The sequence below is a fragment of the Dryas octopetala genome, chromosome 2 (genome assembly GCF_963921425.1).
Source record: "Dryas octopetala chromosome 2, drDryOcto1.1, whole genome shotgun sequence".
Lineage (NCBI taxonomy): Eukaryota > Viridiplantae > Streptophyta > Magnoliopsida > Rosales > Rosaceae > Dryas > Dryas octopetala.
In genome coordinates, this window is record NC_141367.1 from 14424195 (window position 1) to 14495878 (window position 71684).

General features: G+C 34.3%; 4 protein-coding genes, 3 non-coding genes and 1 pseudogene across 16 annotated transcripts; 4 read left to right on the forward strand and 4 right to left on the reverse strand.

Moving 5' to 3' along the window:
* Positions 1–12373: 12373 nt before the first annotated feature.
* Positions 12374–18615, forward strand: LOC147293314 (elongation factor). 6 transcript variants are annotated; one of them, XM_086233225.1, is made up of 8 exons: positions 12375–12456; positions 12753–12782; positions 13754–13970; positions 14070–14283; positions 15898–16208; positions 16318–16374; positions 16766–17244; positions 17880–18615. In XM_086233225.1, exons 3-8 carry the CDS (start codon positions 13865–13867, stop codon positions 18189–18191), a joined length of 1479 nt encoding a protein of 492 aa, XP_086089351.1. In that variant the 5' UTR covers positions 12375–12456; positions 12753–12782; positions 13754–13864; the 3' UTR covers positions 18192–18615. The 6 variants fall into 6 exon arrangements, with proteins under 6 accessions (XP_086089348.1, XP_086089351.1, XP_086089347.1 ...); XM_086233222.1 differs by having other exon boundaries at positions 12374–12456; positions 13747–14283; XM_086233221.1 differs by having other exon boundaries at positions 13754–14283.
* Positions 18616–24700: 6085 nt separating this feature from the next.
* On the forward strand, positions 24701–27545 carry LOC147293315 (Serine/Threonine-kinase). 2 transcript variants are annotated; one of them, XM_086234252.1, is made up of 2 exons: positions 24701–24825; positions 26954–27545. In XM_086234252.1, the coding sequence occupies exons 1-2, from the start codon at positions 24797–24799 to the stop codon at positions 27543–27545; spliced, it is 621 nt and encodes a 206-aa protein (XP_086090378.1). In that variant the 5' UTR covers positions 24701–24796. The 2 variants fall into 2 exon arrangements, with proteins under 2 accessions (XP_086090378.1, XP_086090379.1); XM_086234253.1 differs by having other exon boundaries at positions 24712–24835.
* A 7314-nt stretch (positions 27546–34859) lies between these two features.
* On the forward strand, positions 34860–40769 carry IQD13 (IQ-domain 13). Of its 4 annotated transcripts, none has more exons than XM_086232402.1 (7): positions 34860–35233; positions 35905–35945; positions 36338–36426; positions 36958–37416; positions 37936–38175; positions 38737–38868; positions 39703–40769. In XM_086232402.1, the coding sequence occupies exons 3-7, from the start codon at positions 36361–36363 to the stop codon at positions 40555–40557; spliced, it is 1752 nt and encodes a 583-aa protein (XP_086088528.1). In that variant the 5' UTR covers positions 34860–35233; positions 35905–35945; positions 36338–36360; the 3' UTR covers positions 40558–40769. The 4 variants fall into 4 exon arrangements, with proteins under 4 accessions (XP_086088528.1, XP_086088527.1, XP_086088526.1 ...); XM_086232401.1 differs by having other exon boundaries at positions 35905–35940; XM_086232400.1 differs by having other exon boundaries at positions 34861–35233; positions 36338–36435.
* A 13698-nt stretch (positions 40770–54467) lies between these two features.
* LOC147293317 (stearoyl-[acyl-carrier-protein] 9-desaturase, chloroplastic) lies at positions 54468–59290 on the forward strand. The gene is made up of 3 exons (XM_086230758.1): positions 54468–54695; positions 57433–57937; positions 58374–59290. The coding sequence occupies exons 1-3, from the start codon at positions 54571–54573 to the stop codon at positions 58932–58934; spliced, it is 1191 nt and encodes a 396-aa protein (XP_086086884.1). The 5' UTR covers positions 54468–54570; the 3' UTR covers positions 58935–59290.
* A 4947-nt stretch (positions 59291–64237) lies between these two features.
* Positions 64238–64369, reverse strand: LOC147293318 (small nucleolar RNA snoR86). Its single transcript, XR_015120947.1, has one exon. It is a non-coding gene; the product is annotated as a small nucleolar RNA snoR86 (small nucleolar RNA).
* Positions 64370–66210: 1841 nt separating this feature from the next.
* On the reverse strand, positions 66211–66295 carry LOC147293319 (small nucleolar RNA SNOR75). Its single transcript, XR_015120966.1, has one exon. It is a non-coding gene; the product is annotated as a small nucleolar RNA SNOR75 (small nucleolar RNA).
* Positions 66296–66538: 243 nt separating this feature from the next.
* LOC147293320 (small nucleolar RNA snoR86) lies at positions 66539–66670 on the reverse strand. The gene has a single exon (XR_015120973.1). It is a non-coding gene; the product is annotated as a small nucleolar RNA snoR86 (small nucleolar RNA).
* Positions 66671–69122: 2452 nt separating this feature from the next.
* LOC147293321 (putative germin-like protein 2-1) lies at positions 69123–70935 on the reverse strand (annotated as a pseudogene).
* Between the last annotated feature and the right edge of the window lie 749 nt (positions 70936–71684).

Below are 71684 nucleotides of genomic sequence, written 5' to 3' on the forward strand. Positions count from 1 at the left end.
ATCTGATCCTAAAGAGGATAATTTGGTTAAAGAAGAGTCCAAATCAGGTAGTGATGAACCTGCTGATGACTCAAAAATTGTTGAGTTTGATAAGTCAGAGAGCGAACAAAATGACAAAATCTTGAGTGACAGATCTGAAAAACCAAGATGGGTGAGGTGTAACCATGGTGAAGATGTAATTCTAGGTTCTTTAGACCAGCCAGTTAGGACTAGAAAACAAATGGCCAATGAACTTGCTCATGTGTGCTATGTTTCCATTGTTGAACCTAAAAATGTCAAAGAAGCACTCAATCATGAGGAATGGGTGAGTGCAATGCATGAGGAATTGAACCAATTTGAGAGAAACCAAGTGTGGACTCTTGTAGAGAGACCAGCCAACACAAATGTCATTGGAACCAAATGGATATTCAAAAATAAATCCGATGAATTTGGGAATGTAGTTAGAAACAAGGCTAGGCTTGTTGCTCAAGGGTACTCTCAATTAGAGGGTATTGATTTTGATGAGACTTTTGCACCCGTTGCTAGACTTGAGTCCGTTAGGTTGCTTTGTGCCATTGCATGTCATCTTAGGTTCAAATTGTATCAAATGGATGTCAAAACAGCGTTTTTAAATGGTTACTTGAATGAGGAAGTTTTTGTAGAACAACCAAAAGGCTTTGAGGATCCTCACATGAGAGATGGTGTTTATAAATTGAGGAAAGCCTTGTATGGGCTGAAGCAAGCTCCAAGAGCTTGGTATGAGAGACTCTCTCATCACTTGTTGTCCAATGGGTATCAAAGAGGGTCGGTTGACAAGACCCTATTTGTAAAAAGGTTGAAAAACGATGTTTTGATTGCTCAAGTTTATGTGGATGATATTGTCTTTGGTTCAACTTCAGATTTTCATGTTAAGAGATTCATTGATGTAATGTCTAGTGAATTTGAAATGAGTCTAGTTGGTGAAATGAATTTCTTTTTAGGGCTGCAAGTTAAGCAAGTAGATGGTGGGATATTTATCTCCCAATCTAAGTATGCTAAAAACTTGGTCAAAAAGTTTGGGCTTGAGTCTTCCAAAGTGGCTACTACTCCAATGAGTAAAAGTTCCAAACTTCATAGGGATCCAAGTGGTAAGCAAGTGGACCAAACCTTGTATAGAAGCATGATAGGAAGTCTCCTCTACCTCACAGCTAGTAGACCGGACATATCGTTTGCGGTAGGAGTGTGTGCTAGGTTCCAAAGTGATCCCAAAGAATCCCATTTGTTTGCAACAAAAAGAATCATCAAATATGTAAGTGGGACTCTTGACTATGGGTTGTGGTATACCCATGATACCAACACTAAATTGGTTGGATTTAGTGACTCCGATTGGGCTGGGTGTAGTGATGATTTGAAGAGCACCTCGGGTGGTGCTTTCTATGTTGGGAATAACTTAGTGTCTTGGCATAGCAAGAAGCAGAATTCTGTCTCTTTGTCGACTGCTGAAGCTGAATACATAGCAGCAGGGAGTTGTTGTACACAACTCATTTGGATGAGACAAATGTTAGCCGATTATGGAATTGATGAGAAAACTTTTCTCATCTATTGTGATAACATGAGTGCTATAGATATCTCCAAGAACCCGGTGCAACATACAAGAACCAAGCATATTGACATAAGACATCATTTCATTCGAGATCTTGTGGAGAGTGGAACTCTTACTTTGACTTTTGTTCCTTCCGAACAACAACTTGCAGACATCTTTACAAAAGCTCTAGAGAATCCAAAGCACATTAGCCTTCGGAAGTCAATTGGCATTTGTACACATGCATGAGTCTTTGTAGTTAAATGTGCCTCATTGTTTAAGTTTCTTTTATTTGGTTAAGTAGTTATAATAACCACTTTGAAAGGTCTTAACACTATGTGTCACACTCTCTTTGATATTCAAAAAGGTTCTTGCATAACATGAGTCATGTCAATAAGCATAATCCCTCCTTCTTGTCAAATGTTAGCCTTGAGATTTTTTTTAAAAACACTTTGTCATAATCAATCAAGCTTGTTAAATGCTTTTCAAAGACAATTTGTTTGAGGATGCAATTTAGCCTTTCAATATAATTTCTCCTTTGTGACCCATCTTTAGCTAAAATTTTCCTCATTTGAACAAATGTGCACAATCCAAAAATAACAAAAAAAAAAAGGAAGTGTGACCAAAGAAGTCACGGCCCTAGGGAGAAACAAGGTGTTTTTATGGTGTTATAGGGTAAAGAGTCGCAAAATTGGACCAAATCATTGCACTTAACTTGGGATGTGCCTAAACAAAACAAATGCAAATAATTTTCTCATAGCCATTGTCATGAGTTGAAAAACTTTGCTTTCAAGATTTGTTCCCAAATTAGAAATTCTCTTGAGTGGTTAAATTCTAATCTCTAGTTGTGAATGAAACTTATTTAACCTCTTTGGTTGTCTTTGACATTGTTTTTCCATCTAGAACAAGTCTTGAATGCTAGCATTGACCTCCATATATCCCAAATATGCTTATTTTCTTGCACAAAATTTGCAATCTTCATTTTCCATATCTATGAGAGTGTTGACATTGGTGATTAATTCTTTTCAAGTGTGTTTGTTGGTTTGTCAAATTTGTTTTGTCAAAAATAAATTCCCTGAAGCACATCTAACTCATAGATTTCCTTTTGTGTGTCATTGCTTCCAATTCTCTAAGGATTCCTCTATCTTTTTTGTTTTATGTTCCAGTACGCAGTTTGTTCATTTTGACTAGTCTAACAATCATCAAATACAGTCAATTTTCACAGGACCATTCTGCACCTTGGATTACTGTTCATTAAAGGGCATTTCAGACTTTTCTGCATACCTATGTTCTTCTCTAGCTGTCCCTCATATTACATGTCTATATTCTGCTGCTGCCGGTTCTCAGTTTTAGGGGGAGTTAGTTTTAGGGGGAGTTGGAATTTAGGGGGAGTTAGAATTGTATGGAATTTTTCTCTTTCGGCATGTACTTTTCTTGCATATCTCTCCATTTTTCTGTGCTTCTGAACTGAATTTTCTTTTATGTATGACCTTTTGTCTTTCCATGACAAAAAGGGGGAGAATGTATTGGTTGTTTAATCTCCATTGCTTGCTGCGTTTAAACTGCATACTATCATACTTTGTGTTGTGCAAGTTCTTCTTCTTGCAGGTACATTATAACAAGTGTTGGGCTGTGTGTTGAGAGTCTTGTGAGGTGAATGGGTTGTTGTTTTGTCAAGGAAAGCCAAAGGGGGAGATTGTTAGTTTCTAGGATTTGTTATATTGGCTATGTTCCTTGTCAAAACAATTGTATTAATTTGTATTTAATCACTCACAAGCTCTAGGCTAGATTTAGGACAAGTTCTGCTGCTTTGAAGAAGTCAAGAATGATTAAAGACACAAGGTATACTGCACTTCATTCATTTCATGAATTTAACAGATTTGTGTCTATTTGACTAGTCGTTCACTAATCATAAAGAACACTGTTTTTCACGTACAGTGACTGTCATTTAAGTCACAGTCGCTACAGTGGGTCATTTCGGGTTTTTGCTTTTTAAGCCCAATTTTTTGAAAGCCCATATTCTGTTTAGTATTAGACATGCATGTGCACAGCACATGACTTGGTTCCCCCAATGTTTTCAAATCAGATCTGATTCATCTTTCCCATTCACGCACACACCTTCACACATCAGCACTATTCATCATCTTCTTCATTTCTGATTTTTAAAAGCAAAATTCCTTTTGACAGCTACTTATTCCTATCCTTAGTAAATACTAGGATACCCCTCTAGGACAAAGGGAATATGCCCATCATCTGTCTCTTGTGGACAGCCATTGATTGGCTTCCACGTGGCATGGGCGAACATGCTTCTTGCGTGAGTGTGTACGGGTATATGGGCTGTTTTGGTTCAGATCTGTTGCGTGGTTGTTGAGAAATTTTTAGAGCGTGTATTCTTGGGGTTTTCACGCCTGGGTATTTTCCATGTGAAGTGTTCATCTTCAACATTTTCAGAAAATGGTCTTTAATTCTTGAAAAATCATAAAGAGATTTTCTGAACTTGTTTTTGTTAAATCTAAAATTCTATATGGGTTTGAGTGCTTAAATGTCTTCATACATTCTTCAAACACATTCATTTTAGATTTAAGTTGAAGGATTCAATATTGATCTTTTCATGCCGATAGCTTGAGAAGGTTGATCTTTGTTTGTGAATCCTACATTTGCATATCATGTTCATGCATTGATGAAACCACTGAGCTTGGTGCGGATTGGTGCCATGGGTTGATGAGCTTGGAGTGGAGCTGCCTTCTTCATGAATGACCATCTGCCTTGCGTATGGAAGTTGCACAAAAGGGGTAAAATAGCTGCCACTTAGTCTAGGACTTAGTGATTGAGCTTGTGTGCTGAGTGCCCTCTTTTGTATTGAACTTCTGATTTAGTGGATTGCCTGGTCAGCTGGATAGACCCCCAGTTTTTACCCTTTGTGGTTTTTCTGGGTGAACATCTTGTGTGCATCTGTCTTCCCTGTTTTGTGTTGTTATGATTACTGACTCACTCATCTTTTAAACACAAATCTGTACTGGAGCTATTTGCTTAATATTGATATATGCCTTATATAACTATTTAGCTAATCACACACCACTGTAGTTGTGGATAACACTGGGATGCCTATTGTGATGGGTCCTCTGAGTGTATAGGATGTCACTTGATCCTTGGTGTGTTTGATTTGTGTTGTTTACTGAAGTGATTTTTGGTTTTTAGAAGTCAATGTGGAGTTTCACATTTTTGTTACTGGACTGTCTGAGTTGTGTTTGGTTGACTAGTTCGTGAGTGATCACATAAACCAAAAATTGGGGTCCGATCACTGAAAGTGAAATTAATCAAGATAATTAAGTGAATAGATCACCTAAATTAAACTTTCAAAGTCTATACATATAATATTTTTTTTTTCTTTTGAAATTAAACATATATAATACTTGAATTAATATACACATAATGAGTATTAGGATTATATTGAATAATTTTTTAAAATTTAAATTCTGTCTCCTATTAAAAAATGGAAAGCCACAAGAATTACCTATTATACACATTAATGAAAAAAAAAAAAACAAAATAATAGAGTGCAAGTCTTGCACGTATTTGTCAGTCAATGAAACTTGGTAGATAGCCACAGATATGTCCCCATAAAATGTTAAATTTGACAATATATTTAATTGATTTTATAAGTTTATGAAGTGTTTATCCACTTGCCCACTTACCTAGGAGGCTAGGAGAGGTCCTCCAGAGACTAGAGACCGGAGACCACTGTATTTATTGCAATTAAGAAACCATTGAGCTCAGGGTTATACAGCTTATACTGATGGGGCTCAAAGTAAAATTCCCTAATCCCAAATAATTTAGTCTCTTAACTTTTATTGATAAGCTGCCGAGCCCAACCAAAAAATAAGGATAATTTAATCCAAGACAATTGAGCCATCAGCGGAGCAGACAGAGTTACAAAGTTACAAACCTTGCAGGGGGCTGTCGCGACGGAGAAGACAGAGTGAAGAGAGAGAGAGAGTCACGCCGGAGAAGGAGGCAAGGGCCGGGCTGTCGCAGGCGGAGAAGACAGAGATCTGAGTGTGGATGCAAATGAGGCACTGGGAGTGCTTGACTAGATACAGCGAAATTTCGTCAAATTTCAACGAAATTTCACAGAAATGCACTTGTAGGGAGTCGAAATTTTCGACCGAAATATTAGCGAAATTTCGGCGAAATTTTTGAAATTTCGCTGAAATATTATCGAAAATTAAGGGTTATGTGATAAAATTTCGGGATCCCAAAACAACGAAAATTTCGACGAAATTTCGCCGAAATTTTCGAAATTTTACTCCTTGCTTGGAATTAGCATAATGCAATTTTTGTATACACCTCCATGCAAGAATATACAACACATAGAACTTATCAATTCATCATATAGAAAAAAATGATATTAACTAAATAATTATTGCCCGAGTTCACAATTACTTTTCAGGTAAAGAAAAGCTTTCAGTTTTTTTAAACTTTAAATTTTTTCTAATTTACCTTCTAGTCTGAAATAGCCTCTTTTGACAGCTCTTTTTTATTTCTTATTCATTCCCTTTCATTTTTCTCTCTCTCTAAAAAGAAGAAATACAAAAGAAGATATTCCCTTTTTCGTAAAGAAATAATAATAATAAATAAAACTCATAAACCACACAAAAACTTACAATCAAAAAACAAAGCACACAATTTGGCCAAAAAAAAAAAGAAACAAAGCACACAAGACTAACAAGTCAACATCATCCGGAAACCATTCTTATCTCTCTCTCTCTCTCTCTCTCGGATTTTGCTCCTCTGCCTTTAGCTTGCCTGCCTTTTGATAAATTATTACTCTACAATTAATCCAATGGTATTAAGTTACTCCATGTCAGCATAATTCTTTTAGTCAAAACTTCATTGTTTAGTTTGCATTTTCATCGATCTGTGTTCTTTCTCCTCCTCTCTATTCTTCATGAATGAACCCCCAATCATCTCCTCTCTAAATCTCTCCACCGTTTGGTCTTGGAATTTTTCAGCAGTTGACGATTTTCTCTTTCTTTTTCTTTTTTCTTTTCTTTCTGGCTTTGAGACTTGAAGTAGATGATTTCCAGTTCTGATGGAGACAACAATTAAGGTAAACCAAACCCAATCGGCCAGGCCAAAGAGCATAATCTAACAAATCTCAACCGAGTACGTCGAAGGCAGGCTGGGTGGCTGGTGGCCCTGACTCGAGCTGAGTGCGCGCAGGGGGAGAAGACAGAGAGAGATCTGAGAGATGAAAATAGGGCTGGGATTTGAGAGATCTGAGTGTTAGTCACAACAAAAGCAAAAGAGAGTGAAAATTGTGAAATGCAAGCAGTCTGCCATTTTGAGTTAAAATGAAATTTCGCCCAAATTTCATTAATTTCTTCCAAAAAATGACAGTAACCCACCTAAAGAGGCATCAAAATTTCGCGAAATTTCGGCGAAATTACCGAAAATATTATGGGCATTAATTTTCTTCCTTGGGTAGAAGCAAGGAGTAAAATTTCAGTTTCGATTAAATTTTCGATGTAAATTTCGACGAAAATTTTCGCGGAAATTTCGATTAAAATTTTGATTTCGACAAAATTAGACAAAAACGACGGAAATCAAAATACGGAAATTTTGAATGAAACTTGATTGTATGCTTATTTAACATATTATTTACTATATTGATAAAAAACAATCAAGAAATCAAATTATATAGTAAGTTTCATGTGATATAAGATGAATATAATGCGCCCTGGAAGTAAATATTGTTAAAAAAATAAGTCACTAATTAATAATTATATAAATAACACCTCATATGGGCCATAATAGCAGTACGACTCAGTCTCCAAAGTTTTATATGCAAAATAAAAGCCGATACCAAAATATTATAATTTATAACATGGATACACTCATACACTTAATTTTGATTCATATACTCATTACATGTATGATTTATATGAGTATATCATGTATCATTGGTAATTCTTACTTTGTTAGTTTGTTACACACTTACACATATATTATATATATAGCCATATATAACTGAGTACTGAGTTACTGACATCAGAATAGAATATAAAGAGGTATATAATTAATAAGTATAATTGTATAAACAATTCTTGACAAAAAAAAAAGTACAAACAATCAAACAATTAAAAGTGTGTTCTTAGATTGACTGATCACCTTGTTGTATAAAGTGACACTCAAGACCTCATTTAAGTGGTGCATGTTGTTTGTGTTTTCGGTGGAGTACCAGTAAAGCAGTAAGTAGAACTTTTATATTTTTAAAATTATTTTAAAAATTATGAACATGATTGTACAGTTGTGAGTTGTGTACATTTGTAAAAGGCATATACCATTGTACCAACATCAAGTCAAATGGATATTGATACCAACAGTTGTGTAGATTATTAAAGCGTTTATGTTAAATTGTTAAAAGGCTTACACTTTCTAAAACATAATTAAAAATTTAAAATGTGTGAAAAAAACCAAAAATAAATCAAGTCGGCCATAATTCCAGCTAGATAAAAAAAAAAAATTCAATTTTCAGAAGAAATGATTTTTTTTTTATATTTGGCAAATATCCAATATGCAAAGTTAAAAAAGTCATATTAGATATTTTGTTTTTAAGAATATATTAGATTTTAGATGCGTGAACTGTAAACCACAAATATCCAATATGCAAAGTTAAAAAAGTCATATGACTTGCAGACTTGCAAACTTGGTTGTAGACTATTTGGTTGAAGACTTGCAGCCTAGCTTGCAGGGCAAGGGGGTCACGATGGGGGAGGATGCAAGGGGTCACGCCAGAGGCCGGAGGCAACTGGGTGCGCGCTGGTTCTGTTGCAGGGGGAGAAGACAGAGAGAGAGAGAGAGATGACAGAGAATTAGAAAAGAGAGAAAGAAAGGTGTTGCGCAGGGGGAGAAGACAAAGAAGAGAGATAGAGAGAGATCTGAAAGATGAAAATGGAAGGAAATGGGGCTGGGCAGATGCTGATCTGAGTGTATAGTCGCCAAATTTCGCTGACAGTTTACAAAAATGAACGTGAGGCTGCTTCGAAATTTCAGCCGAAATTTTACCGAAATTTTGCCGAAAAGTTAACGAAAATTAACCGGTATGGTATAAAATTTCGGGACCCCCAGAAAACGAAAATTTTGCCGAAATTTTTGAAATTTCACTCCTTGGGTAGAAGAGAGGAGTGGGTATACAATTTGGGCCTTTATAATGTAGAAGAATGATTGGATTCTTTCCCCTTTACTACAATGAGACCCAAATTTTGTAACCCAAATACATTATGGGCCTTATATAGTGTCAAATTTTTAGATTTCAATTTTTGCAACACCAATAATACTGAGGTCTAAATTTGGATTTAGACTTTTAAACCCATTTAAAATAGACTTATTCATACAAATACCTCTTGTTTATAGAACTTTTTTCACTTTATCCCCTTACATTTTTTTGTCTCACATGACCCACTAAAAATGCATTTCATATCTTGGATTTCCCAATTTCGTTAAGTTCGTCTACACCACTATTAGACTAGCTGACGTGAAGGAGTAATTTTGTCATTTCAAACATAAAATATATTTGCAATGATATTTAAGTAAAGAGGGCTGCTATTTGCACACCATTTTTTTTTTTCTTTTTGCACACTCTTTTGTAAAAAAAAAAAAAAAAAAGCAAAAATCAAAGGAAAAGACACACTCACCCCTCACCCAACACACCCCTTACTCTCAGACAAAAAAAAAAAACACACCCGACCTTCTCCCTCTCCTCCACCAAGCCCCAGCCCCGTCGCACCCTCCCTCCAGCCCCGACCCAGCCCACCTCCTTCCCCTCCACCCAGCCCCTGCCCCATCGCACCCCCTTCCACCCAACCCCGTCGCACCCTCCCTCTAGCCTCAACCCACCAGGCCCACCTCCCCTCCTTCACCCGACCCACCCACCCAGCCCTTTCCCTCCCTCACCCGACCACCGCAAGCAGCACCCCACCCCCACCCTCACCCTCAACCTCAACCTTCTTCTATCTCTTTTCTTCTCTCTTCCGAGCTCGCCTGCAACACCAATGGCCGAGCACATCGTCTCCAGCTAGCACCCGAGCCCCACCCTTCTCCGAGCTCGCCTGCAACATCGCGCTTCAACCTGCTGCAACCACAACGAAGCACCACTGCCAACAAAAAAATCGCAGCTGGTTCGGTGGATAAATGCCGAATGGGTCGTGGATGTTCGGCGGCTACTTGTCGAATGGTTTGTGGGTGTTCAGTGGGTGGCTGCCGAAGGAAACTCAAATTTTCGGCAAACCAATGTCGAACGAAGGAGAAAGCAGAGAAAGAAAGGGAGGGAGGGAGGAGAGAAGAAAAAAGAGAGAGAAAGAGGTTGGGGGTGAGGTCGGGTGCTGCTTGTGGTGGTCGGGCGAGGGAGGGAGGGGGCTGGGTAGATGGGTGGGTGGGTCGGGTGAAGAAAGGGCTGTTGAGGGAGGGCTGCGTGGGTGGGTGTGGTCGGGTGAGGGAGATGAAAGGGCTGGGTGTGTGTGTTTTTTTTGGTCTGTTGATGGGGTGTGCAAAAGAGAAAAAATGGAGTTGGTTTTTGGGTGTGAAAAGGAGAGATGTGTCTTTTCCTTTGATTTTTAATTTTTTTTTTTTACAAAAGGGTGTGCAAAAAGAAAAAAAAAAGTGTGCAAATAACAACCCTTTTAAGTAAATTAAAATAATTAAACTTTAAATTAAAATAAGGGTTTTTTTTTTTAACCCAGATCTACAACCCAGCCCGATTTCTAAAAATCGATACCAAGCCGGTCCTCCTACTGCAGCTCAAGCCTCTACCAGCTTGTGTAGCTCACGTTGTCGACAACATAAACCGCAACCACAGCTCTGGAGCTCCGTCTTCTCGCGCTGGTTCTCCGTTGCCAAGCTCGACCCGATAGTACCCAGCCACCGAGCTCGACAACACCTAGCTCGTTGCCACCAACTCCCCGGCGAAGAAGAAGAAGCAGACAAATGCAATACTAGGTTTCTCTCAAAATTTGTGAATTTTTTTTTTTGCTTTTTCTTGTTAATGGCAAACACAGCTAGCAGTAGGGGAAAACGAAATGTAGTGGTGTATTTGGTAGATCTTAACTGCAACTAAAAGCTAAAACAAAGAAACTTAAAGAAACGCTTGAAATTAGTGAGTTTTGAAAGAGACCAAGAGAGAGATTGATTTTTGAGGATGTGGAGGGAGAGAGAAGTGTCCATGTTGGTGGCAGTGATAATTAATTATTAATTACTACTGTTTGGCAGTGTCATCATTGTTACTATTTGACAATTAAGAGAAAATTACAAATTTGGTCTACTTATCTTATATCTAGTTCAATTTTGGTCTATGATCTTTTTTAAGTTCAATTTTGGTCCACTTATTTTATAACTAATTCAATTTTGGTCCACAATCTTTTTTAAGTTATGATTTTAAATCATTTTGGTTGTGTTTTCTTCAATTATAATTGAAGTATAAGTTATATTTCATCATTTTTTAGTCATAGGAACCAATTTGGAGTATTAGAATAAAAGAAAATTGAAGTTTGGTGAAGTTTGAAAAATCTGAAAAATTTTCTAAGAAAAATTAGTAGTTTCGGGTACTCTACTTTGGAGCCAGTTATCTTAAGTTTTAGAACTTCGATTTGAATAATATTTATAGAGTTGTAAAGAGAAGATGCATAGCTTTAAAACAAGTAAATGTTTGCTGAATTTGGCTTAGATTAGATAAGGTAAAAGGCAGGACAAATTTGAGAAAACAAATCTGGATCTTTATTGAACAATAAGAATAATTAGTGGACCAAAACAGAACTTAAAAAAGATCGTGGACCAAAATTGAAATAGGTATAAAATAAGTGGACAAAATGTGTAATTATCTCAGCAATTAATTATAATAAGATTTTCATTGATGAGGAAGACTGAGTCAAAACTGCATTTAGATGTCCTGGGCATGGAGGACTATACGAATAAGCCTCTACGCATATTATGACACATATATTAGTTATAGCACGTAGCGGTGTATTAGTTACATCTAAAAATCTCTCCAACTTAAGGAACTCTCTCCACAGGATTTCTGGCATCAATGTCGATCGGCACCGCGGTAAGGATGAGAATCGCCATTGTACTGGCCACAGGTGGTGATTGGGAGGGGAAAATGTCAAGTTTAGATCGGGTTGGGTCCAGGCTGATGGATTCTTTGAATTAGGTCACAAATCGGTTTGTCATACAGTTGTGACTATTTCAATTTCATAAAAATTCAAAATTTATATAGGTTTAATGCTTTTGATTTAGGGCTTTTGATTTAGGCTTGGGAAATGAAATCCTATAACCCATAAACTAACCATTAAAATTTAAGCCTTGTAAATATTGAAAAAACAACAAATCAATAAAAAAAAGTTATGACTGTTGAACAGTTACAGCTCGGTATAACCATATTTCTTAAAGTTGGTATTTAAACTGAAATTTAGTATTTAAAGTGAAATAACATAAATATTTTGGTAGTTAAAATAAAAAAAATATTGCAATTTGGTACTTAAAGTCAACGAACCTTATTTTTAAATGTAAAATAATAGTAAAAATATTTTTATTTATTTATTAACCATAGTAGAAAAGGGTGGTGAGACGGTGGTGAGCAATTTGTTCTCGTACAAATGGAATAGAAGGAAATTCTCGTGAGACTGGCCCAATCAGGGTCAGCCACGTTTCGGTTCAACAAAAGAGCACCACACGTGTTAACAAAAGCGGGAAGCGCAGGGGGCCAAAGTTCGTGTGTGTTAGGTTTTTATAACGTTACACACTCTCACTCATATCACTCGCTGCTTTGCGCTCTCTCTCTCTCTCTGGACCTTCAAAACGCCGCCACTACTCCTCAGCTCTTCACTTATCACTTCACTTCACTCACTCACTTACTCTCACTGGTACTCCTTCAATCTCTCTCCCTTCATCTTCATACATACATAGACTAGCTGCATGAATTCATAGCTAGCTGCATGAATTCATGATATTGATCATTATATAAATTCATAGCTAGCTGCATGAATTCTCTGTGTATAAGTTCAGGGTCTGTTCAAAGTCATACATGGTATATGGGATTTACATTTACAATATATATATATGTATAGCATCAAATACTTGTTTTTGTTCTATAGTAAGTGCTATATAATTTAAATATGTGGTTAAATTTATGTGTGACATGTCTGCTTGTGTGTATCAGCTATGAAAATGGAGGTCGTTAACCGTCTGGGTAAGCAATTTCTCTGTTTGTTTTACTTCATTTTCAAATTTGATGGACAAGTACGTGCATGCATACATGTATATTAAAACATACGTAGATACATAAGTGGTTACATTAAGACATGCTAGAAATTGGGTTGAAAGTTTTTTGGTGAATTCTCTGTCCCATGCTAAGTTGCTAATTTGATTTCGTTTCATCAGTAAAGAAATTGTGCTCTGTTTCTTCTTTTTACTTTCGTTTTCTTACATGTTTTTTAAAGGCTGGCTAGTATAAAGAAGTTTCATTTATTGATAAAACTCTATTGGGAGGAAGGAAACTTCTCATTTTTACCAAAGTTACCACTTAATTCCTAAATCCTATTACTCAATGTAATTATACAATTACAAATTTACAATACAATGAGTCTCTGGGTAATTATACCATTACAAATTGCAATACAAACTTCTCATTTGCTATTTGAGCTCAAAATCAAATGGCTTTTCTTTCTTTATTATAATAACTAAATTCCATTGCTGAGTCTTATCACATAGTCCTTCATTTCTTGGATTCATGTGATGTATAGTTGTACAATCATATATGGGTTCTTGTCAGCATAGTGAGTGCGAGTTGTACCCACAATATGTTCACTGTAATTTTGTCCTTGTATTCATACACCTTGTTTGATCTCTTTTGTTTTTTCCGAAGATTTGTTTGAAAGAACATTTTAGTATGCATGATACTGACCAAAGCTGTTGTATTGGACACACAGCCCATGACTTGGAGCTAATCACTCTATAGCAGTCACTCAGGTGGCTGCAACTCACCTGAGTGATTGAGTAAAACCCAAATCCTCACTTTTGACATTCAAACATTCCACATTGATTTCTACTTAGGTTCACTTCTTTTAGTTCTTCTTTTTTAACTTTAAAATTAGAAAGATTCTTGTCCTATCAGACTTTCGACTAAACCTGAAATTTATATTCTTTATTTCAAGGATCCAGCAGCAGGTTGCTAGCATGAACTGGTTGAATCTAGTTTCAGGACAACTATAATGGAAATTTTTGAAGCATCAGTAATCAATAAAACAGAGCTTATTCTTCAATTCTCCTGGTATGGCTCCTGCACAACCATGCATGGATGTTGATCAAGACTGTAAACCATATATCAACCCAAAAGTTGAACTTGATACAGAAAACAGAAGTTCCTTAACAAACTCAGGTATGGAGGATTTAGGGTGCATGAATAACTGTCAGGACACAGCCATTAGGATTGAATCTCTCTTGAATGGAAAAGATAAAGCTCCAATGTGCATGGCAGATGAGGACCTTGATATAATTGAAAGCAGAAATAGTCATAACAGCCTGCAGACTGAAAGTGAGGACCCTGATGCAACTGAATATTCAAGCTCATTTGCTGACACTATATCTGATACTGAGAATTTTTCTGGATTTAGTGAGGGTGAAGTGGAATCTCAGTTCTTTGCGGACAATGGTTTGACATCTGCTTTTGATGCATTTGCATTTCAAACAAGGTGTGTGTATAGGTTTTTTTTTTTTTTTATTTTAATACTGCATTTCAATCATTTTAATTTCATAATTTTCTGTAAATGAAAATTCTGAAGTGTATCGGGACTGTTCCTTTTAGTGTATATCTGCTTGTGATTTCTATTTATACCTTGTAAGCTGTAACATGAATACTTGTTGATACATGATTAAGCTTCTAGTAGAAATCTATTTCTTTGTATTCTGTAAAAAGTGTAGCAGATCTACATTATTACTTGCTTGGTTTAGATTTTTTTTCAATAGGCAGGATCTGTTTATATAATAAGTTGGTCTGAGAGTTGAGGGTGCATGAGTAACTGATTGTACACTCAAACAAACACAACCATTCTCTTTCCTTAAGGATTGATATCTACGTTGATGTCCATCATCAGAATAAGATGGAGGAATTTCTATTTGTGAAAATTTTTTGTTTCTCTTCTAGTTTTGTAAGACTGTCATCCATAGGTCCATGCCTAATTAACTTGATGGGTGTCACATTATTGTGGGACATTTCTTCTCACACAAGGTTACTTTTTACAGTATTATGAACAATGTACAAAGCAGAGCTAGGATCTAATACTTTTGGCTGGAAATTGGGGGAGGGGGTCATGGCCTTAATTTAAGTCAAAAGTTTAATATTCTTTAGATAGAAAGAATAGGTTTGGGTTCCTTTCCATTTGTAATAGAGATCTTTCGGAGAACTTAATGGCATTTTCTATTTTTCACTTACTTGAGGGGAGCTTTATGGTTTTATTTTGTTGTTTTCTAGATTGATGGATTAAGTTTTGACTTAATCAGAAGAATCTAAACATGTAACTTTTACTAATAACTAAATGTTAATTATTTAGATAATTCTTGGAAAGTAAAATAAGCAATCGGTGTGCTTCTCACAAAGGAACGGTCAGTGTGACAGAAAACTATCTTGATTTAGTAAATTTTTTAAATCCGGAACAATCCAAACATGAAACTTTTTGGCTCAAGAGATGAATCATTTCACACCTTAAGCCAGTGTATAGGCAAGAAATTTCATTATTGTTTGTAAAATAGAAAGCAAGTCAACAAGTCAATGTTGGACAGTAGAAAATTTATTAAATCTCAGATCAGAATATCTATATAAAACTTATGTTTTTCTGCAGTACCACATTATACAGTTTATACCAGACCACTCTTTAGCTTTATATTTCTTTGAAATGGTAGTTTGTACTTTTAATGGTGTGTCTATTATTAATTTTGCCCTTTCTGCACCCAGTAAAATAATTCAGGTCATGTTCTAAATGGCTCAACAGTTTGACCTGGTCCAGTCCAAGGGTTTAGTTTGCTATTTGCTATTTTATTAGAATACAAAAACACTGGGCAGAGATTCTTTCAATCACTCCAGTTTTAGAAATATTCTTTTTTTGGTGAGCATAGATATATTTTCCGTATGCTAATGTGAAATAAATAGAAAAAGTATTCCCGCTTAGAAAACTACTCTACTTTTTCTTTTTTCCTTTTTTCATTTTTGCTCATGAGTTTTGATATTTTTGTAACATATTTTCTGGATGTGGTCAGCAATAGTATTTCTGTTGGCTTATCTATCCCATCTGCCTGTGTTTCTGTTTCAGGAAGAAGTTGACAAATCACTGGAGGACCTTTATACGTCCTGTGATGTGGCGCTGCAAATGGGTGGAATTAAGAATTAAAGAAATTGAATCACAAGCGTTAAAATATTCCAGAGAGCTTGCCGTAGCATATGATCAAAGAAAACGTTTAGGATTCAACCAACTTACTGTAGAAGAATTTGGTTCAAAGTCATTGCCATTTTCTAGTCAATGCCACAGAAAAAAAGCTATGAAGAGGAGGAAACGCAAGAGAGTTGAAGAGACAACTGATATAGCATCATATATGTCACATCATAATGTCTTTTCCTATCTTGGTTGGAGCTTCTTCTTTATACTAATACACTATAATTTTTCTCATTTTCTCTCCTTCATAAAATCCCCCTCCTGCGAGGTTGTTTAGCTTAGCATTGTTATGTATTGCAGAAAATAAGAGATATGATCCTGATAGCACTTCTGTCGCTGATGATTTTAGTAATGCAGGTAAATAGTTCTTACAATATTTTGTTTCTTTTTCATCGCATAGCAGGCATGGCATGTCAAGCTATTGTAATATTAAAAAAATGAAACATATTAAAAATTCTCTCATTACCTGCATCAGAACTAGAAAAAGAAACAGCAAAAGTTCTTTTTATGTTTTTCCAATTTGTTAGTTTATATTTGCATGAGTTTGCATGCATTTACATGTTTGGCATGTAAGATCTGTAGGATCCTTCATTCTTGCCAATCTTAATCTATACAGCATGAGAATATTATTTCCTCGTTATGTTTTGTTGTTTGTGTCTAGTATTCTTGTATTGATATGTTCAAGCATAATTTTTTCCCATTGAATTTTGACTTTGAAGAACTTATTTTATTGTTGCTATGGGGGTAGTAATCACAGAGCAGAGTGCTGATTACAATGATAAACTCAGCACTGTTGATGCCTGGTCGTTATTTGAGCTCCGAGATGGTGATAAATCCTTGGAGCATGTCCTTTGGAAAATTGAGACAGTGCACTCTCGGGTCCACAAGCTGAAGAATCAAATTGATTTGGTGATGTCCAAAAATGCTGCTAGGTTTTCATCCTCCGAAAATTTGAGCCTTCTTGTACCATGTGATGCACAGACCAGCTCTGCCCATAGTCCAGCATTTTCTGCCGGCAATGGAGAGACAATATCTGCCGGAGCCATATATACTTCAACCCAACAGATATCGGAGTATAATATTGGAGATCTGGTAATGCCTGAAAGTGTAGTTTCAAGTTTTGGGGAGGCTATCCCTGTTCCTGATATAATTGAAAGCACCATGGGACTGTTGTCTGCTACTGATGTCACCTTCCACCAGCCGCAGTTTGGAGACTCAAGCGAAGATGTAAGCCTTCCCTACAGAACATAATTTATTATTTTCACAATGTCCCATTTGACTTTTTCACAATCTTTTTACTGAATTTCAAATAAGTACTTGAAATATACAGAAAAATATTTTTGCTATGTGATGATAAATTCATATCATATATCAAATATGGTAGGAATTAGGATTGACATACTGGATGCCATGTCTTCAGAAACTTCAACATGCTGACTTTTGTCAGCTAGATTTGTTTTCTAAGCAGGATTAACACCTGAAAGTTTTTCTTTCTGTTTTTTTCCCCCCCAAATTGGATTTTGGTTCCATTTTCTTTATTATTCAAGGGTTGGCTCTTGTCCCATAACGTCTTCATATAAAATCTTTAAGCAGTCACATACATGTTTTCAAGTTTCTTATATTCTTCTTTTAGTGCTTATATGTGATGATTAAGTACACTTGGCAGTAATATATAGATTCCATTGGTTACCTATTCATCTTCTCTTTTTTTTTTTAAATAATGATTGCATTGATTACCTATTGATTCTCTGCTAGATTCAAACCTAGGACCTATATCATATCTTTCCCATCCTTAGCCCCAAAATCTTGGGGCAAGTCCATTAATTACCTTATTATTGTGTATGTAATATTATAATTTACAGATTGTGGATAATGTCTTGATACATAATGAGGCAGCTGAAGGAGAGAAGCACACTTGCCAAAGGATAAGTGAGCAACCCAAAGAGAAACTTCAGCAACCAGAGAAAGGTGAACAAGAAGAAGGTCCTTGTCCTACTCCATCATCAGAACTTGATCCCATGGCGAGAGCTGTTGCTCCTCAGGAGCAATCAGCTCTAGAATCATATTTAGCTTCAGATGTAAATTTTCCTAGAAACAAGAGAAAGAGAGGGGAACGAAAAGCTGGTTCAGTTGTTTGGAGCAAGAAATGCTCGGGTGAGCCTGATAGCCAGTGAGTTAACATTTCTTTCACATATGCCGGTTGATGAAATTACAGAGACATTTCCCATTCTTTTTTACATAAGTTGACAGAAATGTCTGTTCACAGTCAGTCATGGTGAATTAGCATATTGGTGTATATAGGGAAATGGCTCCATAAGTTTGTATGCAGTGCTGCCACACACAGCACAGTTGCAAGAGCCATAACTGTTGTAGCCACCACTCAAATGTATTAGTTCTCTTGATTAAGTGGGAAAGGCTATAGTTGTGACAACTGATATGTAGAGCTGGTATTTTCAAAGTGAAGAGGTGGTTAGCATTTTTGTGTTCCATTGTACAACAATAAATTCTGAAAGCATAACTTTGTTTTATTTTTTATTTTACACTATTTTTCAGTAAGAGGCTTCATTCTTGAGCAACATTCTTAGACACTGCACTCGTAAGTTCTTATGAGTTATGACACGATCATTTGGTTGCCATGTTGGTTAACCAAATAAAACTAAATAGTTCCTGACCGAATTATGGAATATTATTATGTGGATCCTGCTTCTCTGCCTTGCAAAACTATGTTGTTATCTGTCTTTGAAACATCCTATAAGCCACTTAGTGTCATAAAATAGTGTAGTGCAGAAAAGAATTTCCACAACAGCGTTGCTCAGTGTTGCCCATTACAGTAGGGCTTTAGAGCAACACCAGCTCGTCAAATAAGGCCTGGACCACCTATAGTTAGGGTCACACATGATAAAACTCTCGTATCAGTGCAACTCAGGAGTTTTGCAACTCAACGAATAATTGTGTCGTGTCATCATTTCAAACTTTGGTTTATTGCAGAAGAACAACTTGCATGGGACGGGAACATACGTCTTTATGTGTTTGTCTCTCTCTCTTCACGTAATCTAACATATCGTGAGAGAGTAGAATGTAAATGTAAGAATTGTATGTCGACAATTTCCCTAACTCAAACCTCATTTGGTTGTAAGCCCTAGGATAGTGTGTCTTGTGTAAGTTTGAGTGTCCTTGAGAAGTCACAAGTATTGAGGTTTGAAGATTGATGAACAAAACTTGAAGATAGTGTTGACCCTCAAGGCTAGGCTATCCAGGTTAGTGTCATGCATTGCATTCATGTTTTTCTTTCAAGTACATTACTTGCATATCATGAAAATTTTTTGAATAAACATTTGGGTCAATATTAGATCATGTATTCATTGTTTTGATCATTTTGAAAGTTTTATTAGAATATTGATTGTTTACGATCACCTGAGAGCTTTTATAAAACCGATCAATAGTATGTACACTGTTTCAATCAGCCGATAGTTTTTCTAATTAATCCTATCAATAGTTTCACCATCTTATTTGGCAACTGTGTACACTATCGAAAGTTTTCTTAAAACTATTGATAGTTCTGCACTTCATTTCTCTGTTATTTGACAAACTATGTCTTTAACAATGTGTTTGGATGCAGAAAAAAAAAATTGGGATTTAAAAAAAAGTCAGTATTTCACGCGTGAAAAATTGAAAGTTCCGTGTTTGGCCAAATTATAGGGAAATTCACAAATTACGAGAGAAATATTTGTGGAATTTACAGAGCTAAAATCCTGAGTTTAAATTCCGACAAAATAGGCGTCAATTTACAATTCTTATACAATCAGGAATTCTCTTTTCCAAGTGGGTATAAATTTGGAAATTCTAAAAAAAACGAAATTACTCATAAAAACAAGCGGGACTTCTTTTTCCATCCCACCCAAAAAACAAATGTAGGTACATAGGTGCTTCTCTACATCTCAAAGCAGCCCAGTCCCTACAAAAATAGAAGCAGAATGACAAAAACCCAACCAGATCAGTCACCATGGTGCTATAGTCTGCTATAATGAAGAGATTTGCTAGTTTGTTTCTTTTTTCACGTATGTTAATTTTATTTCACTACAAATACTCATGTGTTCTTTCTCTCTGATTTATAATATGATTTGATGGTTAATCTATAAATTTTTTTTGGGAGAATTGAAACATGGGTCTACGAAGGATTGCAAATAAAATTTATAGGTAGAGGAACAATTATATATATATATATGTTGGCCCACAATCTGATCACGGCTTACGACGGTCAGTGAACATATATATATATATATATATGCTATGACATGTGTATGTTCACGGTCTGTGAACATATTAATCAATATGTGTGTGAGTATATATACTCCCAAGGAATGAAATTTCGAAAATTTCGCCGAAATTTTCGTTTTTGGGGAGCCCCGAAATTTTAAAACATACCTATTAATTTTCGATAATTTTTCGGTGAAATTTCAAAAATTTTGCGAAATTTCGAAGCTAGCACACGTGTATTTTTGTAAACTTTCGGCGAAATTTCGAACCCATCCATTTTCAACATTTTCCAACCCTCCCCAGTGATTTATCTACACTTCCCAGCCCCCCCCGGTGACTTTTCTGCATTTCCCAGCCCTCCTCCGGCGACTTCTCTGCATTTCCTAGCCCCCCCTCCCGGCCGGCTTCCCCCCGTGACCCCAGAACAGAGATCGACGGCGAAATAGAGTGAGGTGACGGAGATGCAAGAGAGAGAGAACTGAGAAACAAAGATGAAGAAGAGGGAGGGGGAGAGAGAGAGAGAGGAGCGGCGGCACAACATTGAAAAAGGAGTGAAAAGATATGTGTTTCACCATATGACTAGGGTTAACTAGTTAAGTGGTTAACAAATAACAAATATAATATAATATACTCAAAAGCTTATTCAAGGCTTTAACTTTTTTATTTTGGGAAAGGCTTTAGCTGTAAGCCTTTAAGCAGGTGGGTATTAGTGTTACTTTTTTTTTTTTTGGCGATCAGCATATTGGGTATTAGTATTATAAATTGGTGGAATTAATAGCCTAATAGGTTTTATAATTTTTTAGAGTTCTAGAGTTTTAGGAATATCGAGTATAAAAAATTTAATAATAAAAAAAATATATAAACTAACCAACTATATAAACATAATTATATAATTTTTGTACAAAAAAAAAACATAATTACATAATTTATGGGTATTAACTAGTTTAATTAAAAACTTTGTACTAAAACTATATACATTACATATTTAAATATGTTTTTTTGTCAGACATTAGGGTATTAAAAATGTAATAAAACCTAATTAAAAGTTTAAAACAATATAAACTATAATATGGTTTTTTTTTTTTTTTAGAAAAACTATAATATGGGTTTAGTAATTTTATATAAGTTTATAAACTAAATATCACTATGGAGTATTTAAGTTTATAATTTTATATAAGTTTAATGTAATTTAGGGTTTAGGGAGTGGTTTATTGTTGATGGTTTATGGTTTAGGAGGTAGGGTTGAGTAAATTTAATAATATACGGTATATGGTATATATAGAGTATAGCCTTATAGGGTATATAGAGGGTATAGCCTTACATGGTATAGGGTATATGGAGGGTTATAGCCTTACATGATATATGGTATATAGAGGGTATATAGTTTAGGATTTAGGGTATAGGTGTTATTTATATAATTATTAATCAGTGACCCATTTTTCTAATAGTATTTGCATCCAGCGCGTATTATATTCACTTTATATCACATGAAACTTACTATATAATTTGGTTTCTTCGATATTTTTTATCTATATAGTAAATAATATGTTAAATAAACATATGGTCAAGTTTCATTCAAAATTTCCGTATTTTGATAGTAATTTCCGTTGTTTTTGTCTAATTTTATCGAAATCAAAATTTTAATCAAAATTTCCGCGAAAATTTCCTCGAAATCGAAATTACACTCCTTGTATATACCCACCCATATTAATCAATATGGGTATATATATATATATATGTTACGACATGGGTCTGTGAGTGTGTATATATATATATATATGCGTGTGTGTGTGTGTTACGACATGGGTTTAACGACTTTTCCAGCTATAATGGCATGAAACAAGCTCATCTCAATCAATATTAGCCGTGAAGCATCCCTAAGACACATATTGATTAATATATATATATGTATGCTATGACATGGGTATGTTTAAAACATATTAATCAATATGTGTGTGAGTATATATACCCATCCATATTAATCAATATGGGTATATATATATATGTGTGTGTGTGAAAATGATATAATGGCATGAAACAAGCTCATAAGGACTTTTTCAGCTATAATGGCATGAAACAAGTTCATATCAATCAATATTAGCCATGAAGCATCCGATTGGGAACTCGAGCTCCTACAATTATTTAATTTTTTTTTATCACTGCACTATTTAAATTTTTAAATAACATCCGTTACCCAAACAAGAAAATTTATAATTTTTGTTATTTTCTAAATTCTACATACATATATCCAAACAATAGAAAATGCAATTGATGGAAATTTAATGATGAAATTTTAAATTCCATCATTTATAAATTTCTATGAAAACTATAATTACTTCATCCAAAAACACACTGTAAGTGAAATAAGGGAAGCATTATTTAGAGCCAAACTGTTGGTATGTGTTAGAGAGCAATACACAATCTTCGCAATTAGGATACAACATTCTACTTATTTGCTTTATCCATAATGCTTTTGGCATCTCAAATAATATTTGGACACAAGACATCCTGAATATCACTGAGTAACTAGAGTTTCTAATAATTCAGTGCAATCCAAATTACATGTCTTTCTAATTAGGGTAAATAACTAATTTGGCTCCGTAGTTTGACCCTTATTTCACTTGGGTCCTCATAATTTCAATTTAATTAAGTTATCGTAATTTACATGTTGTTACAATCTAAGTCCAAAATTAAAATTTCATTCAAAATTTAGACAATAAACCTTTACTTTTATCAATGCAGAAGTAAACTTACTAACGCTTACTTATATTCAAAATATTTGAACGCCCCTAAACTTACAAAAACTAACGTTCCACATGGTTTTTAGTTTTTACATGAAAATTCAGCTCAATTGTAAAGAAATGTAAACTACTTCAATTGAAACAACAAGACCCATTTCAAACTATGGACAGAAATTGGTCATTTGCCCTTTTAATTATACAAGAATATTATTAAGTTTAAAACAGCAAAACCCTTAACTCTATCACCAGTAGTCCCTTTCCCCTTTTATAGTAAGCTCTTCATTCCAGTCCAAACTCCAACGTGGAAAAAATGATTTCCAGGGTCTACATGAATGTACAAAAGTAAAAGAAGACTGAAAGCCCTGGACGCTTTTGACCCCAAAAAAGCATTTGTCAAACTAAGGTTACACCCCTAGCTAATTACATTTACTACTCTCTAATTTGAGCACAACTAGTATTGATTAGGAGCTGTGAAAAATTTTGGGGTCATCAAAATTTGTATTAGAATTTGAACACACATACTTATAGCCCAGTTTAATTTGAAGGTAGGCCGAAGCTCATTTCTAATTTGTCTAAGGTTGGCTGGGCAAAACTGATCATAATTGGGATTAAAATGACCAGCTAGCTGTGGCTGGTGAGGAGGCTTGGGCTCTTAGCTAGATTCCCTCCTAGCTTGCTTTTCTTTTTTCTTAAAATTAATTAATTAAATGTATATAACAGAGGATTTAATAGTAATTAAATGGAGGCAATCCCAAATCCAACATCCCCAATCATCATGTCTTTTTTCTGTGTGCAGTGCAGCAGCTTTTGGGGTTCTGGATATAACACCACCCACAAATGAATCATGATGCCATCCATTAGCAATTATTTATCAACAGATCACTGGATCTTAAAAATATGCCCTTAGAGTTGGACCATTTCTCTCTGTCTCTCTGTCTCTCTCTCTCTCTCTCACACACACAAACACACTTGCACACATAATTTAGCCTACATTAACATATATAGATTACTTAAATTAAGATCAGCTAGGGATTTCACATGAGAAAATGAATATCAAACTACTTGCATAGTCAGTATTATGAGTTCCAACATGCTAATAATTTAATATTTTAACAAAAAGTTTGTTGGTAGGGTGGAGATATTAACCAATATATAACCATGCATGCCAAAACCCAAAAGAGGTAATATATACTTTGATACTCTATAAATGATTCTTGTGTCACAAAGGCAGGCCAGGCATGTTTAAACCCATTAATGCTCTAACTATCCTCCATGCTAATAATCATAGACATTGGGAAGTAACCATGATTACAAGCCTCTACATACTTAATTTCTATATTAATTGCCCATATGCCCTAGCTAGAAAGTAAGGAATTTGATAAAGAGTTTTTGTTCAAAAGTGATCAAGGGTACTTTAGTAATTGTCATATAAAGCAACAATTACTTTGCCTTTGAATTTTGAAACTAACTCCTCTCTCTCTCTCTCTCTCTCTCTCTCTCTCTCTCTCTCTCTCTCTCTCTCTCTCTCTCTCTCTCTCTCTCTCTCTCTCTCTCTCTCAAAATCAAGAGGAATCACGCCTGGCGCCTGCCAAAGAAAAAGAGGGGGTACTGAGGCTTCTAATAAAGAATGGAGAGAAAAAGAAAAGAAGCACATTGCCAACCCCCCCATCTTTGAGTCACAAATTGTAGCAAAAGGCTTTCTCCTCATTCTCAACCCAAATGAAACTTCCTTGTTCTCTTTTTTGAGCTCTCTCCTACTCATACTTCACCTGGATTTGTTCATGCAAGATCCAAAGAACTCACAAGCAAGGTATGCCAAAGTAATGCTCTCTCTCTCTCTCTCTCATGTACATGATCATATATTTATTTTTTTGGACAACACATGATCATTGTTTTGTTCTATATGTATAGTTTCTTGCAATATGTTTGGGACCTTGAAAGAGAGAAATTAAGAGATCTCATTGCCATGTTATATTTTACACATTAATTCATAGTAGGCATTGTTGGTAACACTAGCTAGGTTCATATGTCAGTAACTATTAATTATATATGCATGGCAATTTAATTAGTTCAGCATGTCTCTTGTGTGGCCTGGTTGAGTTGCTCCTATCTTCTTTGAATTTTACCTCCAGCAACTGATATAAAGGATGTGAATAAGAACTTGGACCAACGAAACAAAGATCGATCAATACCACTAAACTAATAGGTTGTTGATTTCGTGACTTGAGATCATGAAATACTAGACATATGTATATACTATATATATTGTTACAGACTTTCTTTTAAGAGTAATATATCAAGTGTAAGAGAGCATTCTCTCTTCTTTAAAAATAAGGTCCACAATTCGAATCTTCTCTTCGAATTCTGTAACTAAACAAGGGAGAGAGGGAGGGAGAGAGAGAGAGAGAGAGAGAGAGCAGTTCACTGCTTTCATTTGGGCCCAGTAACTACTTAATAAAATGGGTCCATCTAGGGATATATGGCCCTACACATATGAATTAGGCCCGTACTTGATTCTTCTAGTGCTTAGTGATGTCACCCTTTTTCTTTTAGGGCCCAACAATTCAGCCCGAGTTGGGTTCACAAAGATGCCTTCTAGTTCTAGCTTTAGGCCTTCTTGGCCTTCGGTTGTGGTATTAATTCAAGACCAATAAGTTGCCAAGAGCCTACAAACCATCAACTGATCAACCTCCCAACCAATAAATGAAAAACAAAAACCATCCCTTTGAAATTTTTAAGATTTCCAATTAGTAAGTTGGATAATCTCTCCTAATCTTGACGACTTTTAGTTTCTAATCTATGTCTATTAGAAATTCCAATCTGGTTCAGGATTTAATTGTAAAACTCAAAAATACATTATGACCCTTAAATTTCTACTAGACCACGCAATTTAAATTAGAAACTATGGACTGTCGATCAAGATAAACAAAATATCTCTAAATCCTTCGCTTAGAGCAACTCCAACAAGCTTTACTTATATTCTAACTAAATTTGTGCAAAAAAAGTTAGAATTCTATTTTATCTAATTACTTTTAAAATTTTACTCCAGCAATGTTCTTTATTTTAGCTAATATTGATATTTTATTATTTCTTAAAATTTGATATTATGGTTAATATGTGATAAATTTGTGCTGTTTTATTTAAAGAATTCAAAAATTCTTTAAGTGGGGTTGCTTTAATTATAGCTATTTTCTCTCTCCTCTCACCCAAATTTAGCTAACAAAAAAGTTAATCCTAAATTAGCTAATTAACTAGATAACTAATCTGTTGGAGAATGATTTTGGGAGGAAATAAGCTAATATAACTAGGGATGATCGAAGAGATAGCTAAGCTGGTAGAGATGCTCTTATGATTTATGATAATTTGTCAAATGACTCCTGCGCTAATTTCTTGTTAACGTACTTTATCTTAATTTACATTCAATTAATATATAAAGAATTATATAATGTACAGATATATGTTTAAACTTTCAATCTAAATTTGGCAAATGGGCAGTTGTCTTAGACAACAATATTAGAGTTCAGAGACTAGCTGGGAAAACTCAAAATTTGTTTTTTTGATTCAAAGTTTATAAAATATTAATTTTGGGTTTTTTTTTTTGTTTTTTTAATTATATTTAAATAAAAAATTTATTTACAATTCAGATTTAACAAAATATTCTAATTTAACAGAAAATATGACAACATATGGCAAATTTGCGCACAAACCTCAAAGTCTGTATGGTATTTGTGCAATTCGGCCTAAATTAAAATTGACTTCTCAAAAAGGAATCCAAGATCCTCAAAAAAATAAAAAAAGTTATTCATTTTTTCATAGTCATAATTTCTTCTTGATGTATATAGAAAAGCAGACCATGTTTTAAATTTATTGGATAATATTCATGAAGAGTTCATGCATGAAATTGATGACAATATGCACTTAATGTTTTTGCAATATAGGAAGCCTTGGTATCAAAGAGCAATAGAGATGGGCAGCCTATGGAGAAGCATTAATTCCAACAAGTCCTCAGAAGTACTTCCAACAGCAAACAATGCCACACTTTGGAAAACAATCACCAAATCCACAACAACCACAAACGCATCAAATTCCAATAATAGACACAACAACAATCATAAGCTAAGAAAATGTACCTCCCTAAAGGTTGCCACTACATTCACTAGGGTTTGTCTTTGTGCACCAATATCTTCCTACAATGAGGTCTTTAGGGCTGAGCTTCCCCCAAGAAGAAGCAACAGTTACCCGAGATCGAAGCCATTGGCAGCAGCCACGGCACAAGAAAGAAGTACTAGTACTTTTCCGAGCGTAAGGCTGAGCACTGATCAAGGGCCGAGAAGAGTGTTTAGGGGAAAGTCATTGACTGATGATGTTTTGATGAGGAGGTTTGTTGTGGCAGAAGAAGCAATGATGCAAGTTAGAAGGAGAAATCAAATGGAAGTCATAAGGAGAAGTAGTATAATGAGGAGGAGCAAGCTTGGGCCTAGTCCTCTTAGTAGAATGGTTATGGCTCATGAACATCAGGAGGAGGATTAATACTAATAAATTTAAATTAATTCTCACAAGAATTTATAATAGTTCGAAGTTTGCTTAATTATTGCCTTTTCTTCATGTGGCTGGCTAGCTCGTTAGTCTTTAATTAAGTTTCTTCTTTCTGATCTTTTCCGGAAAATTAACTTTTTTGATGGTGTTATGGTTTTTAAGTTTGTGGGAAACATTTTGCTATCTGAATTCTAATTAGCTTAGTAACAAAAGATTTCTAAATTGGTTTTTGAGTTTTTTGTAAATATGCAACTAATAGGAAGGTTGGACTTAATAATGCAATTTTTTAGACAGTACACATTATAGAATTTAATTTTTTCAATATTTTTCAAGTTATATTGTAATGGGAAGCAAATATCATGTGTGTTATTCGTTTATGTATGCGTGGTAGTGCTCATTCATAAAAATTTTTACGGGGGCAAGAAAGCTAAACAAGTTGCTCACCTCTAATTTTTTAAGCATTTTACGAGTATCTTGTCTTCGATCACTTAAAAAAATGTGAATAAATAAATTGAAGTGTGGGTACAAATTGATGGTGAAAATTTTTTTTTGTTTCATAAAGCGATAGACTCCACTCACCCCTATATAAATCTGCAAAGACGCGAGAGTCATTAAAGGTAATTAATTGAATCTTACACTAAATCTCACATGACTAAGGTCAGCAATCTATAACTTGCATAAAATCACCAATCAACACCTAAGTCTCAATGGTTTGCTAAGAGACATAGTCTTACTTTCCTATAGCTGCTTCCACATGTCCTAGACAGTAGAACATATATATATATAGCTAACTTATTGCTGCATCAAAATCTCATGGTTTTGCTTATAAGCCACTCTAAAACAAATATAAACAACTTACAAAGGAAGGCTAGTGGTTATCTAATCTGTATCTCACTTTCCAATAAGTTAGGTCGTTTTATCACTACTTACTAATATATACTCACGTAATATCGATCACTTCTTTTTCCTCATCTTTGCCAACAACCACCATATCCTTAATTAATTAATTAGTTATCTAGCTACTTTATTAATTAGTTTCTCTTCACTAATCATTTCAATATATAATGATATTTTCTAGGATTCTGTGTTTATTTTCTATGTTTTTGTTTATAAGCCTAAGTCCATATGAGATGAAGGAATGTTGAACCAAGTACCAACCACATGCATGCCGGCACTTTTATATTGGAATCTACTTAATTTTGTTTTCCAAAAGTTTATGGGAAATTGGCCTAGAAGTTCTTATTTTCATTGGATGAAGACCATTCCCAAATACCCATTTTTCCAATAACATTCCAGATATTCTATGCATATATGCACTAGCCTCATGTTTAATTATATTGTAATTATGCTTCAACAAATTTTAGATAATTCTTCAATTTATTAAATATATAGAATATTATCAGTGATCAACTACAAGCTTTTTTAAGCAATATTTATAATTGAATTTGACATAATGAGATTCAAATTTGGGACATTTTCAATATTGTAAAAAGAAATATTATTAGAATAGTTGTGCAATATCTATATATAATTGGATTAATAAGCAAGTGGTTCTCTAGTAGCTCAACTCTTTCACCCTTAATTAAACGGGTGAAAAGCCAGCGCACCAAACATCATCTGAAGGGAATTAAGTGGCCTCATGCATGCATGTATGGCATCTTGACATTGTGCTTAATCATTTCTTCTTCTTTTTTTTTTTTTGGTTTTTTGGCTGGTACACCAATGGTATAATTAGGTAGTCTAATGTGTTGTTGAACACAGACCAAAAAAGAAAATGTTGTTGAACAATATAGTTGACGTTGCCAAATGTCCAAAATAGGACAGTTCTTTTGGCTACTAGCTGTTTTCTTTTTTCTTTCTTTTTTTTTTTTTGTTTTTTTTTTTTTGAGAGAACTACTATTTATTATTTTAATTAAGAGGACTATTCAATCAAATATTGCCTCACAAGAAAATTATTTTTCTTTTTTTATTTTATAAATTCCTATAATAACAAACTTAAGCCCTGATCATGCATTATTTTGGATGTTACTTATACGGCACTAACCACTTTCCAACTCTTTTCGCACGTCAATTAATTAACTAAAGACCTAGTACTGTTGATCCTCATCAGACTTGGTATCTTGAGAAAACATCTCCATCGTTAATAAAAATGGCAATATTCTTATGACGTAATACGAATCTATATCATCATATTTTCATCATCATCGCCATCATCAGACTTGTAGATATTATCATTCTATGCATTAATAATGCTTGGAGGTTGTTGTGGGTGAGAAACGGCCAGAAAAAGACATGGTTTAAGACAGTTTGGCATAACATATACAGACAATCAAAAAGGAGTAAAGACATGCATTATATATGTATGCTGTGATTAATGAATGTCTTGAAAGAGAATTTCAAGCATATATATGACATTAAATTCTCAACCAAAATTTCGAAACTTTTTTTTTTTAATCTAGAAAGAGGGAATTGAACTTGAGACCACTAAAGTTATAACATTATGGAGGAGATCTATCACTAGCTAGTTAATAAACCTTCAAAAACGTTATTTAATTAATAGAATTCCAATCCAATATATATAGATACACACACATAAGGTATTTTCATTGAGGGTATACCTCATCTTAGGCACAATGATATTTGTGAAATTTACTCTGCATTGTAATTCGATGATCGAAACTGTCTATATTTTTAAATATTAATTTAAAAATTATTAATTCTTGAAAAAATTTAAATAAATTAAAAAAAATGTTTAACCATTTAATTAAATAATTATTATTTCAAGTGTTATATTTAAAAATTCAACAAGAGGATGTCAAATTGGTATTTGGTAGCATCGAATTGACCTCCTTTTTCGACATAAATTACCTAATATCTCAAAAAAAATTTATGAAACTAATAAATTAAATTTTTTTTTTTTATATCCAAAATAAAAAATATCATGATCGGCTGGCCCATTTGCAAAAATTTAGTGATAGATCGATTCACTTTAATGAACCGAACACTCGATACAATCCACTAAGTGCTCGACAAATTGCAACTATATACTCAAAAATTGTCACTATTAAACAGTGAGAATCATTGTTACTTGAGGAATTGCTTCAAAGTACGTCCTGCCGAGGCAACGTTCTTTAGGCCGGGCAGATTTGACCTTTTGAGCCTCTTTAATGGGCACACCCGCTTGGCTTACTTTTAATTCTGCCACGTGGCCTGCTTTTATGAGGGGTACCGACAAATTCATACCCTTCTACAAGATATTCGACATCTCCTAGAAAAATGCTTTCTTTTCAAGTTGTTCATACATATAGACAGGCTAATAATGCGGCATCCTCCCTAGAAAATTGGGGCATTCAGTGGAGTGCAGTCAACATTCTTAAGAATTTCAATCAATTACTAACTCAAGATTGAACATAAATGTAAGAGAAAATAGATGCAGAAAAAATAATACAAGGCAATTAACATAGTTCACTTAACTAATGCAATTGGAATACATTCAGGGGTGATGACAATTCACTAATTTCGGAATAAAAAGATTACAAACAAAAAAATAATATATTCTTCAATCACACGCTAAGTTATCTCTCACTTCTCTCAATCCTTCTCAATAAAGAATCTCCAATTACACCCAAGACTCACAATCTTTCTAAGAAACTCTTTCTAAATATCTATTCACGAAGGATAAAATTCTCTCAAGCCTCTCAATAATTCTCTAGGAGTTTCTCTCAAGTTTTCTCTCAATTGGTGTCTCTCACACAAGGCCAGAGCCCTAAAGGACTTATATATAGGTTCCCAAAACCCTAAATCATTGTAGGAAACATATTATATTCGTAAACCAACTAGAAGTAGAAGATTGATTCCGAAAAGAGCCCAAAAACGCACTAAAATGAAAAACACCCAAAATCGACTTAGGAGCCACCCTCATTGATCTTGCAGCGAAGCTCACGAAATTCTCACAGGCTGATCAATCGCCATGCTGAGCATATTGCTTACCTAGCGCAATAGGAAAAAAAAATTTTTTGATCTTCCTCTGTGACTGGTCATCGCTATCGATCGATCGTCATTACTTAAATTTTGATTTTCACCTTAGTTTGAGCAGCAAAATCTTCAATAAACACTAGCTGAATCACTATCTTACTAGTATCTGGATATATTTGTTATTTAAAATCTGTAGTATCATAAACAAATAATGTTAGTTGTTGTTTCGACATCAAAAATAAAAAAAATTAAGATGAGAGCATGTCAACAGCAAATTAAGGGGTTCTAATTCACATTTGGTCAATGGGGTTTAAAGTTTATGAATTTGATCCGTGTGTTTTATGTCATTACAGTCCATTAATTAAATTGGCAGAAATTAAAAAAAAAAAGTCATAAACTTGTTAACAAAATAGAAAGCAAGTATTAACTTGGAAAAATCTCTAGTTTATTTTTATTTTTATTTTTTTTTGTGGTGGTCTTGGTATTCCTAGCTACCACAGGCTAGCGATTTGGCCATCTTAATTTGGAGAGTCTTCTTGTTCTTAGAGAAGGTTTGTCCCTTTTTTGATCTTAGAGAGGGTTTGTCCCTTTCTTGATCTTAGAAGGTTTGCCTCTTTCTTGATCTTAGAGAGGGTTTGTCTATTTCTTGATCTTAGAGAGAGTTTGTCTAGAGTTTCATCATAAACAATCTAGTTTTCTTTTTTGTTTTGAGTGTCGTGGTGTCTCTCACAACGGGGTCCTTTTCCTAAACCTACATTGTATTTCATAGCCTCAAAGCAAGAAGGAAGAAAGGTTTCGCATACGAGCAGGTCGACAAGAAGCCTGTTGTTGTTTTCCCTTTTGATTCAAGAATGATTGAGGTTCAATTGGGAAAACTACGTTATCAATTGAATTAAGGAATTTGTTATTTTGGATTTCTTAACAGTCAAACATGAGATCCATCATGATCATGAGATCCATCATGATCAATTGTTTATCTATTTCTTGATCTTAGAGAGTTAGAGAGTTTGCCTCTTTCTTGATCTTAAAGAGGGTTTGTCTATTTCTTGATCTTAGAGAGGGTTTGTTTAGAGTTTCATCATAAACAATCTAGTTTTCTTTTTTGTTTTGAGTGTACGTCGTGGTGTCTCTCACAACGGAGTCATTTTCCTTAAACCTACATTGTATTTCATAGCCTCAAAACAAGAAGGAAGAACGGTTTCGCATACGAGTAGGTCGACAAGAAGCCTGTTATGGTTTTCCCTTTTGAATAAAAAATGATTGAAGTTTAATTGAGGAAACTACGTTATCAATTGGATTAAAGGATTTGTTGTTTTGGGTTTCTTAGCAGTCAAACATGAGATTAGATCATGCTATGTTTTTTTGGTTAAAAAATGACCCTACATGGTTTACTGTACGTGTATCTTGTAATCGATTTTGATTATTAATAAAATTTAGTTTGCTATTCTAAAAAAATTGATTTTGAGTCAAAACATAAAGACTATAAATATAGTTTATCCTGTATTTTTTTTTTCAAGGAACCCTATATTTAACTACAAGTTTTCAGACAAAATCATGTCCGACCAGCTGGAAGGCTGAGATGACACGGTTTTTCGAGTGTCATTTGGTCCACAAATGTCCGTAGTACTACTGCAGACTGTCTTACAGCTGTTATCATTATTCTTTATTTATTTTTTCTTCCTTCACAATACTAGCAAGTGACCACCAATGACCATATATACTTCTGCTAATCTTATATATTGCTTTCTGCATTTAAAATTCAAATTATTTTATTAATGGTAGTGAATCATATGGATCAAAGGGGTGGAATAAGAATGGGTCAGCTCAGACTGGAAAGCCATTTGGTCCTTCTGCCAATTGTTTAGACTTGACTCTATATATCTCTCAACTTGAAATTTGGTTAAAACACTTGGTGTGTTATAACACTTTTCTTTTTCTTTTTTTATTAAAAAAAATTATATTTTTATACCAGGTCAAACTCTTTTTTTGGGCAAAAAAAAAAAAGAGTTTGACCTGGTATAAAAATATAATTTTTTTTAATAAAAAAAGAAAAAGAAAAGTGTTATACCAGGTCAAACTCAAACAATGGAATTAAGTGCACAACTTAAGCTCAGGTGGCAAGAACATAATGGAAGTTCATTTTGGCCAACAGACCACAAGAGATGACGATGGGGTTGTGAATAAATACATTCTCTTCCAACCAAAGCTTTTAGTGCGCTTTGAAACAGTCTTCACAACTGACATGGGTTTCCAAATCTTTGCTCTATTTGTTATTACAATTGAGTGTATACCCATCTCATTTTTCATTTTCTGATCAATACATTATATATCAATTAATGTGTCATGATTTATAACATGTGAGCACCTTACCCTCACATGCATCTGGTAAAAGTTCAATTCTTACGCTCCTCCTCTCTAAAAATGATAATAAATAAAAAAACATTAACATATGATCAAAAATTCAAAATAAATACCATAAATTATAATAATATAGTATATTGTAGAGAATACTTTTTTATCAACCAACATATATGACATATGAAACCATATGTTTATCTAAAAAGTAAGAATAGTATGGTAATTATAAAATTTCTTTATAATTCATTAAAAGAGAACGAACATAAATAAAGACAAGACACAACACAATACGATCATGATAAAAATATAACACAAAATAAATATACACTATATGAGCATGCAATAAATAAATGAGTTGGGGCAGACCAAAGTTTTTAACTCACTAGGCAAAACAAAATATGAGCACAAAATGGTTCATGCACAGTATGAGCACGAATTAAAAATGGGTCCAATTAAACTAGTTATGAGTCTTATGACTTGTGTTAAGAGAAACAATTTAATTATAAGATGAGTTTCAAATAAGTTACTACGAGTAAGACACGAAAATATGAATGGACACAATTTAAATGATCAGATATTGGTTTGACATCTCTAGCACATATTATAGGCCGTGTGGAGCACGCGCACGGTAGTGATGGGATGGGAATATTGTGGTTTCTTTTTTTTTTGGTAAAAATATTGTGCTTTCTTTAATAAACAATTTTGTTTTTGAAGGATGACTATCTATTTCCATAGAGAAAGTAAAAAAGCAAAGAAAGATCACTGTCTCTCTCTACAAACGTTCTGGTCTGTAGGGAAGAGGACAAGTATAATTAATTAAGAAAATTAAAAAAAGATAAAAAAACAGAGTACCCAACTGTGAAATAAGTGGGGGAGAGTATTAGTTGCTGCCCAAATAGTCTTCCCATTCAAGTAAAGTTGGTTGAAGTTGGCCACATTGAGTGAGAAAGTGGACAACGTCTCTCTCTCTCTCCTCTCTCTCTCTCTCTCTCTCTCTCTCTCTCTCTCTCTCTCTCTCCATCATCATGATCATGAAACATACCAAAAGAAAATTATAAATCCCACAAAAGGTGAAAGGTAGCAAAGAAGAAAAGTAAATTCATACAAGCAAGAACCCAATTCAAAGTGGTGGAGTGAGAAACAAAGAAAGAGAGTCATAAACAACGATTTTATGTCAAAAGCTATGTGGTATAACAAAGGAGAGGGAGGCTAGCCTAGAGAGAAATACAAAGAGAAGAGAACCCCATCTCTCTCTCTCTCTCTCTCTCTCTCTCTCTGCTTGCTCTTTGCTTCCTTTTGCTCGTAGCAGCTTTTTGAAGGGTCTTTGGGAGCTTGGCTGGTCTAATAAGGTACAAAATTATGTTAATTATCTTTATAAACTTCTGGGTTTATGCTGTTTTTGTCTTGGAGATATAAATTATGCAAAATTTTGAAGAATTTATAAAAAAAAATGGAAGCCTCTTAAGCGTTCTCTTGTAGAGCAAAAGGAAGTCATACTGTCATAGAATTATTTGAGGCAATTTTCCTAGGGATCCCTCTTGTTTTCAGAGTGTCAGATGCTTTTTCTTGGAGAATTATACTCTCTCTCTCTCTCTCTCTCTCTCTCTGTGTTCTCTGTGTGCGTGCCTGCAAATATATTCTATTCTATGTGTTTTTGGTCCTCTTGTTTTTGTTCTTCAGTTACATATCCTTCCAAATATGGTGTTTAATTAATTAATTAAATAAACAATAATGACCTTTCGCGGGTGTTTGACTATAAAATTTTAATTTGGCCTCATATTTTTGTTTGTATATAAAATTCAGATTCATGTATTAGTTTTAACCCCAAATTTGAGGCCTTTTGAAGCAACAAGGTAGAGTTTTGAGCTTTGAGTCCATGAATTAGACCCAATTGTAAGATTGTGTCATTTGGCAGCTTTAGGAAGATCTGTTTCACATGACCATTCATGAATAAAATATGAAGATTTCCCTGTTTTCTTCTTATTCTGTGTTTAACAAAGGATTTGTTTTATTTTTGCAGTTAAAAATCTGAGATAGAGTGTCGCTGATTGACCTGGTAAGGTTATATTTTGAAACTTTGATTTTAATTTGAAGTTAATGAATGTTATGGAAACAAATTGGTAGTTGTCTTTGTTGGTTATTGATGTCATATCTATGGGGAGACTAAGCATAAGCAACCAAAGAGAAAACAAATATATATTAAATTAAAATAAGAGAGAAATTGATAAATGATTGAGCAATATTAAAAAAGTATATTTATATTTATATATGAATCAAATAGTTTTTAGCTTCTGTGGGAAGCCATTAACTGGACACATGTATTGAATTCTTTTCTAAGCTAAGCTTCTTTTGTGGGTACATCATAGCATCCACCCAAACATGTTTAACCATGCAAAATGTAAATTTACAAGCACCTGTAAATCCTGAATTGGTTGGTTTCATTTTCCTTTCAGGGAAAAACAGTAATGCTAGGAACATGGGAAAGAAAGGGAGTTGGTTTTCTGCCATAAAGAGGGTCTTTTCACCGCACTCCAAGGAGAAGGTAGTCAATGTAAGTAGATTTCCTGTAATGGCTTATTTCTTTCTCCAATGGACTTTTGTTCACTTGTTTCACAATTCGTCTGCATTTTTCAAAAAAACAGACAATTTGAAGGTTAACCTTTGTTGCTTATGGATCTAAATGGAGTATTTTCCTGAATTTAAATCTTTAAAATAGTCCATTTTACGGGTTATCTCAAACACGTCTTCACCAGCTGGCTGAAGTGAATGTGCTTGTTGTTTTTGTGCTAGCCATATAATCGGTGTCTAAAAGATACAATATGATTGTTCATCTTGTTTTGTGATGAACAATCATAACTTCGTACTAGAAAAGCACCTCTGCTTAATTATGTAGCCATTTGTTCATTTCAATATATGAGAGTGGTATACATTCTAATTAAATTTCAGCACTGCATAATTAGTTTGTGTTACATGCTTTTCTGGTTTTAGAGTGCAAAGGTACAATTTGCTTTCCATACAAAATACCTACAAATTCAAACCGAGTGCATACTTCTCATTGTTAATCATATTGCAGGGTTCAGAGAAGAAAAACACAAAAGAGAAGAAGAAGGGGGTAGGGAAACTAAAGCATGCAGACACCAACTCATTCATTCCCCTGTTCAGAGAACCAAGCAGCATTGAGAAAATTTTTGGGGATTTTGAAAGGGAGCAACAAGTAACTTTTAGGCCTCCTACACCCGATGAGCAACCAAAAACACCACCTTTTGTTCCTCCTAGAATTGCTTCTTCTCCCAGGGCTCCTTCTCCAACGGTTGCCTCACCAAGGGCTACTTCTCCAAGGGCTGCTTCTCCTAGGGCTGCTTCTCCTAGGGTTGCTTCTCAAAGAGCTCCTTCTCCAAGAGCTCCTTCTCCACGAGCTCCATCTCCAAGGATCATTCATCACCATAAGGAGATTAGCTACAGACCTGAACCAACTCTGAGGAACCACCATGCTTCAGCTACTAAAATCCAAGCAGCCTATAGAGGCTATAAGGTAAGCTTATACTTTTCATGGTATTCAAGGGTGAGGGATGTCTTGGGACAATATAAGAGTACAATTAAATACAGGAAAACCTGCTTCCTACTACTTTAGTTGATCTATGAATGCTTTCTCATGGTTCTGCTCTTACTGTGGCCATATAAGACAATGCAAGTATATGCCTCTATCATAAAAGATGCAAATTGTCAAGTTTTGAAGAGATTTTTATGTAAAAAGTATTAGTTTTTAAAATTTTCCCTAAACAAAGCTGTTGTATAAGGCTCTGTCTAGAATCTTGCATTTTTTGTGTAGGCTGCATATTATAAGATCACAAAAATTTGATGTCATAGTTATTCTTTAGAAGCACAACTACAGTTCAGAGTGATTGATGTGCAAAGGGTCTGTCCAATGGTAGGCATTACATATAGTTTGGGAACCATAGTTTATGAACTGCCTGGCCCCCTTTTAATGAGCAGACTTTGTATTTATGACACACTTTAACCTAACTGAGATAATGTGGTACTTGTTATACAGGCAAGGAGAAGCTTTAGGGCTCTAAAGGGTCTAGTGAGGCTTCAAGGAGTGGTTAGAGGACAGAATGTGAAGCGCCAGACAATGAATGCCATGAAATACATGCAACTCTTGGTTCGGGTTCAGTCTCAGATTCAGTCCCGGAGGATACAGATGTTAGAAAGCCAAGCAAGACATCAACCTCCATACAAGAATGATAAGGAAGTGGAGAGCACCTTTGGAAAATGGACCTTGAGCCAGGCAGTAAGTTCTCTTTCATCGGTTGTGAATGTGTTCCTATCTGTTTTAGTATTTCCCTTCTGTTCCCATGATTGGTCAATCAGGGGTTTGATTATCCTGTTTGAAATGTTATTGTCAGACTGTGTCAATTATGGTTTGCCTTCCTATATGTATTTGTTATTCCATAAGTTTAAGCTGATAGGAAAAATATATATCAAGCTGATCACACTAACACTACACACACACATAAGCCAAATAGTCGGCATATTCCATTCTATGTTGATTATTGTATAGGTCACTTGAATCCTCTATTACCTGTTTTCTGTTTTGTTATTTCTATTCAATGATTTTGGGTCTCTGCAATGGTCAATTGTATTTCTGTTTTCAAACCATCTTTTGGAATTTTACAAGTATGCAAGGGCCATTTAACTTTCTATAGTGAAAAAGAAGTGTACTAGATCTTTTACCGCTAATAAAATAAGAAAAGGAAACACTCTCCATGCACTGTTATGTTTGTTTTTTTATTTAAATGTAACTTATCTGTGAAAATAAGTAATCCTAACAATTGGAAGTGCTGGGCTACAGTCTGAGATGGGCAATAACGATGATTGGGATGATAGCTTACTAACTAAGGAGGAAGTAGAGGCGAGGATGCAGAAAAAGGTTGAGGCAGTCATCAAAAGAGAAAAAGCAATGGCCTATGCATACTCCCACCAGGTATTTCCTTAAGTTGCATCATGTGCATGAGATATATGGCCTATGCATTATTCCTTAATTGACTTTCTGGCCTTATGCTACCTGAATCTATGATCCCGTCTGATTGATTTCACCTTTATTTTATTCTTGAGTTGTTCATCTTCACTTTCTGTTATAATTTAATTTTTCTATAGTATTTAAAGTTTTTTGTGCTTGCATAGTTACTGCATTCAGGTACCATTTGACATCGAGGTAACAATACACAGCAAATTAATAAATATCAATTTTCTTTCAGTTTCACTTAAAACTTAGCTAATTTCTCAAATCTCCTTCTAATATTTTCTATTTGTAGTTTTATATATTTCATCTATCTCTATATATTAATACACATGTATACCGTACCACAGAAAAAGTACACACTCATAAGTTCCATACTCATTTTTTTTAAGCTCTAACACTCTCCATCAAACAAATATTTGATTATATAGAAATATTATAAGTAAAAAAAAAACATTGATGATGATAAGAAATTAAACTAAACAACACAATATTAATAATAACGGCATGGATAATCTAAATTAAACAAAACACATTCACAATTCTGATTAAGAAACATGGTTTGAAGTATGTAAAACTTTATATTTGATCATTATTATTAATTATTTATACTTGAGTTGAGTATTCTTTAATTTAATTTTCCTTCCAAAAACTGGTGGTAGAATTAACTAGGAGTATCATTTTTTCCTTCATGTAGTGTATACTAGAATGATAATTATAGCAGATTATTGCAGTTTGGAGTGCAAGATGTTTTCTTATTTCTTGATGTTATATACTTGTGTGTGCCAACAAATACAGCTGTGGAAAGCTACTCCTAAATCAGGCCAAACACCTCTGGTTGATATTCGATCTGGGGGATTTCCATGGTGGTGGAACTGGTTGGAACGTCAGCTCCCTCCGAAAGACCCTCCTGCAGAAACCAATGCATTGAAGAACTTTCAACTTACTCCTCCAAGACCACATTCAGAGCTGAAGCCAAGCCCACATTCAGAGCTGAAGCCAAGTCCACTGCCCCAATCAAGCAAGGCAAGCCCACTGCCCCAGTCAAGCAAGGCAAGCCCACTGCCCCAGTCAAGCAAGGCAAGCCCACTGCCCCAGTCAAGCAACCACAGGCAACATCCTTTTGCATTTGATAGCAATCTGGACACACCAAAATCCTCAAAATCAACCATAAATTTCACAACACTAAAACAAGCACAAACCCTGCCTCCGATTAGTAAGAGCACTCCACAAGCAAACAGCTCTGGCCTATCAAAGTATAAAAGACCAACAGCTAGTGGAGCTGAATCCCCTTATGGTTTTCCACTAAAGGATGATGATAGCCTGACAAGCTGCCCTCCATTCTCGGTTCCAAACTACATGGCTCCGACAATGTCAGCAAAAGCCAAAGCAAGAGCTAGTAGTAATCCGAGGGAGAGGTTTATGGGGACTCCAAGCAGTGAGTCCAAAAGAAGGCTCTCCTTCCCTTTGACACAAGGCATTGGGTCTTTCAAGTGGAACAAAGCTAGTTCTTTCTTCTCTAATAAGGATTCTAGCTCTCAAAGGGTTTTAGATAAGAACCAGTCTCTGCAATCTATAGGAAATTTGAGTATCGATTCCACGGTTTCCATGCCTGCAGGAGTTGGAAGGAGGCCATTTAACAGATTTGTGTGATTTATTTTCGTTTATTTTTAACATTTTCTTCCCCCTCCCCATTGTGGTGTTTATTTTGCTTGAGTGTATGGTGATAGTTTGAGTTACAAAATACTGATGTAAAATAATGATGAAAAAAAAATTATAGGGAATGATGGTTTGGATTATTTGATGTAACAGGATTTGGGTTTTTGAAAAGTATCATGACAATTGTTCTTTTTGGATTGCTTTAATTATCAGATGTTCTCTTTCATTGAAATGGCAAGAGCAGAGGTAAGTCCTTTCTAGTTTCTATGAACCAAATAATGCACAATGTAGAGTGAACATTTTGCTTTGTAGTCTGAATCAAGCCTTGCACTTCTACTCTTATGAGAGGTGTATTGCCGATTCTGATACCATTGTAAGGCAAGAATTTACTTTTCCGACGTGGAATATTACTTTCAACATTATGACATTAATGTCATGATGAAATAAATTATAAATGTCATGTAAAAGAAATTCAGACATTTATGGAGCATCTTCTGAACAGCTGAACTCTTTCTGACGACATTTTGTTGTGTTCCCTCTGTAGTTATATGGAGCATCCGTGAATTATCTAATTCATGAATAGACATTGAGTTCATGAATTCATTTATTACAATGAATACGTTGGATATCTTTTCTTGCGCCTGTAAAAGGGTGGAGATCCATAGGTTGAGAGATCCATTTGTAAAAGACAAAAAGAGAGCCTCCTACAACATAGCCTCCTTTGAAGTGTGTAGATTATATATGATAGTGAGTTTTAGGGAGATCTACTTCTTTTTTTTTTTTGGCCAAATAGGGAGATCTACTTCTAATCTCATTTTCTATGCTGGAAGTTTATCTGAGTTCGTCTAATGATATTTCCCTTCAATTTGGAGATTTTTTCAAGTTAAATTGATAAAATAAAATTAAAAATAAGAGAAGAGTGCATGATGACTTCTTAGGAGTGCAAATAAGACCTAGCTCTTTGATTTTTTTGCCTAAAATAATAAAAGGCCAAATGATACTTTTGGTCCTTTTGCTTTCATGAAATTTCCACTTTTGTCATGTTCTTTGAATTTTGGCAATTTCAGTCTTGTACTTCCAATACAATAGCAATTAAATCCAAATCGTTAACTTCGTTTAAATTGATGATGGAAAATCCGGCGTGCTTTGCACATGAGTGGCATTTCGGACATCTTACTCTACCTAGACGTCTATACAAACCATACCCACTATTCTACGCAACTATTTTGAAAAAAATAAGAAGTTTCAACATCGAACTGAATCTGCTAAATGACGGGTAGAGGCTTGAATATGTATTTAGAGGGACTAAATTATTAGGAATATCAATCATGTGCGAAGCACGTGCTTCTACGTTAGATTTTATGTCAACAATTTAAACAATGTTAACTATTTAGACTTAATTGCTATTGTATAGAAAGTACTGAACCAAAATTGCCAAAAATAAAAATACATGACGAAAGTGAAAATTTCATAAAAATATAGAGACCAAAAATGTCATTAGATAATTTGCATTCATTGGGTTCATGAATTCAATTATGGCATGCTACATGCATTCTAGAGTAATTAATTTTTTTTTTTTCAAGTCTCTTTTAACTTTCTTAATAGGTCAAAGTGAGTAATATTTTACAAAATAAAAAGGTATGAAGAATATCTAGAAGTATCTTGTAGATATTTCCCTTCAATTTGGAGATTTTTTCAAGTTAAATTGATAAAATAAAATTAAAAATAAGAGAAGAGTGCATGATGACTTCTTAGGAGTGCAAATAAGACCTAGCTCTTTGTTTTTTTTTTTTGCCTAAAATAATAAAAGGCCAAATGATACTTTTGGTCATTTTACTTTCATGAAATTTCCACTTTGGTCATATTCTTTGAATTTTGGCAATTTCAGTCTTATACTTCAAATACAATAGCAATTAAGTCTAAATCGTTAACTTTGTTTAAATTAATGATGGAAAATTCGACGTGCCTTGCACATGAGTGACATTTCGAACATCTTACTCTACCTAGACGCCTATATAAACCATACTCACTATTCTACGCAACTATTTTGAAAAAAATAAGAAGTTTCAACATCGAATTGAATCTGTTAAATGACGAGTAGAGGCTTAAATAGGTATTTAGATGGACTGAATTATTAGGAATATCAATCATAAGCACATGCTTCTACGTTGGATTTTATGTCAACAATTTAAACAATGTTAACTATTTAGACTTAATTGCTATCATATATAAAGTACTGAACCAAAATCGCCAAAAATAAAAATACATGACGAAAGTGAAAATTTCATAAAAATATAGGGACCAAAAATGTCATTAGATAATTTGCATTCATTGGGTTCATGAATTCAATTATGGCATTCTACATGCATTCTAGAGTAATTAATTAATTTTTTTTTCAAGTCTCTTTTAACTTTGTTAATGGGTAAATGCAGTGCCGGCCCTGAAGGGGGGGCATCGAGTGCGACTGCCTAGAAGGTGGGCCCACAAATTTTTATATTATGTATATATTAATATATATATATATTAAAAAATAGTTGTTGGGTTTATTTATAATATCTTCGCTGCAATTAGGCCCTTCTACTTATTGTGTCAGAGCTGTAGTTATCTACAATTTGGGTTCTACACAAAAAAAAATTAGGCCCTTCTACTTAAGCCCTCCTTGTACACAAAAAAAAAAAAAAAATAGGCCCTTCTAAGATATAAAATTTGGGTTCTACAATTTATTTTTCCTTAATTATTAGTTGAAAGCCACATTTTTATTTCTTTTTATTTCCTTAATTTGTGTTTGGCCAACTTGTTTCATTTTTTCTTTGGCTTCTCACGTGAATCACAAAAGAAACAAGCCAACATCCTCATCTGCATGGCAGTGGGTCCTTTTTGTCCTTGGGTTTACACCTTTTTTTTTTTTTTTATCAAAAGTACATGCCTTCTTTCTGGAAAGTTGGATTTAAAAAGCATGTTTGCTTTGAATTGGCAAAGACGGATCTTTGCCTCTCCATATAGTCTTGTGGAAAATTTGTTTTTTTTTTTTTTTTTTTGTGTTCTCCATAGGCTCTTTCAATCTAAAAGAAATTAGAGAGGTCTCATTGAGGCAATAAGGTAATTAATGTTTGAGTGTGTTTTTTCCTTTCAATTTTTCTCTTATATTCCTATAAATTATTTTTTTTTTTCAATTATTTTCTTGACGTTCAACCAAAAATTTTCTAATTGATTTCTTGATGTGATAGAAAATTTCCTAATTGATTTCTTGTCAATTGTGAATTGTTTTGCAAAAGATTTTAGGGTTCGTTAACATACAGGTATTGATACCTAAATTTATTAACCAAAACCACCTAAAGTCCCATTCTTTCTTTGCGGGCCAACAACCACAATCCTATTATTCATTTGCGGACACCACACCCACTAGATCCCAAAATACCATGCAGACACGACACCACCACCACCACTAGATCCCAAAATACCATCCGAAAATAGACATAACAAAAACATAACATGCAGACATCTTCCAAAATACCAGCATCAACGCATCACCAAAAAACAGAAACTGAAACTGCAAGTCCGCAACTCCAACAAACTGCAGTTTCAACTCTAATAAATTGCAGTTTCTGCAGTTTCTGCAGTTTCAGTTCACTTACAGTTTCAGAAACTGCAATTTAGGGTAAACCCAAAAAATAGAAACTGAAACTGCAAGTCCACAACTCCAATAAACTGCAGTTTCAACTCTAATAAATTGCAGTTTCTGCACTTTCAGTTCACTTGCAGTTCCAGAAACTGCAGAAAGTTCACTTGCAACAACTATTTTGAAAAAAATAAGAAGTTTCAACATCGAACTAAATATGCTAAATGACGGGTAGAGGCTTAAATATGTATTTAGAGGGACTAAATTATTAGGAATATCAATCATGTGCGAAGCACGTGCTTCTACGTTGGATTTTATGTCAACAATTTAAACAATGTTAACTATTTAGACTTAATTGCTATTGTATAGAAAGTACTGAACCAAAATCACCAAAAATAAAAATACATCACAAAAGTGAAAATTTCATAAAAATATAGCGACCAAAAATGTCATTAGATAATTTGCATTCATTGGGTTCATGAATTCAATTATGGCATGCTACATGCATTCTAGAGTAATTAATTTTTTTTTTTTTCAAGTCTCTTTTAACTTTCTTAATAGGTCAAAGTGAGTAATATTTTACAAAAATAAAAAGGTATGAAGAATATCTACAAGTATCTTGTAGATATTTCCCTTCAATTTGGAGATTTTTTCAAGTTAAATTGATAAAATAAAATTAAAAATAAGAGAAGAGTGCATGATGACTTCTTAGGAGTGCAAATAAGACCTAGCTCTTTGTTTTTTTTTTTTACCTAAAATAATAAAAGGCCAAATGATACTTTTGGTCATTTTACTTTTATGAAATTTCCACTTTGGTCATGTTCTTTGAATTTTGGCAATTTCAGTCTTATACTTCAAATACAATAGCAATTAAGTCTAAATCGTTAACTTTGTTTAAATTAATGATGAAAAATTCGACGTGCCTTGCACATGAGTGACATTTCGGACATCTTACTCTACCTAGACGCCTATATAAACCATACTCACTATTCTATGCAACTATTTTGAAAAAAATAAGAAGTTTCAACATCGAATTGAATCTGTTAAATGATGAGTAGAGGCTTAAATAAGTATTTAGATGGACTGAATTATTAGAAATATCAATCATAAGCACATGCTTCTACGTTAGATTTTATGTCAACAATTTAAACAATGTTAACTATTTAGACTTAATTGCTATCATATATAAAGTACTGAACCAAAATCGCCAAAAATAAAAATACATGACGAAAGTGAAAATTTCATAAAAATATAGGGACCAAAAATGTCATTAGATAATTTGCATTCATTGGGTTCATGAATTCAATTATGGCATTCTACATGCATTCTAGAGTAATTAATTAATTTTTTTTTTTCAAGTCTCTTTTAACTTTGTTAATGGGTAAATGCAGTGCCGGCCCTGAAGGGGGGCATCGAGTGCGACCGCCTAGAAGGTGGGCCCACAAATTTTTATATTATGTATATATTAATATATATATATATATATTAAAAAATAGTTGTTGGGTTTATTTATAATATCTTCGCTGCAATTAGGCTCTTCTACTTATTGTGTCAGAGCTATAGTTATCTAGTTTCTTTCTTTGGGCTTAGGCCCTCCTTGTACACAAAAAAAAAAAAAAAAAAAATTAGGCCCTTCTAAGATATAAAATTTGGGTTCTACAATTTATTTTTCCTTGATTATTAGTTGAAAGCCACATTTTTATTTCTTTTTATTTCCTTAATTTGTGTTTGGCCAACTTGTTTCATTTTTTCTTTGGCTTCTCACGTGAATCACAAAAGAAACAAGCCAACATCCTCATCTGCATGGCAGTGGGTTCTTTTTGTCCTTGGGTTTACACCTTCTTTTTTTTTTTTTCATCAAAAGTACATGCCTTCTTTCTGGAAAGTTGGATTTAAAGAGCATGTTTGCTTTGAATTGGCAAAGACGGATCTTTGCCTCTCCATATAGTTTTGTGGAAAATTGGTTTTTTTTTTTTTTTTTTTTTGTGTTCTCCATAGGCTCTTTCAATCTAAAAGAAATTAGAGAGGTCTCATTGAGGCAATAAGGTAATTAATGTTTGAGTGTGTTTTTTCCTTTCAATTTTTCTCTTATATTCCTATAAATTATTTTTTTTTTCAATTATTTTCTTGACGTTCAACCAAAAATTTTCTAATTGATTTCTTGATGTGATCGAAAATTTCCTAATTGATTTCTTGTCAATTGTGAATTGTTTTGCAAAAGATTTTAGGGTCCGTTAACATACAGGTATTGATACCTAAATTTATTAACCAAAACCACCTAAAGCCCCATTCTTTCTTTGCGGGCCAACAACCACAATCCTATTATTCATTTGCGGACACCACACCCACTAGATCCCAAAATACCATGCAGACACGACACCACCACCACCACTAGATCCCAAAATACCATCCGAAAATAGACATAACAAAAACATAACATGCAGACATCTTCCAAAATACCAGCATCAACGCATCACCAAAAAACAGAAATTGAAACTGCAAGTCCGCAACTCCAATAAACTGCAGTTTCAACTCTAATAAATTGCAGTTTCTGCAGTTTCAGTTCACTTACAGTTTCAGAAACTGCAATTTAGGGTAAACCCAAAAAATAGAAACTGAAACTGCAAGTCCACAACTCCAATAAACTGCAGTTTCAACTCTAATAAATTGCAGTTTCTGCACTTTCAGTTCACTTGCAGTTCCAGAAACTGCAGAAAGTTCACTTGCAGAAACTGAAACTGCAAATCCGCAACTCTAATAAACTGCAGTTTCAACTCTAATAAATTGCAGTTTCTGCAGTTTCAGTTCACTTACAGTTTCAGAAACTGCATAAAGTTCACTTGCAGTTCCAGAAATTGCAGTTTCAGTTCACTTGCAGTTCCAGAAACTGAACTAAACAAAAAAAATCAAGAACCTAAACATACTCACGCACAGACCTTGATAAGAAGAGAGAAAAGTCGGAATCTGAATTATTTGATAAATTGGATCGAAATCGATGGCGGGCAGCGGCAAAATGGCAAAGCTGGATGACGAACAGATCACGGAGCTGCTCGTGGTGGTGGTGTTCGTCCTGGAGGTGCTTGCTCTGAGAAGAAGAAGAACAAGAAGATGATGAAGAAGAAAGAGAAAAGAGACATAGTGGGGAGGATAAAGAGAGAAGATGAACATGAAGAGAGAAGAAAGAGAATGACAAAAAAGAAATAAAATGGCAATTGACTAGATTTCAAGATAGCAACTTACCTTGTTATTAAAAAAAATTAATTGGTGCACTAGAGAGTAAAAATAATAAGTAAAAGGTAGCTTAGGGTAATTAATTCAAGATTTTATTAGGAGCCTAATTTAAATTTCGCCCCTGGCTTTCCAAAAGTCAGGGCCGGCCTGGGTGAAAGTGAGTAATATTTTACAAAAATAAAAAGATATGAAGAATATCTAGAAGCATCTTGTATAATAGTAGCTGTCTACTGTTTTTTTCTTTTTTTGGTGGAGTGAAGAGGACAGTATCGATCGGTGGAAGCCATGCAAGGAAGAAAGGGTGCCAAGTGGGTATCATTCTGTCGGCTATTAGTTTGCTAGTTTGCTACTTGCTAGTTGTTGTAGTTCATAGTTGGCAAACGCAATATGGCCAAAAAGAAAAAATTGTCTATATTGTATATATTGAATAAATAATGAATATATGCATCTCTCTCTCTCTCTCTCTACCCAGCACCTGCCCTTCCCCTTTGGCTTATGCCCTCTCTCTTGCACAGGTGACGTAGAATTGTAGAAAGGAACATATACACCAAAACAATTGGCATATACCAATTTGCCCGGATTTGTGTATCAAATTGCATGATGGTCATTTTCATTAAAAATCAAAATTAAGATCTGATATGAATATGATATAGGGGGTTGGCTCTTTAGAAAGTAGAATCTTTTCCTATATATATATATATATATATATAAACCAAGTAGAATCTTTTCCTATATATATATATGTATCACCGTGTTGGGAATAACAAATACAAATAATGCGATGGAAGAATAAAATAAACAAGTCATAAAAAGAAAATAAGAGAGCTTCAAGAATTTAACGTAGTTCAGTAAGACCTTGTTTATGTCCGCGAAAAATGTTTACTTTCACTATAAGATAACTAATTTTGTACAAAAATTACACTCAAGAATTTGAACTTAAAACCCGAGTTTTTGTGCCTAATATAATACACCCCTTGTACACTGTACCCTCTCTCAACTAAAAGATCACTCAAGAATTGCTTACTTGATTGATCGACCCAAATGGCTAGCCTCCACCTTCCTTTTATAGGGATTGATAGAAGGTTCTAGAAGCTAGGAGAACTCATTCACCACCGCCATTGTTTAATGCCTCTAAAGAGGTTCACCGCGCACCACAAGTAGCAACCGACTTGGCATTAATACTCTAGAGAATTCTTCATTCACCAACTTGCAATTAAACCTTCATTGAAATATGAATTGGCAAACGTTAAATCCATTTCACAAGGCACCAACTAAGCATGCATTAATCACCAATATGCATGCATGAATTCAATTCAACCTTGTAAATTCCAAAAAAAAAAAAAAAAATGCCATCCAAATTAATCCCTTGTGTTTGTGGGTAAACCCACACCGATCCAACAGCCAATCCTGGCTGGACACGTGGCTGGTCAGACTTTGACATCCACATCATCACTGCTCAGCACTTCCTCCGCCAGCTCAGATCGGATCTCCATGTCGGGTCCTCCATGTTCGGCCCGAGCCGAACCGATGATCTTCCAAGGGATTGGGTGCCCATCTTTCCACGGTCATCCCAGTTCGGCTCGGCTCGGCACCGAAGTGACCTCCTTTCGAGTTCTGGCGTCGGCCAGTTAGAGCTCGGAGGGACCCCTATCTCTCGGGTCGGCTCGGTTTGGAATCTCATGTCCGATCCGATCACGCATGGACTTCGTGCATACGCACAGGAACATCTGCTCGGTTCGGCTCGGCTCTCCGCCGCCATTCCCAAGAAGAGCATGTTGGTCGGAACCGCCACACTTAAATGCACCTGACATAAATCCTCTGACAGATGGAATGTCCCAGTCTGCATCCATGACTATTGAGGTAGTTTGCCTGGCCCTCCAACCTTGCATTTAATGGAGCATTCAATGCAGCATTGAATGCTGAGGAGGTGAGTAGCTGTGCATGCAACTAGTTCTGACCAAGCAGGTGGGTCACTGGCAACCATTCATTTTCACATGCAGGTAACTTACTCATCAAGTCTTCCTTTGCTTATATATATATCAACTCATATGTGCAAAAAGAGATCTATGAATCCATCTGCAAAACGCATTTACACAAAAATTTCCACTCACCAGAGAACATACCCAACTTGCTGAGAATAACCCAGAACATTTGCCTTGTTCTTCCTATTCTCCCAAGTTCATCCTTAGTTCTTCCTCACCTACCATCAAACACTATCACTGATTTCATCATCGGAGTGTGTTTGGCTGGTTCCACACCGGTCCATCTCCTTTGATCTTGTGTTTGTCTACAGGAAGATCTCGATCGACATACACGTCATCATCCAGCAAGGCTTCGGATCAGCCAAGTCATCACCTCTAAGTTGTTGCATCTACCTTACGAGAATTTGCATCAACACCTTGCATGCACATTCTGCAAACAATGCATTAATCACATACTTTTGAAAAACAAACACCAATCTCCACTTAAGGAGGGACACGTCCTCAACAGCTTGTCCAGCAGAGTCTTTCAAGAGTAGCTTCCATGGTAACTGTTTGTGCTCCTCTTTATCGACTTTTATAAGTCTTAACTTTGAAGAATTATTTGTGCACTTTAATTGACATTGCAGGACTGCTGCTATATTAATGTTTAAAGTTTTAGCTTTTTGCTGACCACAAAAAAAAAAAAAAAAAAAAAGTTTTAGCCTTTTGAAATTGATAAAGGAAATTATTTGAGAATTAATGAAGGGAGTTGCTATATGTGCTTCGTTTTACCCTATGGCTCCCATTCCTTTGATTCTTAATTATATTCTTTGATTCCCTTTTTAATATTTGAATGTTCAACTATGCCCTATACATTAAGTTGCCAGGCCAAAAAAGAATATATCCCAAGTCCTTACCATGATAAGGAGTATCATTCTCTCACATTTAATACAATAAATACTCAGTACATAGCGAATTAGCACCTTAAACCAATTGTCAAAATAACTAAAATTCAAATATCCCATTGTAAGTTCTAAAAAATGGAGAGCAGTTTTGCTCACCCCTTTTAATTCAGGTGTATGCTCACCTCCCATTTAAAATGTTGTCATGTGTTTAAAAAGCTAACCATGAGTTAGTCCATTGTATTTAATTATTTCTGATGTTATAATGATGAGAAAGAAATAATTTGACAACTCATGGAAATTGGAGAAATTGTTGAGAGCAATTTTGCTCACCCCTTTAACTCAGATGTATGCTCATCTTCTATCTAAAATGCTGTCATGTGTTTAAAAAGCTAACTATGAGTTAGCCCATTGTATTTAATATTTCTGAAGTTTTTTTTTTTTTTTTTTTTCAGGTCAAATTGCAAATGTGTTGTTGGAATATTGTTTTAATTAATTAATTAATTAAAAAAAAAATAAAGGTGTATACAGGAGAAGACCCAAAATCCAAAAATATGAATAAGGTTTTTTGGGCACTGAAAAAGAGCCAAACGTTTTTTGCATACTAGAGAAGAGCCAAAAAAAAGAAAAGCAAAAATTGTTAGAAATAATTAAATAAAAGAGAAGAAGGAAATTAATGTGTAATAAAAAAATGGAAAAAAGTTGAGTAATAAAAGATAAGGGTAAAAGTAGAAAAGAGTTGTCAAATTATTTTTCTCTCTCATCATTATATATCAGAAATAATTAAATACAATGGGTTAACTTATGGTTAGCTTTTTAAATGCATTGTAGTATTTTAGATGGGAGGTGAGCATATACTTGAGTTAAAGTGGGTGGGCAAAACTGCTTTTAACAATTTCTCCAATTACACGACATAATCTATCTCTTAGGATGCTAAGTCAGTCCATATTTCTGTTATAGGTAAGTTTTCTCTTCTCTAAATGCTCAACTTAAAACTGGATTGGAAAGAAAAAAAAAATTTTAAATGTGGATTGTTTTTCATCAATGTAAAGTCCTGCAATGGAATTTTGTTTCATTTATTATAAAAGGTTTTTGAAAAACAAATAGTAATAACTTTCCAAAGATTAAAAAAGCAAATCCCATGATTTGTTGTTACGTACGGGGCTTAGTGTGACTTTCCTGTTATTTTTTGTTTACTTTTGCTAAGAAATCCAAAAAAGACAGAGTAGGCAAACAAGATTTTGAGGTTTGGCTCACAATTAGTCCCAACCGACCGACTAATGAAATACTGATAGCCCTACCCATCACTGGTGTTAGAGTTTTTACTCAATGAGGAAGGTTTTGATGAATTTTTCCAAAACCAAATCTTTCTCAAAACCTTTTACATTATTTATTGCTACATATGATCCGAGTATTCCAACTTTTGCAATGTCTACTGGGGTGTGCAGTGTGCTAATTGATTGGTTGTATAAAGTAGATGAATAAGGGTAAGATGGGAACAAACTTGACGGTTTTGAAGGGTGCTTTGATTAGCTATACAAAAAGTAGATGAAGGGTGTTTTTCTTTTCTCGAGTCAAAGAAGATGAAGGGTAAGGTTGACAAGAAAAAAGTAGATGAACGGCAAGGAGGGTTTTTTTATTTTCCTTCGCTTATGAGTGAATTTTGAATGGTCTTTTTTTTTTTTTTTCAGAAGATAATTAATAAGTCTTTTACACACCTAATAATAAATTAATCCACTTAAAGTATGCAATATTAAAAAGATCCACCTTTTAGTTAAAAGATGATTAAACAGTCCGCATCATAATTAGAGGCACTCTGACGACCATTCGACGTGTTTTTTTTTTTTTTTTGCGTAATAGGCAAATAGTTACTATTTGATAATAATAATCATTGTTAAATTAAAGTGAATGTGACTCCATAAGCTTGATTTTTTGTGTTTTATGTTGGTTTATAAATTTTTGACATATTTATATAAGAAAAATAAAATAAAATGTATATCTATAAATATTATTTTTATGCGATTTTTATATAGTTAATGTTGCACAGGCCACAGGGATAATAATTGTTATTGTTTAACAGTAAATATATTCTAAAACACAAAAAAAAAGCTGCCAGCGCTCGGCACGGACACTGACTGCTCAGCTCATTAAACTAGAAAAGTTGTCAGCGCTCAGCACAGACACTAATTGCTCAGCTCATTAAACTGGACTGGCCTATTAACTTTTTTTAAGGTGGGCTATTCTATCAACCTAATATTAATTTTAAATTTTAAAAAACACATCATTTTTTTTGGGATGAGAGAAAAAAACAGAGGTGTTCGTGCATCTTTTAGTATGCAATCTCATATCTCAATATGCTGCACTATTAATGGAGGAGAGAAACTTCCTTGCAACAAAAATATGACTGATTTGGTATTCGGCTCAATTCAATAACATGATGACACCTATGCTTTTATACTTCATCACATAAAAATTTCTCCAATTTCAAGACATAAACTATTTTTATGCCAAGTCAACTTTTATCTTTGCTATAGGTAAGTTTTTCTCTTAATGGAGTAACACTACCTTACAAAAATGACTCAATTAAGTGAGAAAACTGAGTGACTTAGATAAGAGACAATCCTTAAAAGAGAAAAAAAAAAAAAAAATCTCTTTTGGGTTAGATCTAAAAGGACACATTTAAAAATAAAAGTAGTGAAAAGATATGAAAAGTATTAAAAAATTGAGTGTAAGAGTGTAAATGGAGTGTGGTAATTACCTCCCTTTTGTTTAGTTTTTATTTTTCCCAATTTGTTGAAGGAACTTTGACGAGTTTTGTAAGAAAACAATAAAGCTAAAAGATTCTAGAGAAAACACAAGAGGCTGATGATATTAAAAAGGGATTTCACATAGTGAAAAAGCTAAATGTGAGAGTGCAAAACCCTTTCCTTAAATTGGAATATTTTCTCATATCAATGACAACAATGGTTTTCGAGCTTTACCCTTAGTATCATTTTGGTCAATGAACTTATTTTTTGAATTTTATAGTTCGCAAACTTTCATTCATGTATCACTTAAGTCCATTTTGTCAATTTTATCCACTTTTTTCATCAATTTTTAGTAACGTGTTAAGCATGTGAGCTACTTTTGAAAGGTAAAAATGGTAATCCACCCCTTTTTTCTTTTCCCAATGTGATAAATGTGATTAAAATTGATAAAAAAATATAGATGAAATTGACGAAATGGACTAAAGTGATACATAGATGAAAGTTTGTGGACTATAGAATTCAAAAAACAAGTTTATAGACCAAAATGATACTCGAGGTAAAGTTCGAAAACTATTGCTATAATTCTCTCTTTCTCATATTGTATCTAAAACTAAAGTCATGACATTACCACATGATGTTCAAACATTATAATCTTCACTTTGGTGTGAAGTAAAAATATTAAAGCTACATAAATTTGGGGCTAAATTATGGTTTTGTATTTGTGTAGTTTGGGCCAAGTTCCATCGTGAGGTACATGAGAAGGCATGTGAATGAGTAAATTAGACTTTCTTATGACAAAATTAAGCAATTGAACCATAATTGAAACAATTAGTAAACTATAATACCAAATTTGAGACAATTGAAATTACAAGTACCTGAAATTTGGCCCAAACTACAAATACCAAAATTATAATCATCCTAAATTTGAAATCACAGAAATAATTTAATTTAATTATCTTTTGTTATGATCCAATTTTGTAATTAAATAAAAAAAATTAGAAAAGAGGATTAACTTGAAAACAGATGAGAAACTCTAAACACAAAAATTTGAACCAATGAGAAACTCTAAACACAAAAATATGATTAATTGTTAAAATTATTTACTCTTACCCTTGAGGTCTTGAATTTGAATTCTCTTTTCTCAATATCGTTTGATAAAAGGAAAGTTGAAGAAATAAATATTGTATGAGAAATTTGTTTAATACAAAAATTGATAGCTTTTTGTAGACGGGGTAGAATTTCCATATCTACATTGGTCCCAAGGAAATTGCTATGCAAATCTCTGTCTAGTGTCCCTCAATTTTCAAACAATAATTAAATGAAAAGGCGAGCTTGTAATTTATATGAACAACAAGGGCAATCTAGTAACAAATTATTATGACACGTAATATATTGTTAGCCTTATAAATGAAAGTGCTTCTACATCCCCACTCTGTGTCTGTTACAAATATTTTTTCACATTTGTCTCGCTTTTGTGTTCTGTGGAGGAAACTGAAAGAGAGGCTCTGACTCCGAAGCACCAAAGCGCCACAAAGGGATCAAAGGAAATGGCGCTCAAGCTCAACCCCTTCACCTCTCAATCCCCAAAGCTGCCATCTTTTGCTCTCCCTCCAATGGCCAGCCTCAGATCTCCCAAGTTCTTCATGGCCTCCACCCTCCGCACTGGGTCCAAGTCAGTGTTCATTGTTTCAATTCTCCACACCATTCTTGTTTTTCACATACTTGGATTTGTGTGTGGATCTTTGTGTGTTTTTTTAATCTGTAGCTGATTTTGGATCTGGGTTCTTGCTTGTAATTTCTCTTAAGTTCGCTTTATTTCTGATGTGTTAATGGCGATCCTATTGTGCTTTTGCTTGAAAAATGCATTTTTCTTATGTGGGTATCCTTTATAATTTTGAGTTCTTCTATATGGCTTTATGGGGTTTTTTTTTTTAAATATTTTTTTCGATGATTTCGAGGTTGGTATCTTTTATTCTTTTTGTCTTTTAAATGCTTTTTTCTCATGTGCTCATCTGTTTTGTACCTGATTTTTTTATAATGAGGTGGTTTATTCATGTTTCTGCATTTGAAGTCATTCAGTTGGATATAAATGTTTTACTGATTTCACTGCTTTCCAAGATCGGTCCAAATGTATTCTTGTTTTGTTTAATTCAGTTTTGGTTCAAGAGCATGTTGTTTATTTTGATTTTATGAAGAGATTCTTCAATGGGTTTTCATTACATGCACATAGTTTCATGTGGTCTCTGCTTGATGTTTATTCTTTTACTGTTCTTATGGATTTGATATTTGAAACCAATGTATCCTCTTTGAATTTTATTGATGTTTTTGTTATATGTAAAGCTACATGCAAAGGATGTTTCTAGATCCAAATCTCAAATTTCCATGGGGGTAGTGTTCTAATTATTCATTATATATATATATTATTTTGAAAATTGGTTGGTTTGTTTTTGGCCGGCTTTTTCTAAATAAACGTTTTATTCTATGGCTGCATGATTTCCACCTGTTGGATTTTTATGACTGGCGGTTTAAGAAGCTGTCTACATTTTGGAAGCTTTCTGACGATGTCTGTTCCCAAGTTCATAAATGCCCAACCTTGGAGCTTGTGGGTCTTTGTATTACGTTTGGCTCATAAAAAAAAGGTGTTACATTTTTTTTTGGGTCTGAAGCTCATTAAAAAAAAAAAAAAAAGTTACCAATTATTTCTTCATTGTCTTCTACCTGATTTTAAATACTAACTACGTGCTTTTATTGACTCATCTTCAGTTGTTTAAGGAGATTATAGTTGCTTTTGTGTGTTTCCACTTTTTTTTTTTTCTTTTCACATTTAATGTTCAATGATTTAAGTATGATGCAAATTGAGCCTAGTGAACCTAGCATTGGTTTGCTGTGTTATTCTTTTTCTTAATTCAGTCCTTGTATGTTCTTTGATATTAAAGCTTTTGAGTTTGTATGTTCTGTCCTTGCTTGTAACTATGGTCATGTCTGAATACTGCCTTTTAAATATGATCTATGGATTGGACTTGAATATTTTATTTTTTATTTTTCAAGTATGGTTTTGATTGTTGCCCAGAGAGTGTATTTCCCTAGTATGTAAAATGGGAACCAGAACATCATAATAACCTTTGAATGTGGTTTAATGGTGGCAGACTTAGATGTATGGTTTATGTAAAATAATTAACTATATTGTCAAACTTGAGAAGATAATTTAGTGTCTTGTAGCCTCCTTTCCTCCTAAATCTTGTTTCTATAGGGCTACTGCTCGTTGCTTTACAGCATTAGTGTTGCTTTTTAAAGGGTGGATAAGTTATATGGGGAAAGATCTTGAGCAAGTTTTTGGTCAATTGTATTTCCCAATTATAGTACCTTGTGTAAGATTGCAGTTTTCTAGTTGTAGCTTTTTGTTTGAGATAATCTGTGTATTATTTCAAATCCTGATTATCGAGTTTGTAGATCATCCTTAAATGCATTGGCTGCTGTGGAGTATGAAATTGCAGACTGTTTAGTAACTGATCTCTTTATCTGAAGGTTTCTCTATTTAAAATATATGTTTCCTCTAATTTTCTGCCACTTATTGGTAAATATATTCTTCATTTATTTGTTAAATGGGCAATTACATGCGGAGACAGTATTTTATTGTATGTTAGTTCTTGGGGTCTTATCATAAGACAACTTACAAGACATGCTATGTTTGCCAAATGTTGGGATGCAATATACTTGGTACCTTTTATTTTCAGTTGTCCCAAATAATGAGTTAAATATGTGTCGTTGCCAATATTACTGTCTGACAAATTAGCCAAGATGTCATTATTAGCTGGCTTGAACTCTAACCAGGGGAAACATGTACTTTTAGTTTGGGGTGTGTGCTGGTTTCTTTTTCTTTCCCGTTTTAAAATCAAGGTTTTCTTTGTCCCATTAAGGGACAGTATGGTAATATGGTTAGTTTTTATATTTAAAGCCTCTCTTGTTTTGGGTATTCTTTTGAGACCTACTAGCCTCAGCAACAAGTATCCTCCTATTGTTATCCTTTAGAGGTTCCATTGCATTGAATGAATGAAGGCACTACATGTACTTTATTACATCTGAAAATTATAAGACTAGATGTGATTACTCTGTTGAATTATGCATTGTCAATTGAGTGGCATTTGGGTTGCATGTTTACTCTATTGTTGGATTGACTGTCAGATATGTAGGATTGTATGTATGGAAGTTGTGTCAATATTACCTTAAGGTATAATACAACCCTTTAGTCTCTTCTTCATGGCGCTTGTGTTGTCAATGTGACATGGCGTGTGGAAAACACATATAGATTATATAGTGTCCTTTGCTGTCATCTTGAGCTGTGTGTAATTGTAGCTGTGAACCTATTTGAAATGCAAGTACTGAATCCGAAATTGTGCTGTTTGATGCAGGGAGGTTGAGAATTCGAAAAAGCCTTTTATGCCTCCTCGGGAGGTACATGTTCAAGTAACCCATTCCATGCCACCTCAAAAGATTGAGATCTTCAAATCCATGGAGGATTGGGCTGAGCAGAACATCTTAGTTCACCTGAAACCAGTTGAAAAGTGTTGGCAGCCTCAAGACTTTCTGCCAGATCCAGCCTCTGATGGATTTCATGAGCAAGTTAAGGAACTAAGGGAGAGGGCAAAGGAGCTTCCAGATGAATACTTTGTTGTCTTGGTTGGAGATATGGTCACTGAAGAAGCCCTTCCAACTTATCAAACAATGCTTAATACCTTGGATGGAGTCCGGGATGAAACAGGTGCAAGCCCCACTTCTTGGGCAGTTTGGACAAGGGCATGGACTGCTGAAGAGAACAGGCACGGTGACCTTCTCAATAAGTATCTCTACCTCTGTGGCCGAGTGGACATGAGGCAAATTGAGAAGACGATTCAGTATTTGATTGGGTCTGGAATGGTGGGTTACTTCAGTTTAATGGAATCTCCTCTATTATCTTCTTTTAAACTTGCAAAAGCTTCTAAGTGCACAAACTTAGACCGAGACAAATATGCATGGACTGAAAATCTTGTACATTCATGCTGATCATGTTTTCTTTTGCTCTACCTGTTTGGTGTTGTTCCATTGCATGAATTTTAGGTTCATGAATTATATTTTAGCTACATTTAGATTGGTGTTCCCCTTCACTTTCCGCCTTTTGAAACTCATCATAAAATACGTAGAAGGGGAGGAAACGGAAATGGTGTAGTTGCATAGTGATAGCATGAAAAATTGAAGATTGCCTGAAGTTTAGTTCCTGGTTTAATTATTTTTTTGTTTGTTTACTGCTTCAACCAACCATGATAATGATGCTGTTTAATTTTTGAAATTGATTTTGTCTCTTTTCTTTCTGTAGGATCCAAGGACAGAGAACAGTCCCTATCTCGGGTTCATTTACACATCATTCCAGGAAAGGGCTACCTTTATCTCTCATGGGAACACTGCCAGGCATGCCAAAGAGCTTGGGGACTTGAAGTTGGCTCAAATATGTGGCACAATAGCCTCAGATGAGAAGCGCCATGAGACAGCCTACACTAAGATAGTGGAAAAGCTCTTTGAGATAGATCCTGATGGAACTGTCGTGGCTTTTGCTGACATGATGAGGAAGAAAATCTCTATGCCAGCTCACTTGATGTATGATGGCCGTGATGATAACCTTTTTGAGCACTTTTCGGCTGTTGCACAGCGTCTTGGTGTCTACACAGCCAAGGACTATGCCGATATATTGGAGTTCTTGGTGGGCAGGTGGAAGGTGGAGAACCTAACTGGACTTTCAGGTGAGGGGCGCAAGGCTCAGGAGTATGTTTGTGGGTTACCCCCAAGAATTAGAAGACTAGAGGAAAGAGCTCAAGCAAGGGCCAAGCAAGGACCCACCATACCTTTCAGTTGGATCTTTGATAGAAAAGTGAGGCTCTGATTGCAGAATGAAAAAACTCTCTAGCAAGACCCTTCTCGCATAATCCATGGATGTAGAAATTTTGTACGTGCATTATGTTCTAAAATCCAGTTTATTTGTCCTTTTGTGCGAGGAGTATTTGTGGGAGAGAGGGACTTTGGTTGGTTGTAGATACAGTTGTTTCTTGTGTGGTATCATTAGATAAGCAGGTAGGGGCAGCTGGAGCTTTTTGATGTTTTGTTCTTCTGAATGGTATCTTGTACGAGTCTTTGTTCTTTCATAGTTTGTCTGGTGTAAGAAAACAATCGTTGTGGCAATTTTGATGGTGATGACGATGATGATAATGTCAACTATTGCCTTTTTTTGTCCCTTTGTGACATGCTTGCTCTTTTGATCTGTTTCAACACTTTTGAGGACCATTTACTTTGACTGTTTTGGAGCATTTGCAGGTGGTGTATTTAGGTAAAAGTTTCATTGAATATCATTTCCTCGCAATACATTTTCATGAAGATTTGCTTTTAATATGTAACTAAAAAGGCTTGCCCACACGATTGTGCTTAACGTGATGGAGGTTGAGATGGGTTGAAAAAGGTTTGAGACGTATAGAAAGAGGATGAGTTGGTTGACAGAGAAAATTCTCCAAAATATATACAACTGATTGAAAGTTTTGGGCAACTTTCAAAATAACATTTTCACATAATCCAATTGCAAAAATGTCAGTTTGAAAATGTTAACAAATCTAGTATTTTTTTGGCCAGTAATGCTACACTTACCACATTTTTATACCACAATTTCATACCATCTTACATGGCATTCATACATTGGACACTACAAATTAAAAAATAAAACCTAAAAAAGAAAAAAGAAATACATATCCAGTAAAATAATGACACATCAGGTGGGATACAAATGTGGGAAAAAAAAATGTGGGACAACTAGCATTATTGTTTTTTGGCTTCTAAACTGCCCCACGACAATAGTATTTTCTGGCAATTATCAAGGCCAAAGTTCACTTTCGGTCTCTTAGTTTGAGCTAAGTTTCACTTTGGTCTATATAGTTTCAATTGTTATGATTTTGGTCATTTAGTTTACAAATTATTACAATTCAAGGATATCTTAGTATTTTCGTTTATTAAATTGTCAAATTTGTTGTGTTTTTTGTTATATATTTTATAAACCATTTCGATTTTGGTCATGTATTTTACATACTGTTAGCAATCTTATGATCAATTTAATGAATTAATAGACAAAAATGCTAACGTGTCCCTGAATTGTAACGATTTTTAAACTACAAAATCAAATCTAGAACAATTAAAACTATAGGGACCAAAGTAGAACCTAACTCAAACTACAAAGGCCAAAAGTAAAATTTATCCTAATATCAACTCTTGTATCAACTAATGATCGTTCACACGTTACTATGGAAGTGTGAACTTCAGAGTTGAGAAAACAGGTTTGAGTGAAAAATGTGACTCTTTTTTTTTTTTTTTTTTGGTCATGAATAAAAAGTACAAATTTGAAGGCAAGATTTAATATGTGCTTTTGGAGGAACAACTTCTCTTATCTCTATTATGGTGATGTGACACCACACATCTGAGAGATAAGGATTAGTTCTAAATTCAAACTTCTCTTTCAGATAGGGAGGTTTCTGTCGAGTATGAGGCACGAGAAATAGGGCCACCCGGATTTAGAGTAAGCACGAGTTTGGGTTAAATCCTCAATTTAACCCAAATAAAGAGTAAAATAACCAATTGAATCCCTTTCTTCACACCAGAGAAAAGCCAAAAAGTTAAGTTGATTCAGTAGGTGTGATAAAATCACTTCCCTGCTTTATACTTCATGAGTAACTTCTCTTTCTCAAAAATTTTCCTTCCCTTTCGCACCTAACCAAACAAAATTCACATTTGGTAATCTGCATTCCAAAAAGAATATCCAAAATACTCTTTTCTTAAAATAATAGAGTTACATTTTCCATGAGAATAGCCAACCAGCCAATTGTTCATAATTTAAAAATGCCAAATAGGTTTACAAATTTTAAGAACTGATTTTCAAAATGATTGGCCCTTCTTTTGTTAACAGCCTATTTAATTTTGGACCTTTGATTTAAAAATTTTCAGTGCGACCAAGTCAATGAAACCCAAAAGTTGTTGATCGTAACGTGCTTTTTGTAAATGGAAGTTTGTATTTTTCTGTTTTTTAATTGTGATACTTGAATTTTAGCTCTTGTACTAATCAAGTATTAAAACTAGGTCCAATTGCAAAAAAATTAATAAATATTTTTAATATTATAAATTAGTCAATGAACTTTTTTAGGGGGTGTAGTGTGTATAAATTTTATAAAGATTTTTGTAGATTTTTTTTATGTGACAAGCTTTTGCAGAATTTACAGATTTTCACAGAATTCTACAGAATATAAAAATCCTTAGAAATGAGCAGGGAGAGGTCGAATTTATAATGACTTTTAAATACACATAAAAGTCTTTCAAAATCTATTAAAATTCATCATTAAATGAATTCCATAAAAGGCAATGACTTTTTAAATACACAGACTTTTAAAGACTTTTTAAAAGTTTTAATTAAATACCACATGACTTTTATAGACTCCTTAAAATTCTTAATTGAATACATATTAATTTTTTCAGACTTTTTAAAGTCTTTAAAAGTTTTAATTGAATACTACATGACTTTTAAACTCAATAACAGTTTTTTAAAATTCATAAATAATACACCCCACTAAAATCCCATGATAGTCATTATTGACCAAAATGAAATTAAGAGAAATTATGTGAATTAACAACTGGACAAAAAACAAAAAGGTACGGATCTTACCACTTGCTGACATGTTGCTAACATCATCAATGTCCAATTTTTAAAATTAAATAAGTCAATAACAACCACATAAATTTTTAAATGGTAACTGTGTGACAGTTACCGTTTTTATATTTTTTTAATTGGTAACTGTCACACAATTACATTTTTTTAATTAGTAACTATCACACAGTTACCATTTTTTAATTAGAAACTATCATACAGTTACCGTTTATAGACTTGATGTCACAATTTTTAAAAGGAAAAAGATTTTGTATCCTATTAGGGCACAAGATCTATGTGCCCTAATATGATGTTACAAAATTATTTTGCACACATCATATTTATTTTCCATACATATTAACATCATTGTTGTTAAAAGACTATTTTGCACAACCCAAATCTAACGGTCCAAATTAATTTCTTCTCCCATTACTACTTAATCCAAATCATCCTTCTTCTCCCAGTACTCTCTTAAAACACGAATGTGTCTTTTGTTCTCTCTTCGTTTGTAAAACAAACTCCGTGCAAAGTTGCAAACTTAAAAACATATAAATCACTCATGGAGCTAGGTCTATACCAAAAAAACATTGGATGAAATTAAACAATACTTGACTGACTTTATTTATAGGATTATTGAACTATAAACAAATTATATTTTAAGGTAAATTAAATTTGAACACTACAAAAGAATTAATTAGGCCTTTGCGCGCATTAGCAATTTCGTTTGGCCATGAATAAGTGTTGTGTTCATGATGAAAATTATGAGTTTGTGGTGGTACTATTGAACATATGCAAGAGGACCACCATTCAATTTGGCCACTTATGGGGTTATTTCAATGGGGGAAATCTTCTACCATTTTTACAATTACTGTTGTCTAAGCTTTTCATTTCCCATTGTTATTGACGTTAGTTGGCAATAGAATTATAAAAATGAAATTTTGAGATAAAATTTAGAGCCCGTTTGATTCACGGAATTGATTTCTTGGCAAATCAATTCTTTTGCATTTCTTGGGGGGAAGAGAATGTAAAATTTCATTTTTTGTGTTCGGTAATTCTGGGAAAGTAAACAAGAAATTACCTTTTTATTTTCATTCCTATGTTTGGGTTGTGCAAGAATTGGAAATGAAAAGTATCAGTTTTCCGATTATACTCTAATTTATTATTTATTTAAGGAATGACAATAGAGATGACATTTTAAAATAATAGCCGAGTTATTTTTGTAAAAAAAAGAAGCTATAAATGTTTTCCTAAGAGGGGGGAAAACAAAATTCAAGCTGGAGCAATGATTTTATTTTCCCCCAATAAAGGCATCAAATTCTCTTGGGCTAGGAATTGATTTCTCTTCCCTATACTTATCAAACTTGGGAATGTAATTAATTTTTCATTTCGAAGCTTCCAAAACTTGAACCAAATAGGCTCTTATAGTCATTAAAATAGATAGAGTTTTTTTTATTTATTACTTTGTATATTTTTAAAAGAGCAAGATTGTTGTATTAATGAGGGAAGAAGGTGGAGAAATAAATAATAGTCTTCATATGACAAGTGATTAATGAGATGAATTCAATAATATTAAAATTTTAAATGACAAAGCATTTCCATATCATTAGGGTACTTTAGCATTGCCTGTTTTAAAATTGAGTTAAAATATTTTTAAAGGGCATAATAGTAATTTAATACTAAGAATAGTATAGGGCCACCCAAATTAAACTGGATCCATCTATTATGTAATTAGCAAATATGTGCATGATCATTATGAGAACCCAAATTATATTTTGACTATTATGAAATTTTCAAATATTTTATTGATTTATTTGTAATTTTCTATTAAAACTATTACTTGTTCTAATTTTACAAACAAATTTTTATTTATATGCTAATGAGGTCTTTTCTAAAACTTAATGGGCTTGTCTATAGTGCGCCTTTTAGGCTTAACTGGTTCTACTTCTCTTCTCGTTCTCCCATTCCAACATTAGGTCCAAGTTTCTGATAAAAGAAAATGCTGGGCCCAATTTTTTCAAACCCAATTACGATCCCTCCTTGTTTTGCAAAAAGCCAAAATAGCTCCAACTCAATATCACATGATCACATAATCACATCCTTCCCATAAAAATAGAAAACCCAAATAAAACTCAGTCCAGAAAAATAACAAAAAGCACCAACAAGACTGAAGGGTATAAAGTTTTTACTTACCCTTTAAATGCAATTATATTACATTTTCCAATTTTGGCATGAATATCAAATTTAAATGAAACCCACTGAGAACCACTCAAAAATTTCAGCACCCCACAACTTAGTGTGTTAGTCTGCTTTGTTTAGGGCCTTTTGGCGTCCACTTTACCGAGAAAAAAAAAAAAAAAAGAATCTGTGATCACACCATCAGCTACTTATCTAAATTAGAAATTTAACAAAAAATAAATAAATAAACCAATTTGAAAAGTGCTGCAACTACTGCATAAAAAAGTGATTAACACCATGTTAAAAATAAAAATAAAAAATGGTAAAAGAAAGAGATGAATGTGGCGACTTGTTCGAGGCCGTAATCAAAATTAATTAGATTTGATAGGCACGGAGAATCGCTTCATTATTATTGCCAACCTTCAATGCAATTTGCGCCATTTTATTTTTCATATAAGACGCCTTTGCTCTGCAAATTGGCTTTGCTATTGAACAAAAAAAGAAAACACTTTTTGAAAAAAAAAAAAAAACCCAGAAGTAGGAAATAAACTAAAACCTTCAGAATTTTTTGTTTGGAAAATAGGAAAACCCTATATCAGTTAAAAGCCCCAATAAATCAGACGGAGAGGAGAAGAGTCGAAGAAGATGGGATTTCTGGGGCAACATGGTGTTTGCTGTTTAGAGTATGTATTTATAGGGTCAAGTTGAAACCCTAATCTGTTCATTTGTAGGAAATGACGAATTTGTCCACTGACTGTTTGGGCTTGTGGGCTTCAACATTGGCTGGCCTGGACTTGGTGGTTTTATGAAGAATTGCACTTGTGGAACTCTGTAATTTTTTTCCAATAGGCCTGATTAGAAACTTGAAAATGGATGGATCAAATTTTATGGTGAGCAGATGGTTTGAATTTTTTCTCGATTTGGGGAGTGGGGATCGAACTTGAGTACATGAGAGACAATACTATCACTCTTGGAATTGGACTACCCAACAAGTGCGTGAAAAGATTGAATTTCACATGTACAAAATGTGAACAATATGAAATACAAAATGTGAGCAATATGAATTTTATTTGAGTGTTTTAATAGAAAGCGGTTTTGTTCAACACTTTCACTTGAAGAAAATAAAAATTCTCATTATAAACTTATAATTAATACATGTAATTCATTGAGAAATTCAATTTGAAGCATGAGAGAAAAATATAGTGAAGTTGGCTATTTTAGATATTATATAAAAAAAAGAAGCTGAACCACAAGTGCGTAATTCTTAATTCTAAATTTCTAATTATAAATTTCGGTTTCCTTTCAAATTGTTTTATAATTTTATAAGATATTTCTATGTATAATATAGTTGAGAATATAATAATTAATAATAAGTGTTGTTAGTTCTTACAAGCTTCCTCATTTTTTAGAATGTAGATGATTGGTTTTTCTATTAATTTTTAGAATGACAAAGTGTGTGAATGATATAAGGTTGCAACTAACGTTGTCATACAATCGGTTCGGTCGCTATTGCGATTGACCAAAGTAAATTTTTTTTGATAATTGTCCGTTTCAGTATATTTTATTTCTAATATTTAGGATTTATTTTCATTTTAATTAATCCACGTTCATGAAATTTGAATAACTGCGTATCGTTCACTAATTCTAATTTTTAATTAATAGTACTTAATTTTAGTTCATCTTTAATTTGTTTTCAATTTATCTTCGATTTTTTTCAATAATACCAATTTTAATTACTAAAACTCACAAACGCTAAATCGCAGGACATTTTTTAAAATATGTTATTTCACGTTAAATTCTTTTTGTCCCAATCCAATGATTAACCGTCCTTTAAACACGAATTTGTTTGAATTTTGGGTTGATAAAACCAGGCAGATAAAAGAGGGCCTTAAGGATTCACTGATTTAAGATGATAAACATCCATTTTGGGTCAATTGATAAACCGATTAGGGGTGCTTAAAAGTTTTTGATGTTCAAAAACCTTTAAATTCAGAGTACCCGAAAGGTAAAACCCCAATTTTTTCTGGGTTTGGTTACGAATTTTATTTTTTTATAGATTTTGTTGCTAATTTCAGAGTAGCCAAAGTTGCTGATTTTGGGTATTCATTCGAATCATTTGGGTAGTTCTAAACTTCTAATGGAAGTTTTCTGCAAAAGAGAGTCAACCCATGAATTCATCAGAAGATCAAAATCATCATTATGATGGCTTTTAAATTCGACAAATGAATAAAAAATTTTATTTAAAAATGAGAAAATTAAAATCAAAAAAGAAGAAAAAGGGAAAGGGGTCTGATAAGGGAAGTTGGTACTTTTCTCTCAGACAAATGCCTCGTTTTGTCGTCACGATTTAATGAAAGAATGGATCGGACTCGTCATCGTTTTGATCATCATGAAGAAATCCCAACAGGCCAACACAAACCTCAAAGTTTCGTATAAACAATAAAAAAGAAGGCATAGAAAACCCCAATAAACCCCAAAGTAGGAAAAACAACTAAATAAAAAAAATCAGATTTGCCAAGAAAAAGTTCAAATAATGACCACGAAGAATCAATCACTCAAAATTTTCAACAACCCACCACCAAATATTCGATTTAATGAAACATAAAAAAAATAAAACATAAAAATTAGATAGAGATTTGAATGTGGCGACTTGTTCGAGGCCGTAATCAAGACTAATTAGATTTGACAGGCACGGAGAATCGCTTCATTATTATCGCCAACCTTCAATGCAATTTGCGCCATTTTATTTTTTGTATAAGACGCCTTTGCTCTGCAAATTGGCTTTTAAAGCAAACAAAATAAGAACAAAAAAAGAAAAGAAACCATGCTCTGGAAAACACCCATAACCATTACAACAGCTGTGAAAGGCGGAGAGATAGAGAAGAGAAAGATGGGGTTTCTTGGGTTAAGTCTTAAGCAGCTGTAGGTTTAGAGTGCGTATTTATAGGCTTTGAGGGTGAAACCCTAACTTGTAACGATTGTGGAATGACCAATCTGTCCATTGAATTTTTGGGCTTGTGGGCTTCGACATTGGCTTGGGCTTCAGGTTTCATTAAGACTTCTTATTTTTTGTTTTTTGTTTTGTTTTTTTATAGGATGGTTTTATGAACAAATGGATGGTCTCCATCCAAAGTGAGCACGATTCCCCCTCCCCCCTAATAAAAAACAAAAATATGAGCATGCATTAATTTGAACACCACATATTCCACTCAAATGGGTTATGAGTTACTAATTTCATTCACTAAGTTTTTATAAAGAGAACATTTTAGTAAAAGGACTTCAACTATACCCAATTAATATTATAATTCAGGAAGTCAAACTCACATTGTTCCATTTCATGACTATGATTTACTTTTTGACTCAATTAAAGGTTTTTCATCAACTTTGTCAATACATCTGTTAAAATTTGATCATGTGATCACTTGCACACGATCAACTTTTTGGGGATAAATTATCTTTTCTATTCCTTTGGGTCGAGCGGTGTTCACACCCATTATAGAGAGAGAGAGAGAGTGAGTGAGAGAAGAGAGGTAAAATGGCAAAGGGGAGACGAGGGTCACCGATGCAAGAGAAAGGGGGACTTGCCAGTCGATGACAGGATAGGGGAAGGGAGGTGGTCAGGTGGTGTGGGCGAGATTGCCCCTCACTAGTACCTTAAGGTTTGAATTGGCAATTGTCTCCCAGGATACAACGATTTTTCTTCTTGCGGAAGTAGCACTTCAATCCACAAGAAACGGTGAACACAAATTATATTGATCTCTCTCAATAAGTAATGACAAATGGATTGGGTATTTATAGAAGATGAAGTGCCTTTTGGAAGGGTTGTGCCTGTTAATAAAATATAATAGTAGTACCCTTTTTGTTTTAAGACATACCCATTCACAATTACTACAGCCCTTAGGCATGGACGGACGCACATTATAGCTAGGTTGGGGGGTCGGGTGACCCCCTAAACGGCAGAGCACGAAGCCCCCGACCTCTGGACAACGACACTAGTGACCCCATGAAGAGAAGAATGGCAACCCCCCACGCTGAGCAACTGCTTGATGAAAGTCCTGACTAAGCTGCGGCTCCTGCTCATCTTCTTCTTCTAGCTTTCCTGGTCCATGAAAGCCAAAAGAAACAAGGACCATGGTCTATCCTCTAGTAAATCCATTTGTTCCTCCTCTTCGTTGTAGCCTGTAGGAGCTTTGAGATGTTTGCAGTGATTTTAGTCTTCTGACTTTTGGTTTTACTGTTGTTCTCTATTTAATTGGTCGGGACCACTTGGTTATGGACCCTTGTATACTTCAATAGTTCTACTTGTGATGAATCCCTCTTTGGGCCTCTAAATTACCCTTTATGAAATCCCTTCTTCAAAGAAAAATGCTATATACTTAAATTAGTTTATAATACTTCATCAAAATAATCGGTTGAAAATAATTTTTAAAATAAATTACATATTAACATAATTTTGATTTCCAAAAAAAAAAAACATAATTTTGAAAAGGGCCCACATTTTTATTTTTGTACAGAGGCCCCCAAATGTCAAGGACGGCCTTGGGTTCAACTGTTCTAGCAGAAGCAGAGCAGCCTTCTTCTTTACTTACTTTTTTTTTGGTGTAGTTTGTAGCCTGGCCAAATAATGTTACATTTTCAAAATATGAAACCTCGTCGTGGACAATTATGGCTTGTAATGTTGTTTTCTTTGTTATTGTCGTCCAAATTTTTTTTTTTTAAACTTTTACACTATGACCCCCCGGGTTAGGGATTGTGGATCCGTCACTGCCCATAGGCATCTTTTCTAAGTAGATGTCACTTGTACCTATTCAAAGAAAATATAATTCTTATATAGCAAACAACTACTAAATTTTCTTGTATTTTTATTTATCCAAATAGGAAAATTAATAAGTTAAATAATAAATTTTCCAACATATATACACAAATTAAATTGTTCATTTAGTCTATCTTTTTCTTGAGGACCATTGAATTGGTTATGCAAACTAAGCTAATCTTGTTTGAAATCCGAGTTTGGTTTAATGATGTCAAATTATGTGGAACTTTGTTCATGTAAGGAAATGATATCTTTCACAAGAGCCACTCAGATTTATATGAATCAAGATTGAGACAAAAAATGACAGAGTATTACTTTATCATACACACTACTACAAATCTAACTCACCAGCATTAAAAAAGGGGTGATATGAATGATCGGAAACATGTTTCTATGGAAATTAATCGAATCTAAAATTGTGCCTGAAGACGACTAATTACGGATTTGTCCACCTGGAAAGCCTTGGCCAGAACCTAGGAAGCACCGATACGCAGATTTGGTGAGGTATGTCGTATCGGTGCCGAGGATAGCACCGATACGCACTAGATACGGGGATACGCGTATCCAAAGCATCCTAGACGTATCTGTTGACTTTGACTACCCGATACGGCTCCGATACTTCACCGATATTTTAGCAATACGGTCAAGATACGGTCTAGATACGTATAGGGTATTTTTTCAAGTTTTTTTGTAAAAATGAGGGGTCTAATAGCAATTTTAAAAAGCTGGCAAATTAGAGCCCTAACTATTCACGCAGCCATCACTATTCATGCGCAAAACAGAATCGAGAAACCTGTTTTCGAGCAGCCATCGCCGTCGAGCAACCATCGCGGTCGAGCAGAGCAGCCAGCCAGCCATCTTCGTCGAGCAGCCATCGCCGTCGAGCAGAGATCGCAGTCGAGCAGAGCAGCCCTCGCCGTCGAGCAGAGATCGTCGTCGAGCAGAGATCGCCGTCGAGCAGAGATCGCCGTCGAGCAGAGCAGGCTGAGCAACCATCGTCGTCGAGGTTAGCTACTCTGGTCTGATGGTCTGGTACTACTCTGGTCTGATGGTCTCAGTATATGTTTGGGTTTGGTTTGGGTTAGCTACTCTGGTCGAAGTGTATATCAGTATATGTATAATTTTGTAACTTGTTTTATTTTATAATTCAGAAAAGTGAAATCATGAATAGTATTGGGTTTGGGTTTATTTGTTTTGAGCAGTAATCAATTAATCATGAATAGTATTGGGTAGTTTGTTACTGTTTTATGAGTTTTTTTGTGTTTTATTTGGAACATGTTTTATGTATTGTTTTATTTGAACATGTTTTATTTTGTGTTTTGTTTGGAACATATTTTATGAATTATGGTGTGTTTTATTTGGTATATTTAGATGATATGTGATTTTTTTTTTTAAGTTTAAATATATATATAATTTTAATATCCGTATTCGAGCCGTATCGGTGTTCTTATTTTTTAGAAATTTGCCGTATTGCGTATCGGTGTCGTGTCACGTATCGGTGCCGTACCCGTATCAGTGCTTCCTAGGCCAGAACATCCTCTGAAATTAATGGATTGGCTCCAAACACAGCATTAGAGATAGTGATGACTCCAGGGTTTTGGCTGCTTAAAGAAGAGAGTGAAACAGCATTTCCATTTCCCACATTTTGCTGAAAGTGAACTAATCCAACAGGGAACACAAACACATCACCCTTGTTAAGGACCTTGGAGATGAGCTTGTTGTCAGGGTTGGAGGTCACAAACCCAACAAAGAGGCTGCCTTCTAAGACTGTTAGAATCTCTGTGGCGCGAGGATGAGTGTGGGGAGGGATAACACCCCACGGTGCATAGTCAATGCGAGCCAGTGAGATCCAAGGGTGTTGAGTCCTGGAATTTGAGCCACATTCACAGGGGTGACTCTGCCACCAACAGGGTTTGAGGTGTTGCCAGCTATGTGAAGCCCTCCGAAGTAGAAATGATCAGCTTGTGCTAGCTTGGAGTCCAAGCAACACAAAAGTTAAAGCAATGAAGAATTGATGAGAGTGAAGAAGTATATATATATACATAGACATATTTCTAAGTGCAAATTAAAGCTTATTGTAGCATAAATGAACTGAACATTATGACACCAACCTGAGCTAGTAGTGTCAGCAATGCAGAAATCTTGCAATGGACTAGGCTCAAAAGCAGTGACCACAGCACATGTAATGGCTAGGAAAGTCAGTAGCAAAATTTGGTTTGCCATCTTAATTTCTGTCCCTCTATGAGCTTATGAGATAAATTATGAAGTTAATTATGGCAAATGAAAAGTTGGAAAGGATTGAGAGAGTGAGAGAGAGACAGAGAGTTGTGAAGCAATTTATGTACCAACTTGGTTATTTATAGAGAAGGTAGAAAGAAGTAACTGCCGGCCGGCCTTGCATTATAGACACTGGAAAAGTCTTGAACGTTTCAGTTAAAGCTAAAATGTTAACAAGAGGCACATCCACTAAATCCAAAATTTGTTCAAAGATTTATTCCTCTTTTATTTTCCTATTCCTTGTGATGTGAATAAATATACTCATCATACATATTTTAAACATACCAAGCCAAAGCATCATGCTAAAACATCTGGGTCCAATTTACTTGACTTGGGTTCAAAGAACACATGTAAAAATTTTGTAAAAGGCACCTCTTTCTTTTTGTTTAGAGACCCTGCTCCGGCTGGGGCTGATATGGCCAGATTATTTTCTGTTAAATCGCCTTATCTTTGTCCACTTGTCACAGTGTGAGAAGAATGATTTTAAATGAATGAAAATGATATTCATCTTTATATATGAAAATTATTAGTGCCGACTGCCGACTGAATATTTTTTAAAGGACCAATTCAAACCACCAATTTTTTACTATGATCCATACAATTACTAGAGATTTTAGAGAATATAAATGATCACATTAACATTTAACAATTCATTTCATGCCTACAATTTTACTACGTAAATCTGGCCAAAATAA

Coding starts and splice junctions, on each gene's coding strand:
- LOC147293314 (XM_086233222.1), top strand. CDS start 13,865: ATGGCTCCTGCACAACCATGCATGGATGTTGATCAAGACTGTAAACCA. Junction 14,284..15,897: donor GCATTTGCATTTCAAACAAG/GTGTGTGTATAG, acceptor TTTCTGTTTCAG/GAAGAAGTTGACAAATCACT. Junction 16,209..16,317: donor TAATGTCTTTTCCTATCTTG/GTTGGAGCTTCT, acceptor TATGTATTGCAG/AAAATAAGAGATATGATCCT.
- LOC147293315 (XM_086234252.1), top strand. CDS start 24,797: ATGCAAGATCCAAAGAACTCACAAGCAAG. Junction 24,826..26,953: donor CCAAAGAACTCACAAGCAAG/GTATGCCAAAGT, acceptor TTTGCAATATAG/GAAGCCTTGGTATCAAAGAG.
- IQD13 (XM_086232400.1), top strand. CDS start 36,361: ATGGGAAAGAAAGGGAGTTGGTTTTCTGCCATAAAGAGGGTCTTTTCA. Junction 37,417..37,935: donor CAGCCTATAGAGGCTATAAG/GTAAGCTTATAC, acceptor CTTGTTATACAG/GCAAGGAGAAGCTTTAGGGC. Junction 38,176..38,736: donor AATGGACCTTGAGCCAGGCA/GTAAGTTCTCTT, acceptor GCTGGGCTACAG/TCTGAGATGGGCAATAACGA.
- LOC147293317 (XM_086230758.1), top strand. CDS start 54,571: ATGGCGCTCAAGCTCAACCCCTTCACCTCTCAATCCCCAAAGCTGCCA. Junction 54,696..57,432: donor ACCCTCCGCACTGGGTCCAA/GTCAGTGTTCAT, acceptor TGTTTGATGCAG/GGAGGTTGAGAATTCGAAAA. Junction 57,938..58,373: donor ATTTGATTGGGTCTGGAATG/GTGGGTTACTTC, acceptor TTCTTTCTGTAG/GATCCAAGGACAGAGAACAG.